Source organism: Gossypium raimondii, chromosome 13 (assembly GCF_025698545.1).
Source record: "Gossypium raimondii isolate GPD5lz chromosome 13, ASM2569854v1, whole genome shotgun sequence".
NCBI lineage: Eukaryota > Viridiplantae > Streptophyta > Magnoliopsida > Malvales > Malvaceae > Gossypium > Gossypium raimondii.
The window spans coordinates 9,946,236-10,018,324 of record NC_068577.1 but is presented as its reverse complement, the minus strand read 5'-3'; the positions used below and the strand labels follow the sequence as shown (position 1 = coordinate 10,018,324).

General features: G+C 33.0%; 1 protein-coding gene across 1 annotated transcript; it reads left to right on the top strand.

Moving 5' to 3' along the window:
* The first annotated feature begins 35,745 nt into the window (after nt 1-35,745).
* On the top strand, nt 35,746-43,054 carry LOC105782853 (uncharacterized). Its single transcript, XM_012607903.2, has 11 exons — nt 35,746-35,956; nt 36,524-36,827; nt 37,292-37,369; nt 37,482-38,053; nt 39,184-39,816; nt 39,907-40,061; nt 41,118-41,302; nt 41,400-41,533; nt 41,622-41,965; nt 42,041-42,144; nt 42,530-43,054. The coding sequence occupies exons 2-11, from the start codon at nt 36,545-36,547 to the stop codon at nt 42,598-42,600; spliced, it is 2,559 nt and encodes an 852-aa protein (XP_012463357.1). The 5' UTR covers nt 35,746-35,956; nt 36,524-36,544; the 3' UTR covers nt 42,601-43,054.
* Nucleotides 43,055-72,089: the final 29,035 nt, after the last annotated feature.

The following is a 72,089-nucleotide window of genomic DNA, read 5'->3' as shown; positions in this document are numbered from 1 at the left end:
GATGAACCATTTTCAGTACTAATCCTATAAGTTTTTCGTAAATGAATATCATGTATGAGTAATTTATTTATTTAGTTTTCACATTATTTAGTGAAAGTAAGTGATTCGGGATGATATGCTTATATGAAAGTTTGAAACGAAAGATAAATTACAAAACAATTATATGTAATGTGTAAGTGTTATGGCAAAAGAAATGTTTAAGTGAAATGGTTATATGAAATGCTTATGAGGAAAATGTATATATATGTATATGCAAGGCTACACCAATATCCATGAGAGATGTGGTGAATAAAATGAAAGTTAGCTTTTGATATAATGAAAATAGTGCTTAGATGTTTATTCTAAAATGTCCAATAGTTAAGTTGCCTTTATACAAACTTACTAAGCATTATTGCTTACGCTAGTTGTTTTCTTTTCCTGTAGATCATCGGAAGGCTCGATTTGATTGGAAGCACGACGGAGACCTATCACACTATCTAGCAACCAATTAGGTAGTTTTTGAGTATTTTTGGCCAAGGTTAATAATGACATGTATAGGTCTTTTGTACTGATGGTTCATGGATCTATTAAATGGTTGATTTAGCACGGTTGTGGCTTGAAGTTTATGTTTACATGATGGACTTGTATTGCTTATTAAGTAAGGTCATCTTGATCACTTTTAGTGATTGAAAAGCATTATCTTTTGTTATGTTTGTAATGGTTTGAGAATGGTATTTTGATGAACGTGTTAATAATGTCTTTGGTATGTATAAGTTTTGAAAGTTATGTTGGTTTGGTACATTTTGATGCCTTGTCAAGTTAGGTCATTTGGTTACCTTATTGTGCTTGTATATAAGACTCTTATGGTATGTTTTGTATGGTTCGAAAATGATTATAAGTGGTATGCTTTGGTACCTAGTTGAATTAGGTTAGCATGTGTGAAGTGGTACATGTTTGGCATGTGTTGATAGTTGTTGAATTGATATAATGTGGTGCCTTTGAATGGCATATTGATCAGTTGAAATGAGATTTTGAAATGGCATTTTGATTTGTGTTTAGGTGATGTTTAGGTCCCTTTAAAGTATGCATGAATGGTTGAATAGTTATGCATGGAATGGTTTTGGAATGGCTTGATTTTAGGTAATTTTGGGTTCACACAGCTTAAGACATGGGCGTGTGACTCAGCTGTGTGAGACACACGACCTGGTGACACGGCTTTGTATCATTTGTGTAACAGCCAGAATTTGGGGCTAGTTGGAATAATAGTTTCGGGACCATAAATTCGACGAGAAAGAAAAATATTTTTATTATATTTTTATGGTCTATGATTTCACAAAATGATTTTGTAAAATTTCGTTTGAAAATTTTGACGTTTGGGCACTCAATTTAGTCAAAAGGACTAAATTGTAAAAAGTGCAAAAGTTGAGTTCTATAAGTTAGAGGTGTTCAATTGTTATGAAATTTTAAATTTGAGGTCTTTATATGGTAACTAGACCATTGGTTAAGTTGGTGGACAAAAATGGGTAACGTTAGGCATGTTTCCAAAGTTTTTCATTAAGGGCATTTTGGTTATTTAGTAATTAAAATGAATTAAAAACAAAATTAAAAGCCAATTTTTGTTCATCTTCAACCCCTGGGCCGAAAATTGCATGGTGAAACCATGGCTAGGGTTTTTCAAGCTTCCAAGCTTGATTGTAAGTCCGTTCTATCCCCGTTTTCAATGATTTTTACGTTTTTGAAATCCTCGTAACAAGATTTACCTATTTTTACCATTTTTTTGAACTAGAGTTTGTGTTTAAAAATTTACCCATGAATGATATGCATGTATTTTGATTTTTTATGGAAGAATATGAATGTTTGGAGTGTGATAAACGATTTGTACTAAGTAATTTTTGATGAAAATGCCTAAAAGGATTCATTTGTAAAAGTTATAAAATATGTCACAAGTGTGTAAATAAGTGAGTATTGTGCATTTTTATAGTTATGAAAATGGTTCAGCGAGACCTAAAATGCAAGGAAATTGAATAAAAAATATTTTACGAGCCTAGGGGCAAAATCATAATTTTGTGAAACTTTAGGGGCAAAAATATAATTTTTCCAAATTATGATTTTTGGACTGGAATGAATAGTTTGAAGGTTATATAAGTTAAATGTATTGTTATAAATCAAGAAAGACGAGAAATTGAAATTGATCGATAAAAAGAAAAATGAGAAAAAGGGAAAAATTCCCTAATGAACATTTGGAATAAAAAGGGATACGAATGAAGTGACAAGAATGATCACATGTGTGGCACGGATTGTGTATAGGCCACTATGTAAAAGTGAAAGTGATGGTCGCGTGTGTAGTACTATGTGCAGGCTACTACGTGTACCAAAATGATAGGTCGCATGTGTACTACGCGTATCGAATAGTTTTGATCACGTGTGTAGTATTATGTGCAGGCTACTACGTGCATCGGATGGTAATGGTCACATGTGTAGTACTATGTGCAAGCTACTATGTGAACCGAACATCATTGATTAGTAAGGTGGTTGCTATGTGCTGATTCCACCTGACATCCTTGATTAATAAGGTGGTTGCTATGTGCTGAATCCACCGAGTATCTGTTATTATTCTAAAGTGTTCATCGGGAAATTGTCTAAGTGTAATTGAATAATGAATATAGGTGTGGAATTGAATTATATATCAACTTAGAAATGGAAAAGTGAATTTTGAATTGAATTGTGATTGAAAGTGAAAAGGTGAAATCATGAAAGAGTACATTTAGCAATAAAACAGTTTAGACAGAAACATTTGTGTGATTTTGAAAAATCACCAAAAATGGTGTAGATTGAATTAGAGGCTGAATAATATATAAAATTGAAGCTGAATGAGTCTATTTTCATGTAAAATAAACAGAGCAAACAAAAGAGTTATATATTTTGAGATATTTGAAGTTTAGTTAGACAGAGTCAAAATGAGTTCGGAATCAATTATTCTAATTTTGGAAAATTTTCAAAAATTGTACAAAAATAATTATGGGATAAAGTTTATATGTTTAGAATCCTCAGTGAATCTATTTTCAAGATAAAAAAACGAAACAATATCCGAATTCTGTACAATGAGATAATTAATTTTAATGAAGAGAGGTAGAAGCTCAAGCAAAGAAACAGGGAAATTTTAAAGAATAAAATGTATTATTTGGCTTAACCAAAATTTTAAAAATTTTATGGTAAGAATATATATGAATCTAGTTTTTGTGAAAATTAACGGTTCTTAATTTGGAGCTCTGTAGCTCTAGGTAAAAATAATTTAGTGACTTTAACTTGGAGAGACAGTTTTAAGTATACATGTAAGTGAATAGTAAAACTATAGAAAATGTTATTTCTAACAGTGTTATGCACATTAAGGATGTGGAATGGAGAGGAGGAGAAGGAAAATTGGAAGAACATATGAATGATTTGTGTATAATTGGCCATATGCTCGATTATAATCGATAAACGATTGAAAAGAAATGATGTTTATAATTGTGCATTATTAGTTATGGTTAAAGTTCATGTGAGAAAATAAAGTTTCATAGTATGTGTATGTGGTATACTTGGTATATGATTTGGTATGTAGCAATCTCATAAATGGTTTATGAATTAACTCATGTTGATAAGTTTGGTACATAAATAAATGTGGTGCTTATTCATGCTTATAATGCTTATACTATATGTTTATTTGGCTAGCATATTTGGTGTGTATGCTTAGGCTTTGGCCAAGTAGTGGCTGGATTATACCACATTAAATTTATAAAATTATGCATTGAGATGGTAAATGCCTAGATGGAAATATGCTTGTGATCATAAAAGGGTGGTAAGGTTTAAAGTTTGTAATCTTTATTAAAATGGTTTATCATGTAGTTAGTCTTCAAAAAAGAACTAGCTTGCGACTATGGTTGAGTGTAATGTTTATATCTTGTGTGATACGTATAGGAAACGGGAGTGGAGAGGAAATGAAATGCTAAGTTCATGATTGAAGTGTAAAATGACGCAAAAAGGGGATGTTAAGTTAAACGATAAATATGTATTAGTATTAAACTTAATGAAATTGAACTGTACGTGAATTAAATGGAAATTACAAATGATATTATTTGAATTAAATGAATTATTGTGGTATTGAAATGTATATTGGATTGAGAAATTGAATCGAATCGTGAACATGAGAATCGTGAATTAAATGAAATGGAAATGAAGTATTGAATTGCATGAGTATGTATTGGGTCTCAGAAGCCCTATTTGTTACAAATATTGTTTTTTGAAGTTATAACATGAAGATTTATAAAAGCATGTTAAAATTTTGAAGAGTTTAAGTTTGAATGAAATTTTATAACTCGGTTTAACATGTTTATAAGTGCATGTGTTCTGGTAATGCCTTGTACCCTATTCCGGTGTCGAATACGGGTAAGGGGTGTTACATTTAGTGGTATCAGAGCTACGGTTTAGTCGGTTCTCAGACTAAACGTAGCATATGTGAGTCCAGCTATACATGCCATGTTATGACTCGTGATGGTGTGATATCTCCGGGCTCTAACGAAATTATTTTGTTAAGACAGAGATGATTTTCAACCAAGCTATTTTTGATAATGCTGAAAATGATATTGAGATAAATGAAATATGCTCACGTTATGTTGGAATTTGGAAAGGTAAGAATAGAAATTCGTGATATGTATGTGTTCATGTATGAAAAGAGATGATCATAAGTTGAAAAAAAAAACGAAATGAAAGTTTATGTTGTGATAAGCTCATCCAAGTATGTTGGTGATCATATGATGCTATGTGCTCAACATATTTGATTAAGTGAATATAGTAAGCAAATTTACTTAAATAGATGGAATGTGTGTTTATGTAGATTTGCTTTAATAAGTGAAATCGATACGTTCATATGATAAAATCTTATGTTTAATTGTTAAATTAGAGGTAATATGATGTTTTGTTTTATGTCTTTATTATTGAATCATGAATATTATAATAGTATGAAAACTGAATTAGAATATTAAATTGAGTAGAACGCAGAATGAGTACTTTCATTCAAGATATGTGATGAATTGATTTAAAAAGACCATGGTTGGACCATGGCAACATGTGATATGTGATTTTCGTATAAGACCATATCAGGGATATGGCATCGATGTGATATGTGCTACTGTGTAAGACCATAGCTGGGTTATGACATCAATATGTAAATATGTGAAAGACCATAGTTATACTATGGCATAGAGAAAACGAAGTACTCAATTCTGTAAGACGTTCTCTAATTGAATAAATGTCGGTAAGTAAAATGGAAGCTAAGTATTGGAATTTAATTAGATATTAATATTGAGCTCGAGTAAGTAAATTCATTGTGTAAAATTATGGGTAACAGAAAATATTCATAATAAATAGATGTGTTAATTTGCTTGGAATGAACTACGTGGTTATGATGATATTACATTGATGATGAATGCAAAGTCATATATATATGTATCTATGAGAGTAAGTTAGAGGCTTTATGACCTCACCATCACCCCCTTATCAATATTGTTTTATGACAAAAATTATCTTGATGAAACAAATATGTTTTTCAACTGAGTTAATTCTGATAGTATAGAAGTAAACACTTAAATGTTTGAGTGAAAATGTACTGATTATGAGTTGAAACTCGTAAAGGTATGGATCAAAGAGTATAACATTTTGTTATTGATAAATGTTATAATTATATGAGCACATGATTTCTGATATCTGGATTATGATGCTATATAGAAATTTCGATTGTGAATTAGTGATTTGAGTTGGCATATGAATTTTGTGTTAAGAACAAAAGTGATTAAAAGCAAATGTTTATTAAATGCTTTGAGAATGTGAAATTAGTAATGAATTGGCTATTTGTGATAGTATGTAATATGCACATTTATGTGTAAGATAAATTTGAGGCTTTACTACACTCGCCCCTCATATCAGTAAAATGTTACAATGAAATTTGTAAGATTTTGATTGAATAAGCTTACGAGTGTAGTGTTACAGAAGTTTGTGTACGAAAGATTAATAATGTGGTAGGAAAAAGTGAATGAATTAGCAAATGAAGACAATATAAAAAGAGAGATATTGGATCGTTCTGAAAACTACTCAGATTATGCAAAGTTACTGTCACAAAAGAAATTAAATCTGATTAAATGATTTATTCAGGTATGTTATTTAAAGAAATAATTAACCGAAAGTTTTTCTGGATCAATTTTTGTTAGTAAAGAGATAACGTGAAAATTCTGATGACAGTATTAGACAATTGAGTAACGTTTGTATTGTATTAATAGCTGAGTACACTAGTTATAATGGGGTAATTACTATGATTCCTTTTAGACATTCTGTGTGTACAATTATCCTCAGAGGTATATGTGACTGTTTAGTTTCAAAAAGAATTCTTATCGTATGAGAACATTAGCTAAACATATTCATAGATGAAAGAATTATTGGTTTGTTTGGGTTATGTTCGACATTGCCATGTCTTTTTTTGGTATTTATTCCCTTGTATGAATATGAAAATCAACGGTAAATCTGAGTGAGGTTAATATTTTGTTTCTACTTATTGTTCTATTGAATATAAGTGAAGATTATATTGCTTCTGTTACTTTGGATTCCATTAATTATGAGTGACATTGATCTTTCTAGACATTTTTTTTATCATCGGAATGGATATCATTCTATATGGACTGTAATTTTCTGACACTTTGTGTAGCTTCAGATGCTGAAATATCGCTATTCTGATTTTCTTATGAATCTATGTAATTATCTGTAAAAGATATGAAAGTCCAAAATCATGTGTGAAATTGAAATATATTGTGTGGAAGCAAATCATTAATCTACTATCTGGTAAGATTTTCGAGGACGAAAATCCCTAAAGGGGGAGAGTTGTAACAACCCGAATTTGGGGCTAGTCGGAATAGTGGTTTCGGGACCACAAATTTGACGAGAAAAAAGTTTATTTTCATTATATTTTTATGGTCAATGATTTCACAAAATGATTTTGTGAAAATTTCGTTCGGAAATTTTGACGTTTGGGCACTCAATTTAGTTAAAATAACTAAATTGTAAAAAGTGAAAAAGTTGAGTTCTATATGTTAGAGGTGTCCAATTGTTATGAAATTTTAAATTGGAGGTCTTTATATGGTAACTAGACCATTGGTTAAGTTGGTGGACAAAAATGAGTATGGTTAGGCATGTTTCCAAAGTTTTTCATTAAGGCATTTTGGTCATTTAGTAATTAAAATGAATTAAAAACAAAATTAAAAGCCAATTTTTGTCCATCTTCAACCCCTAGGCCGAAAATTGCATGGAGAAACCATGGCTAGGGTTTTTCAAGCTTCCAAGCTCGATTGTAAGTCCGTTCTATCCCCATTTTTAATGATTTTGACGTTTTTGAAATCCTCGTAACAAGATTTACCTATTTTTACCATTGTTTTGAACTAGAGTTTGTGTTTAAAAATTTACCCATGAATGATATGCATGTATTTTGATTTTTTATGGAAGAATATGAATGTTTGGAGTGTGATAAACGATTTGTACTAAGTAATTTTTGATGAAAATGCCTAAAAGGATTAATTTGTAAAAGTTATAAAATATGTCACAAGTGTGTAAATAAGTGAGTATTGTGCATTTCTATAGTTATGAAAATGGTTCAGCGAGACCTAAAATGCAAGGAAATTGAATAAAAAATATTTTACGAGCCTAGGGGCAAAATCATAATTTTGTGAAACTTTAGGGGCAAAAATATAATTTTTCCAAATTATGATTTTTGGACTGGAATGAATAGTTTGAAGGTTATATAAGTTAAATGTATTGTTATAAATCAAGAAAGAGGAGAAATTGAATTTGATCGATAAAAAGAAAAGTGAGAAAAAGTGAAAAATTCCCTAATGAACCTTTGGAATAAAAAGAGATACGAATGAAGTGACAAGAATGATCACATGTGTGGCACGGATTGTGTGTAGGCCACTATGTAAAAGTGAAAGTGATGGTCACGTGTGTAAACCTATGTGCAGGCTAATACGTGTACCGGAATGATAGGTCGCATGTGTAGTAATATGTGCAGGCTACTATGCGTACCGGATAGTTTCGATCACGTGTGTAGTACTATGTGCAGGCTACTATGTGAACCGAACATCATTGATTAGTAAGGTGGTCGCTATGTGCTGATTCCACTTGACATCATTGATTAATAAGGTGGTTGCTATGTATTGAATCCACCGAGTATCTGTTATTATTCCAAAGTGTTCATCGGGAAATTGACTAAGTGTAATTGAATAATGAATATAGGTGTGGAATAGAATTGTATATCGACTTAGAAATGGAAAAGTGAATTTTGAATTGAATTGTGATTGAAAGTGAAAAAGTGAAATTATGAAAGAGTACATTTAGCAATAAAACAGTTTAGACAGAAACAGTTGTGTGACTTTGAAAACTCACCAAAAATGGTGTAGATTGAATTAGAGGCTGAATGATATATAAAATTGAAGCTGAATGAGTCTATTTTTATGAAAAATAAACAGACCAAGCAAAAGAGTTATATATTTTGAGATATTTGAAGTTTAGTTAGACAGAGTCAAAATGAGTTCTAATCAATTATTCTAATTTTGGAAAATTTTCAAAAATTGTACAAAAAGAATTATGGGATAAAGTTTATATGTTTATAATTCTCAATGAATCTATTTTCAAGAGAAATAAACGGAAACAATATCCAAATTCTGTACAATGAGATAATTAATTTTTAGTAAAGAGAAGTCAAAACTGTCGAGCATTGAAATAGGGGAAATTTGAAAGAATAAACTGTACTATTTGGCTAAACCAAAAATTCTAAAAATTTTATGGTAAGAATACATATGAATCTAGTTTTTGTGAAAATTAACGGTTCTTAATTTGGAGCTCTATAGCTTCGGGTAAAAATAATTTAGTTAATATTGAAACTATAGAAAATGTTATTTCTAAGAGTGTTATGCACATTAAAGATGTGGAATAGAGAGGAGGAAGAGGAAAATTGGAAGAACATAAGAATGATTTGTGTATAATTGGCCATATGCTTGATTATAATCGATAAACAATTGAAAAGAAATGATGTTTATAATTGTGCATTATTAGTTATGGTTAAAGTTCATGTGAGAAAATAAAGTTTCATAGTATGTGTATGTGGTATACCTGGTATATGATTTGGTATGTAGCAATCTCAGAAATGGTTTATGAATTAACTTATGTTGATAAGTTTGATACACAAATAAATGTGGTGCTTATACATGCTTATAATGCTTATACTATATGTTTATTTGGCTAGCATGTTTGGTGTGTATGCTTAGGCTTTGGCCAAGTTGTGGCTGGATTACCCCACATTAAATTTATAAAATTATGCATTGAGATAGTAAATACCTAAATGGAAATATGCTTGTGATCATAAAAGGGTGGTAAGGTTTAAAGTTTATAATCTTTATTAAAATGGTTTATCATGTGGTTAGTCTTCAAAAAAGAACTTTCTTGCGACTATGGTTCAGTGTAATGTTTATATCTTGTGTGATACGTATAGGAAACGGGAGTGCAGAGGAAATGAAATACTAAGTTCATGCTTGAAGTGTAAAATGACTCAAAAAGGGGATGTTAAGTTAGACGATAAATATGTATTAGTATTGAACTTAATGAAATTGAACTGTACGTGAATTAAATGGAAATTGCAAATGATATGATTTGAATTAAATGAATTATTGTGGTATTGAAATATATATTGGATTGAGAAATTGAATCAAATCGTGAACATGAGAATCGTGAATTAAATGAAATGGAAATGAAGTATTGAATTGCATGAGTATGTATTGGGTCTCAGAAGCCCTATTTGTTACAAATATAGTATTTTGAAGTTATAACGTGAAGATTTATAAAAGCCTGTTAAAAATTTGAAGAATTTGAATTTGAATGAAAATTTATAACTCGGTTTAACATGTTTATAAGTGTATGTGTTCTTGTAATGCCTCGTACCCTATTCCGATGTCGAATACGGGTAAGGGGTGTTACAATTTGAGAGTTCTTAAATATTCAATTCAGTGAGTTACCCGGCCTAGCACAAGGGCGTGGGACACGACCATGTGACCCTACTCAGAGAGTTACACGGGTGAGGACACGAGCTAGGACATGCCCATATGTCCCTTGTTCCAAAGTTACACGGCATTGGAGGTTCCACATGGCCTTGGAGGTTCCATACGGCCGTGTGACCCCTATTTTCCAATTTTTTCAAGTTTTTCCTAAACTTTCCATCTTACTTCAAATTAGTCCTGAATTGCTTCTTAACTATTTGTAAAAGTTATAAAATATGTCACAAGTGTGTAAATAAGTGAGTATTGTGGATTTCTATAGTTATGAAAATGGTTCAGCTAGGCCTAAAATGTAAGGAAATTGAATAAAAATTATTTTACAAGCCTAGGGGCAAATTTGTAATTTTGTGAAACTTTAGGGGAAAAATGTAATTTTACCGAAGTATGATTTTTGGACTGGAATGAATAGTGTGAAGGTTATATAAGTTAACTTTATTGCTATAGATCAAGAAAGACGAGAAATTGAAATTGATCGATAAAAAGAAAAGTGAAAAAAAGTGAAAATTCCCGAATGAACCTTTGGAATAAAAAGGGATACGAGTAAAGTGACAAGAATGATCACATGTGTGGCACAGATTGTGTGTAGGCCACTATGTAAAAGTGAAAGTGATGGTCAAGTGTGTAGTACTATGTGCAGGCTACTACGTGTACCAGAATGATAGGTCGCATGTGTAGTACTATGTGCAGGCTACTATACGTACCTTCTTCCATAAAATGTGGTCGGCCAAGAAATGGAGAAAATAGAGGGATTCCAATCTCTATTTTTAGCAAACTCTACTATCTACTTCAAGTATAAGTACCCCTACTCATTTCCCATTTCAATCATCCATCATTCCTACATCCCTCATTCTTTACATTTCTCAATCATCATTCATTCTCTCATTTCCTCTCTTCATTTTCCACACATAGCATCTCATATTTTATTTCTTAGCCAAAAACATTGATAGGATTATCTCTTGGCCAGCCACCTTGAGGAGCCATTAGCAAAAGAGCGACACAAGGATCGGAGGAAAACATCCTCAATAAGAGGTCACGAGATTGCTGATTCGACAGAGTTTCTTCTTCCTTTACTTTGTTATTTTGATTTTAAGCATGTTTGCAATGTGCTTTATTATCTTGTCATCAACAATGGTAGCTTAATTTTGTTTAGCAATGTAACAGCTCATTTTTTAGTGGTGTTAGAAACAGCAGTTTTGGGACCACCAAATCTGACGAGTAAGTTTGTAAATATTATTATTTAATATCTACAAGTCAAATATGATTTTAAAATGGTTTTTGATTTGATAATTTATGTTATTTAAGCGATTTATTAAGTTCAAGTGGTAAGACCATAAGGTCAAGTGGTTTTAGAAAATAAGGTATGGAGACCTCATTTTTATAAACCAAACCGTCAATATTTTTATAAATAAGGAATTAGTGGACATATATGGACATGGATTTGGTGATTTATTTAATTATTAACCAAGGATAAAATGGTAATTTGATAAATTAAATTAAAAATAAAATAAGAAAAGGCTAAATTATCATCATCTTTTTGGTTTCTTCTTCAACAACCGAAAACACCATGCAATAAGGATGAAGCTTTCGGCCATGGTGGTTTCCTCTTGCATGGTAAGTAATTCTTACTCGTTTTTAATAATTTTGATGTTTTTGAGATCATTGCAACTAGGTCCAGCTAGCCCGTACCTTCAATTTTGAAATTATTAAATATTTTGAAGGTTGCCATTGCTGAATCCATGTGATTTTAGTTGTTAAATGATGAATTTGAAATATTAGTTGTTATTTAAAAGTATTTTGTTAAGTGATTTTGATGAATTTTTCGATTATGGACTAAATTATTGAAATAGTAAAAGTACAAGGATTTGATGTGAAATTATTGCAAATGTGGGTTTTTTTGTGTGCCATGAATATCCAGGGACTAAATTGAATAAAAGTAAAATGTTAGGGGCAATTTTGTAAAAATGTTAAAATGACTAAATTGCATAAAATACATTGTTTTACTGTCTAAATTAATAGATTGAATACAATTTTTAATTTAGATCAAGATCGAGTGGAAAATCGTAGAAAATGGAAAATTACCAAAATGCCCTTGTACTTTGTCGGAAACTTAGCCAGGTAAGTTCGTACATTTAAATAGCACTTTAAATTTTTATTTTAAATGCTATCATGTTATATTATCATATCACGTCTTGATAGAAAATCCAACGAAGTATTGACGCCCATCGAATATGAAAAGGGATGGTGACGACCATCGAATATGAAAAGGGATGGCTTCGACCATCGAATATGAAAAGGGATGGTTTCGACCATCGATTAAAAAAAGAGAGATGGTTTCGACCATCGTTTAGCACACTTGTGTGAGCTCCAGTAAGGGTTTCGATTGACTCCACTATGAAAAATATGGAAAGGTATGATGTTCCAATGATCAAAGTATTAATATTCATGATTATGAAAGGTATGATTTAAGTGATGCTATGTTTATGTACCATATCTTACCATGTGATGATATTGCTAAGTTATGTGTTTAATCACTAGCTTGTGACTATGGTAAATGTTATGTTTATGACTTTTGTGTTATGCAAATGAAATGGTAAGTGTTCAGTATAAACCAAGACATGTGTGTATGAAACTTATTGAAATGGTGATCCATGGAAAACATGATATGTTATGAATAATGATAAGTTCAATTGGATCATACTCAAGTATAATGGTTATCTATGTTAAGTTCACATGAATTATATTCAATTATGCTAACATGTGTTGTTGTTGCTGCTTAGGCTTGTGCCAAGTTTATGATTGAATTATATCATGTTTAATTTTAATGAAATACATTGAAACGATAAGTACTCAATTGGTAATGTGCTTATGTCCATGAAAAGGTGGAATAAAGCAAAGTATGTAATTTCTTATGCAATGGTTAATTATGTAGTTGATTCCAAAAGAGCTATGTTTAAATGCACTAGCTTGTAGTCATGGTTGATTTTATGCTTATAATTTGCAAGTTATGCATATGAAACGGGAGAGGAAAGGTAATGAAATGGTAAATTCATAGTTGAAATGAAATTTGAAGAAAGGGGAGTACTGAGTTTGAATGATGTATTATATGTGAGAAATCCAAGTATGGTACAGACGAATATACCTATATCATGGATAAATAAACTAAGTCAGGAATTGATAATGTTGTGTAGGCTTATGATAAGCATTGGGAACAGAATGAAAAAGAAGTAGATAGAAAAGTGTATAATCTTATAAAAAGGTTGATGATTATCTATTAAGTCCCATAAAATCCTATCATGTTATTAATGATAAATATATGTGACATTAATGAACTTACTCATTTGTGAGTTGATGATCATATCGATTTATGAATCTTATGACATTGGCATAGATTTATTTTTATTCTATAAAGTTTATTATTGAATTGGAGTATTATGCTTAAAGTTTTAACAAGCTTACTAAGCATTCATTGCTTACGTAGTTATTTTCCTTTACTTTACAGATTATCGGAAGCTCAATTGGGTTGGAAGCTAGTCGGAGATCCATCAAACTATCCATCAATTTTATCGATATAATTTGATGATTTGGTCATGGTTATAATGGCATATATAGGTGGACTATGTATAATGTTAGTTAATGATATTTCCATGTAATGTTGCTTTGAATTTGTGAAACTTACGTTATTTTGATGCCTTGATGGTCGATGTGCTTTTCGCACTTTGATGCTTAATGATTGGTGTTTATATGATCAAATTAATGCATGGTTTTATGGCCAAAGTGGTATGTGCTAGCATGTTTACAAAGTGATCATTTAGGGCATGTTTTGATATGAAATTTAATCACCAAAGTGGTATGTGTTGCCATGTTTGCAAAGTGATCATTTAGGGAATGTTTTGATATGAAATTTAATCAAGTATGTTTGGTTGAATTATGACAAATTGGACCTAAATTTGGTGTTATATATATTGGATGTAGGAACCATTTGGTAATGGCTAGTTTTGTGTCATTTATATTGTTTTGATACATGAGAGAAGTGGTTCAAATAGTAAATTTATTTTGCTATGGCATGAATCTAATATGGTAAGGTTGGTATGTGTCAATTTTGGTATGTCTTGGTATGAAAACATGTTAGTTGCTAAATGGTTAAATATGCACATGTTTGGGTATGATTAATGTATGTGTTTGAGGTGCCTTTATCGCATATTAGTTGAATGGAATTTGGTCATTTGAAATTGGTCATTTTATACATGTTTAAACATGTTTTAATACCTTGGTCAATATGTTCAAATGGCTTGTAAGGATGTGCTTGAATTGGGTGAAAGAAATGGCTTGAATTTGGCCTATTTCTTGTCCACACAACCTAGGACATGGGTGTGTGTCTAAGTCGTGTGCGACACATGGCCAAGCGACATGGTCGTGTGCCCTTTGTAGGTTTTTGAAGGTTGCATTCCGAGAGTTACAAGACCTAGCACACAAGCGTGTGGCTTGGCCGTGTGACCTAAGTCAATAACTTACACGGGCACAAACACGGGCTGGGACATGGTCGTGTGTCCCTACTTCGAATGTCCACACAGCCTAAAACATGTGTGTGTGTCTTAGCCGCGTAAGTCAGACGGCCTAGCCACACGCCCGTGTGATCCCTGCAGTGTTTCTAAAGTGTTTCTAAGGCCTCGAGGGCTCAAACTAGGGACGTTATGCATATGTTTGATTGGATTTTTCAATGATTATGAAAATTTGAGAATGAATGGTTTGAGTTATGTTTTTACGATAATGCTCTGTAACCCTATTCTAGCAACGGATATGGGTTAGGGGTGTTACAAGCTAGGATGATTGCCTTTATTTAATGAAGTTTGTTTAAATCTTATGTAGAGTGTTTGCGCCTCAGTCGATCATGTTTTCGATTAAACTTAAGTATGAATTTCATTCATACGTGATTGGATGCATTAGAATTAGCTGAGCAATCTTAACCTGACGATAACTAGTGGACACAATAATTGAAATGCGCATGCTTAATTTAGATCCTAACCTGACTAAATTAAAGGTTCATAATAACTTTAACGAAATCTATTATCTTGCATAGGTTTTAGGTTTATGTGATTAAACTATTTCAAACCTAACTCGTTCCTGTTACTTCACATGAATCCTAAGAAACCCTTAATTATTTATGATTAATAAAATGCATATTTCACTAAGTAAAAGATTCTGAAAGGTCTTAATTTGGTTTCCAAACTCATGAAAGATCGAGTTGCCATGGAATAATTTTCGAACACTGTTAAGCATGATAAAAATAAGCTAAGTTGAATGATGTAATTATCCTAGCCTATTCATGTTATTGATTATTGCAGTTTGTGTTTTTGCTAAATTCATTCATACATTTCATTTCATACTTCACATTTAGTTTAAATTGCATTAGGGATCAATCTTGCATCTAGATAATTTAATTTAGTTAATCACCCATCATTCAAGATATTGTGTTTTTATCATCAAATTGTTAACTTTAATTTTTCAATATATTGATAAACATACACAATCCCTATGGAGATGATAACTCTTCTACTTACTTATTATTTAATAACAACTGTGTACACTTGCACAAACTGAGCATTATAGCCATACGTATTGAGGGTTAAGTAGATACATCACAACGGAGTTTGTAAAAATAGAGTGAAATAGGAAAGATTGGTGTGATATAGGAACAATAAGCTAGCCTAATGTGCGAAAGAAAAAGAAAAATCCAAAAATAAAATTAGTACGAGTTGAAAAATTCTTGAAACGGCGAAAAAGCATTCATGAGTGAGATGTATTGAAAAAGAGAAAAGTCACAAAGTCACAAAAGATAGAAAAAATCGTTCATTACTACACAGAAACTCGTAGGCTAGCCGTACTTACTATGTCATGCTATGATTTCATATATATGGAGAGACAAGGAAGGTGAGAGAAGGAGAAATATGGCGGTGAGTGGGTATGGGTCACTAAGGGGGAAAGAATAGGGATCAATATGATGGTCCAAACTATTTTAGTGTTTGTAACTCTCTTAATGCTTACTATCTTTGAATTCCATACCTATCCTAAGCCTCAAAATGTTACAAGCCAAAAAGTCCTATGTGACCTAAACATCCTTATACATGAATGGACATCATACTAAACATACGCATAAACAACTATTTGTATTTTGCTCGGATAATCAAAGTACTTGTATGATTTGTGAATGGACCCCTACAAGTGAAACCCTTAATGCTTGTATACTTTGTAACATACTGAACTTAGATGTTTGTGGTCAAAAGTGGTAAATCAAGTATTAATCATGTTAAAGTTGTGAGTGAATGTAAAATGCCTAAGTCATGTGCTCTGAAGTCAATATTTGTATCATATTTTCTCAAGGGTCGTCATTTTTATTTCTTGTTTTTGTTCATGTTGCTTAAGGACAAGCAATGACTTAAGTGTGGAGGCGTTTGATCTGTCGTAATTTGGTGCAGTAGATTAAACTAATTATAGCACTTTAGGAGCTTGAAAACAAGCATTTTTAGTAGGTTTGAATTAGGTTTTCTTAAGTTTTTAATAAGTTAATAAAATGTGCAAATTGAGTCTTTTACTAACCTTAAGGGCCAAATAAGGCCTAAGGGTGAGTTAACGCACTTTGTGAGTGTGCAAGAAACTTTATAATCCATACTAAACATATACTGGTCACTACGTCGCAACACGAGATGACCAATGTTGCAACATCAGGAGTAGAATGGAGAAATCTCAAGACTTCCTTCATTGTTGCGACACACCCCTGAAGGTAGCTCAAGAGGAGTATGTTGACTACCATGTTGCGAGATAGGTCTTGTTGTGTCACGACATCGACTCTTGAACAAAAATTAAATACGAAACGGGGGTACTTTGGTCTTCACAATCAAACTTAAAGCTCAAGAACGTTAGGCAACCTAGGGTTAAGGATGACGATCACCTAGAATCTATAAATAGGCTCCTTTGGCACATGTTATAGACACCATCCACTTAGCATAAATTCTCTCTTTTAATTTTTACTTTAGTTTTTCTTTCTTTTTTAGGTTTTAGTTTTATCATGTTCTTTATTTTCTTTCAAGAGACCTGATTTGTGAAGACGATCAACTTCTGTGGATTTGCATTTATTCTTAATATAAATTAAGCTTTTCTTTAACTCTACACTTCAATTTATTTACCATGTTCTCCTTTTTCATCTATTCCATAATGTTTATGAAAGTCATGAGGAACTAATCCTTCTATGGGGGATTAGCAAGTGGAGGTATGATCTATTAACTATTTTGTAGGGTTACTCAAGGGATCAGCTATTCGAGAAAGAAACAACGTGAAACAAATCCTAGGCTTGACAACTCTAAGAAGTCATCAATGTGCAAATTAACCCAAAATTGGTATGGCCCGTCCATGAACACCTTCACCCCCAAGCCAGTTTGGACTGTGAGGTCGAAAGATAAGTAGTCCTTATTGACTCGTTATGTTAGTGGAAGATCAGAATATCCTACTAGGGTAGAGACTAGTTGATTAACATGGAACTCGAAATGATAGTTGATGGGGATTACCAAAGTGAGCTAATCACCCATAATCAAGATTTGATTCATTCTACACTTCAATCTCTTGAAATTTATTTCTTTTATGTTATTTTATTTTATCATTATAAAAAACCTAAAAAACCTTTTATTATGTTCTCATACTATAATTGATTTAAAGCACTAATTAGATATTTTCGTGTTTAGGTTAGAATTGATCTAGCTCTCATCTCCTTTGGGTACGATCCTCAGAGTACTCACCTACTTCATTGAAAAACTATATTACAACTTGACCCGTAATCTTGCAAATACCACATCATATTTCTATATTTTATTGGAGTATTCACACTCTGGACCTAAGTATGTCTGAAGGCGGTAAGTCTTAAGTATGCAATAGGATTAAGTAAGTGATGAAGTTGTAAATCAATTAACACTTAGCCCGATGAACTATAGTAACTTGACTCAGATACTCGAGTAACTACACCACACCAAAGGCATCATAAATGCATAACAGAAGCACCGATGTGTAAAAAAAGGCACGATTGTGCAATCAGAGGCACCGTAGTGCAAATAGAGACATCGAAGTATAAACAGAGGCACTAAAGTGCAAACAGAGGCACAGAAGTGCAATCCCGTACAAGCAAGCATACTAGCCCTATTGGCATGCCAATTGTATCCTAATCGTTGACTGCGTTCAAACAGGCATTTATCTAAATTCATCACAATAACACATCAAAGGCACTTTCACAATGTTCATACATATTCTACAAAACAAGTATATTTATTCCAAGATTTCATAATTCATAATTACAACCATTTTTCAACAAATACTACTCAACTTATTCTTATTAGAAATCAATACGTAATTAACATTTCAATATAAAATGTTTAACAACTATTTAATTATCTAATTCATAACAACATCAATTTAGATATAAATACAAATTAATTCATTTATACTATGAACTTACCTACTATCTGCTACAAGTTTCTTCGCATAGACTACTCCGCAATTTTTCCTTTTCCTCGATTATTATCTTTTTGACTCAGTTCTTAATCTATATAGTAATTAAATTCAACTTAATAAATTCACATGCATTACCAAACTATTTCTATGCATGTAACCCTTAATTTTTTAATATTTATATATTTTCCCTAAACTTTTGCATTTCTCACAATTTAGTCCTTAAACCCGAAATTCCAAATTTAACAAAAATTTTGCCATTTTTCATGCTAGCCGGATTTATATCTAAACTAGTACAGCTCCTAATTATTCACAATTCAAAAAATTTTATTTAAATTTTAATAGTTTATCAATTTAATTCTTTAACTAAAACTAACAAAAATCACTTTACAAAATAATCTTAATAAACAACCAAGACTACAAATTCACTATTTAACATCAAGAATAACTAAGAACCATCAATGGAAAAATCCAAAATCCTTAACAGTTTCAAAAATGAAGCTATAGGTTAGTTGGTCCTAGCTGCAATGATTTCAAAAATATAAAAACTATAAGAAACGAGTTTAAAATAGGCTTACATGTAAGAAAATGGTGATGGCCCAACCTTAAGCTCCAAAAATGGAGATTTCCCTTTTGATTTTTGGTGGAGGAACCCTTAGAGAAGATTATGTAAATTGTATTTTTATTATTCTTTAGTTTAATTTTATTTAATTACAATTTTACCCTTTTAACAAACATACATTTTAACAGTTTAAAAGCCCTTAACTGTCCATCTATATTCACTATTTTCTAATTACTCCATAAGTACTCTCTCATTTGATAATTAAACCATCAAATCATTACAATTCAACTATGACTAGATTTTACAACTTTTACAATTTATTCTTTTTTCTTAAATTAACTAAGTAAACAATAAAATCAGCAGACCAAATCTTAATATGACAACCACACAACCCTAAAAATATTAAATACCTATAAATTACGGACTCATTAGCCAAAATTGTGGTCTCGAAACCACTATTCCGACACCAATGAAAAGTGGAATATTTTAGGCTAAGTCAACATTTCATGGAAATTGTTAGCTCTTTAAACTTGCTTAGCAAAAGTACTCAAGTCTCATTTAAGTAATTTTATCATTTGTCAAAAAAAGTTGAAATATTAAAATATATATATATACTCCACTAATGGCTTCGTTATGAGTGAAGATTTCGAAAATGTGACCAAATTGAGTAATTGGGATGAGGTGCTTGGGTTGTCATCTCATTTCTCATCAAAAGATTCAAGTGACGAACTGAAACTTGCAAACACTCCACTAACAGTGCTGCCATAAGTAAGAAAAAATAATATATTAAGAGACGTGTCAAATTGAGTAACCATGGTGAAGTGCTTTGGTTGTCATCTCATTTCAAATAAAAAGATTTGACTACGTCCCAAACTTGTTGAAAATTTTTATTGAGAACGAGCACCTTGTAAGTTTGATTAAGCTTTAATTTAGTGAAGTAGTTGATTTTTTCCTAGCATTAGAGTTTTATAAAATTCTTGTTGGTTGAACCTAGCAACTGTTTTCACTTAAATTGTTTGGATTGTGCTTTTTTGTGAAGGAGACTTGATTTCAGAAAAAGTTTTTGAATGATTTTTGTTATGGGAATACACAACATGCTTGAGGACAAGCATCGCTAAGTAGGGGGATTTGATAGCAAGCTAATTTTGTGTGTTTAACGTACTTATTTTTGGTCAAATCTTGAGTAGAATGCTACTAAGCTTGTGATTTCATGTTTAAATTTTATCAGGATGCAACTGGAATGCCGAAGTTCAAAAAAAGAACAAGCAAATTGGGCTAAATTGAAACAAAAAACAAGAAAATGGGCCAAATTGAAAAGTTACAGAATTGGTGGCTGATAAAAAAATCAAATTTTGATTTTGTCAAATCCTATAATTAGAAAAATATCTATTTTTTTGTTGTTAAACATAATTTTAAGAGGAAATCATTCTAAAAGTAGCTTTTGAAAGGTGTATAAAGGTCGTGTAATTGTGGCATGGAAACACATAGTCTTAAGCCTTGAATTCAAAATAATTCTTTCATTTCTTATGTCTGTAGCTTGTCAAGTACTCTTCCAATTCCTTTATTTTTCTTATTTATGTAAATTTGCTCTTTATGTCCTCTCCCTTTTTCACCTATCAACATTACATTAAAATCTATTCTCATAATACTACAAAGTATGATTAATCTCATGCTCAACTAATCCCTAATTAGCTTTAGCCTAGTCATCGTTCCGATCGAGAATTGTGAAAAATGAATCTACACTAAAATCTTACAACACGATATTCATTATCTCTTTGTAATATGGGATAGTCACATTCATCCCTCAATTTTAATCCAATATTTGCTCAAAGTACACGAGGAAGTTATGTTGGTGTATAGTTGGGAAAACGAGTCGGTCATCGCCATATTCAAGTTCCTGCGAACAAATTGGCATGTCCAATTGGAAAAAGCTAGTTGGATTCCGTCAATGGAGATAGTGATCGAATTTAAACAAACCACACGATTGAGGCCACTAATTTGAGTTGGGCTCTTCTAGAACGCAAGGCTACCAAGATCTTAAATTGCGGACATGTGTTACGTGGTTAGATAACCAGTAAGGGTTGGTTTGCAGGTCGTACCGAAACCAACTACACAAGGAAGAGTTGGCAGTTGAGGCATCCTTGATCACTATAACCAACTTATCTTTTGGAAGGAAAAATCCATTTTCAAGAATCGATTCAAGTTTGAAGTGTATCGAGGCTAAGGCTAAACATTCACATATTTGATTTACCAATTTAATTCAAATTACTTAATTTTATTTTGCAATTATCATTCTGCTATTATTATGTTCTATTTATTTTTATTTTTATTTTTATTTTTCTTTGTCAACTAAAATCTCTTTTTATTTATTTTTTTCAGCTTTGCACTACAAGTCGTGGGCACGATAGCTGCCTAAACTCTGGAATCTGGTCACATAACATGAAAATTAGGAGTCTGAGTCCCTATGGGATCGACCCTACTTCTTTATACTACTATTTAATTCAATTAGAGCGTAGGAGATTTATATTTGGTGGTTTCGATGTCCATCAACTATCCTGGCACAATCCTAGCTTGGTCTCTCCTAGCATACAAGTTCCACTCACATACCTACAACCTAAAACACATATATAAGTTTCCAATTAACTTTGCGGGTTTCACTCAATTGTACCTTTTTACAATAATGTAGATTCCTTGACCCCCATGAGTTAGGTTTCCCTATCAGACAATGGCGGATACAATTTTGATTCTTAATTGGCGGATAACCATTAGCCAAATATTGCACTTAACCATCTTACACTCTTTTCACATTAATAGCTTTACACAAGTCCCTTAAGGTTGTAGTTTGGTGCACTTCTTAGATCATCATCCAATGGATTCTATTCTTGGCAGATTCGTTACATACACCAGTGATTACTGTAACGCGTAGGTTTGTGCAAGTGTCAACAGTCGTTATCAAGTAATAAGTAAGTATCGAGTTATCGTCTCCACAGGAATTTTATTTGTGCTAAGTCACTTAATTTGTAAAATTATATTAACAATTTGGTAAATAAAAACACAATACAGTTGAGAAGTGGTGATTAAAATATATTAAACTAAATGCAATGATCCCTAATGCAAATTATCCTAAGTATGCAAACTATATGAATGAAATAGATTTTAGTAAAATTAAACACAATTTGCAAAAATTATAACATAAATAAACTACGACAATTACTTTAATTAAACTCAAATTATTATCAACATGCTTAATAACATTCATAAAAACATTCCATGGCAACTCGATCTTTCATGAGTTTAGAAACCATATCAGGTCCTTTCGAAATCCTTTACTTAGTAAATACGCATTTTACTGATCCTTATTTACTAAGGGTTTCTTAGCTTTCGTGTGAGGTAACAGGGGCGTGTCAGGTTTGAAACAATTTAATCACACAAATCTAAAATCTATGCAGATAACATAGCTTGGTCAAAGTTCTTATGCAACCTACAATTTAATCGGGTCAGAATCTCAATTGAGCATGCACATTTCAATTATGTGTCCATTAGCCGTCATCTGGTCAAGATCGCTCAGCTAATTCAGGTGCATTTCAATCACGTATGAACGAAATACAAACTTGATTTTAATTGAAAACATGATCGATTGAGGCACAAAATTATAAGCATGAACCAAATAAATATTATTTACTCAAAGCAAACATTCTGGCTTAAATAAAATTAAGCTAACATTGCTGTAAATAAGAACCAAGAACACATAGCAAACATCTTTACATTAAAATAAAGAAAAGGAAGATTAAATCCAATTCAGAGCGGTTGTCACCCAAGACTCTGGCTGACGAGACTCCTTCGTTCCTTTGCTTTGCTCCTTTGCTGATGCCTCTCCAAGGTGGCTGACCAAGGGTTATTTAAGAGGCTTAATTGCTAAAATCTCTATGAAGAGATGATGCTAGGCGTGGGAATGAAAAAAACTAAGAGAATTTGGAGAAAAGAGAGAATGATGAATTATGAGAATGGATGAGGAACAATTGAGGGATGTTTGACGGATAATTAATGAAAGAATGAAAGGGTCTTATTTATAGGTGAAGAGAGGAGGACAGTTTGCTAAAAATAGTGGATTTTAAAGTCTTCAAATCTCCTCAAATTATGGTCGGCCATGCTTAGTGGCTTTTGACTTGATTTTTGCTTATTTTTAAGCAATTTTTGATGCCACACAACTCAAGACTGAGACTCAATCAATCGTAAATATTTGGGTAAATCTCTAATTTCTTCAACACTGTAAGGACCTTTTGTAATTAAACCAAAGAATGGTTTAAATGGACAGTCATGTGTAGTCGAATATTGGGTTGACTTGGTCTCCAATTTGGACGGTTTTATAGTCCAGCAAAGCTATCAGACCTATCCAGAATAAATCAACAAGTTAGAGGACCAAAGAATAAAATTTATCCAATTTAATTAATTAATTAAAACTCAAATTATTAATGAAATATTTTAAAATGAATTATTAAATATAATTTTATATTTTATTATTTAATTTAATCATGCATTGCCCACTTTATGTTTTAAAAAATATAATATATTCAAATTAATATAAAATAAGCCATTTATTGCATAAAAACTATATAATAAAGCATAAAATCACATTTTAATAATTTCTATGTCCTAATTTCATATTTTCACATATTTCATTAATTTATTAAACAATTACTTAGTTTTAACAATGGATTTAAGTAAAAAGATGATAAATTACATAGGAAAAATCCTATATATTTTTCTGTTTACAATTACCAGAATGTAGGATTCAATTGTTCTCAAGTATGGTAGATTTATACTCCACCAACATCTCAGATGTCTCAAGTTCCTTGTCATGGCAGATCACTACGGCAGATTCTATAGCTGGTTACTCTATCGAGTATTCTACCGAAAAATGCCTCACCATCATACTCAAATCTCACACAAGGTAGACTAACATCTCTCCGTTACAGAATTCATTCCATTGATTTCACAAATAACACGCCACAAAGGCTCCTAAAAAGAGGTAGCCACATAGGCTTTTTAGAGGATTTGCCACAAAGGATTTCTAGAGAATTCACCACAAAGGCTTTTTAGAGAATTCACTACAAAGGATTTCCAGATAAATCCATGTTTATTGTCTCAGTAGACCATTTCGGTGGATGTCAGAGGCTTCTCCTACATGGTCTTATACCTTCTCGCCTTATTAGCATATTGTGATATGATGCCATGGCCATGGACTTCCACATATTTATCTTGTGATTTGTCAGTCCGATTATCATTACAACTGCCCTACGAAGGCTACAAAATAAATCTCTTTCTCATATTTTTACATAACTCAGAAATTTTCAGGCACAAAACCCATATAATCATGAATCATAACACAAGAACTACACACACACTAGTAACTATACCATATAGTACATAACTTTGTACCATGCTGCACATTATTCACCTCATTTACATATTTTTAGATATGTCTCAAGACATGCATTTTCATAATTACATGATATGTAGGAGTTAAGTCTAGAGACTCACCAAAGGCCTACCTTTACCTCGACCCAGAGCTTCTGCTTTGGCAATCCTTCTCGACCCAACAAAAAATGCTTAAATGATCATAAGATTTCTATTAGAATCCTTATTACAAACATTTTACTAATATTTCAACTACAAGCAACCCCCATGCAGGGTCATTCTGGAACAGTTTTTCCTTCTATAATCGTAATGTGCAAAACTGTAAGACTTACCAGAAGATTGATTCACCTATCTTAGTTCAACCTTATTAAAGAGAAAGAAGAGGATGTTGAGGTTAGAAAGAATAATCTGAACATTAAACAAATAGCCTAAAACCATTCGAAGTGTCCATTTCCCTTAAATATAATCTTGGTCTCCCGATTTCCTTACCAGTTTCAGGGTAAGTGAATGAAAATTTGAAAAATATTATCCTTACAATTGACCAGTCATGGGGAGGTCAAATCAATCTAATTTACTCTTGTTGAGAAATGGCCAACCATGCTGCTTATAATGAGTTATCTAGTTGGCTTGTTTTAGTGTACAAGTGATCTCTCATTCATTTTGCTGTTCTGCTTTTTACTTTGATCTCTACCTTTTGTTGCTGTAAAATCCCAACAACTCCCAACTAACCCAATATGAGATCAAATTTGAACAATACTCATACAATTCAATCATACTATATCTTGGCGGAGACTTTCATTTGGAGTGGTCTTAAAGACACTTTAGTCCCTTACAGCTTTCCCATATACTTAGTAGGCGTTTCATGTTTAATAAAAACTCTGAGGCATACCCTTCATTTTTCGTACTCTTTCTTCAATTAAAGAACACCCATAGATGAAATCCTTAGATACTTCTACGAATGGATACTTTATGTGCCAACTTTAGTTCGCCAAAAGTCTAAATTGGCAAGCTATACTACCATAGTGCACCAAATTCATATCTATTCACTTTCTTCACGAATCTGCCAACTTTGGGGTGTTACACCAGAATACCACAATATCATGAATTGAATTGAGCAAATAAAAACTCTAAAAACAATTTAGGACATATACATGGACTAAACTGAACATATCATCAATTTATTAGCAAAACTATAAAATTTGTAAAACAGAGGTCACACGGCAGTGTGGAAGTCTATAGGTCGTGTGGAAGGGTTACACGGCTGTGTGGCAAATACAAAAATTAACCTACAAGGGAGACACTCCCATGTAGAAGGCCATGGGGAGGGTCTAGGCTGTGTGGTTCACGACCTACACTAGGGTTTCCAGGGCACATGGCTATGTAGTCCACACGTCTGTGTGGCCCTAATCCTAGGCACAATTTACCCCGATTTGCTTGTAAAAGAACACACACTTTTCACTAGAAGTTCAATCGACGTTCCTTGCGATCAAATCAGATTTCATTAACCTAAATCGGGTCCTTCAAATGGCATTTATACACGAGTTAACAATTGATTTCTAGATTTATCAAGATTATTGAAAGATTCGGCAAGAACAAAAAAAGATTGATTAATCAAACGTAAGATTAGTGTCGGATAGAAATATTACAAATAGTCAGGATCTAAACATCATAAACAAGATGTACTTACCGATTTTTGGCAAAGGTAGGGATGCTATTGATTGCAATTACAAAACCGATAGAAAGAATGATTGAATGGAGAATGATTTGATTTGGGAAAGCAAAAATATTTTCAGAAATGAAGAGAAAATTTGATGCAAAAAAGAGGATGGAAAAATAATATTAGAAGAAATAGGGAGAGAAAAGAGAAATTCTAATTGGAATGGAAAAAGAAACTAATCCTAGTGTAATTAGGGGAAAAGGGACTAAATAGCTAGGTTTTTCAAACTTTGAGGGGTTGCATGGTAATTTCCCTCTATTCTACCTAATAAAATTGAAAGAGCCTTAAAAATGGGATGGCTCAAACCTAGTTTAATAAAGGGAAGAAACAAATGCTTAACCATTGAGTCATTGTCCATTTTTTGATAGGTTTCTACTTCAAATAATATTTATTTTAGTATGATTTTTCATCCTAATTTGATAAAAATAAAAAGCAGATAAATGAGAGAGGAGTGGTATAAACTTAGGATCTCTTAGGAGTGTACTAACTATTTAACTATCAAGCCTATTCAATTTCTTGATTTTTTTACAATTAACCCCCTATATTTCGAGGCGTGACCACAAGCTAGATCAAATGATAAAGATTTTAGATAATTTGAGGATATATCCGATATGTCAACCTCTACATGTCATTTTAATCGAAGCGAATCGAGTTCTTCTAACAGTGAAAGGGACATTAAAATCGCAATGTTAAGAGAAACAATTCTGGCTAGTCTAATGAATGTCTTCCTAAAGAAACTTTGTGTAATAATCTAAATTTCAATATGAATGAAACTTGTTATGTCTTATGTGAATATATTTTCATGTAGTAAAAAATTCCAAGTAGATACCTTACAAATCGATTCATGTATAATGTTATTATTTGTGAAAATAATACTTCACATTGTTATAAAGAAATGAATTAATTATAAAATAAGTATCATTTAATATAATAACTAATTTGAAATTATTATATAATTAATTAAAATATTTATAAAAATATTATGATACATATCAATATTTTATTAAATAAAATTACAATATCACATATTTTAATAATTTCATAAAGATAAAATAATTCAAAAACTTTTATTATAATATTATTTCTAATCTAATATACTTATTAGTCATTTTATATTGTCACCTCACTATTATAGCTACATTTGAATCCAAACACACATCCCATCTCTATTTTTAATCTTACCTCTACAGTTTTTAATCGACTACTATAGTAACTAATCTAACTATTAATATTGTTTTTAACCTCATTGGGGTCAAACACAACCCATCTAAAGGAAGCTTGAGTACTATAGCAATGAGATTAAAATTAATGGTGGAAATATGAGTTTGATTCAAATACTATGATGTAATGAGATTAAAATAGAAAATGACCATTATAGACATAAGTTTACAATGTGTTTATAATATAATAAATAGTTAAATTTATATTTATATGAAATAATAAACCATAAATTCAAATAATATTTTGATTAAATAATAACTAAAAAATATTAAAGTCATATTTATAATGAAGTTAAATAATTGAAAATTATATTTATATTAAAAATAAATTATATTTAAATTATTTTATATTAAATAATAATTTAAAATATACTTATGCTAAAAACTTATATATTTATTAGATTGTTATATAAAAAATTTATATTAATTATATAATAATATTTATAACAGTATTTACTTTCCTATTTTTTTATTTATGTTTATATTATAATACATATTTATAAAATACACCACTTTTATTAACATAATAATATGAAGGCTTATAATCAACCAATTTGTGCACATATACCATTTCTTCCCCAAATCGAAGTTTTACCTTCGACAACTTGTGAGCCGCTACATTGTTACTTCTTGATATGTGTTTCAACTGTTGAACCTGATGTCTTTAAGTGTAGTATATTTGTTTATATACTTATTATTTTTTGAAAAAATTAGTTAATGAAATGATTCATAAATTACATTATTAATCTTTGTATAATATACTCATGTAATTTTTTGCATGCAAAGCTAAATAGAAGAAAATATTGGCTCACTGGTTATCTAATGTTTAAACTAATACTAAACGGTATTATGTGGTCATATCGTAATATGAAAAGACAACTTATATTAGTAGACAAATCTAAACATGTCCTTAGTTTAATCGAAAATGAGCAAACCGATTGGAGGAATAATATGTAATCTATTAAGTCCAATTGAGGAGATGCCTTATTTTGAGCACTGGAACAGATGGCTCCCAATAGATAAAGACATAGATATGGCTAACTGGACTAACAGTACATCGGATTGGACCCAAGAAGAATAGATCCTGAATTTATATATGAATTTATTCACTTGTGACAGTCAAAGTGTGTCATACATTAATCCTGAATGGATGATGGACTATGTATGTATGACTCGTATACTTTGATGTCAGTAAAACCCTGAGTTCGAATAGATAATGAACCAAAAGCTAATGCATTGGATATACGACTTTTGCAGTAAGTAGCATTATTCACAACAATGGAATTTATAACCCAAGACAGGGGTAAATGATATCCTCTCATTGGCACTACGTAACACCCTATACCCGGCCCAGTCACCCAGCCCCAATATCAAGATGTCTCACCACCATCACACATCATACGCATTGCAAATGATCTCGTTATTAAGAAAACATCTTCCATCTTAGATTTTGTAATAATTATAAGTCATACACATTCCAGTCATCATTAAAGCATACTAAACATTCATCAAGTAAACCTAAAATGAGAATTAAACATGCTTTTAAACCACCAAAAAAAAATTCGAATCATACACGTAGGTATCGATACTGAATCAAATGTATCAATATTTCTTTCAAATGGTATCGTTACTAATTGAAAAATTGATACCAAAATAGCATTATGTTTCTCATTTAAAATCAAAATATCAAAAATTATCAATATCTTTCATAAAGTATCAATCATTTTATCCCGAGTATCGATACTCATGATATGCTATCGATACCAAATTACATTACTGACTTCTTGCACTTTCAACAATCATAGAGGTATCATTTTTAAAACTCGAATATCGATACCTCTATTCTAGACCACAAAAATACAACAGTTTAAGCCATATAATCCATTCTAACTAATAACTATTCAACATGTAACTAATACATCGTTAAGTAAACATCAAAATGACCACATAACAATTCAATCATCGAAAACATGTTCGGGTAACCAAATGATATAACATGAGCAATATCCATAAATCCTAAGATTAATTAAGCTATGAAAATAACCAAAACATCATGGAAAAATCCATGCAATAAATCTACCACGTTGCCTATATTTCCATAACAAAAACAAATAAATAAACACCTAAGAAATAATGCTAAGGCCTTGCTTGGTTCACTCCCTTGGAACCACACCGCTCACACCGAAACACAACTAATCTGCAATGGTTTTAAAAGGAGTGGGTAAGCTTAACAAGCTCAATGAATGATCAAAATAACTACCACGCAAACATGTCATCATGCATTAACGACACAACTATATAGCACAATTACAACAATTCAACTTTTAATACCATATTACTTATTCTTTCATTATTCACCGATTCATTTACATAATATACGTATACTCTTTTAATCATATATCCCATTTCACCAAAAACACATTTATTGGTAATTTGGCACTTGAGTTATGAAACATAAAGAGAGCTCTATCACTACACATTGGATATACGGATCTCAAACACACCAAATAACTCATATGTTAAAAAGTGTAGCATATAGCTATCACTCTCCAACACACAAAACATATCCCGGTGAATGGAGCTTAGCTCACATTCCTTTATCTCTCGAAAACTATCCCGGGCCTCAACGCCCCAAAAACACAACACATATAGGTGAGTTCTCACAATCCTATGGCATGCCAACTATATCCAACAGTCTCATAATGTCACAAGGCCAAAATATCCACAGTAAATCACACATAATACTTACTGATTTTTTGCTCACTGCCACTGCAAATTAGCATCATTATCACAAGATTATCATTGTCATTTGGCATGAATAACATGCCCACATTTACACTTTCTCAACAGTCATCACAAACATATTTCATATGTCATAGTAACACATCTTGGTACACATTTTCACAACCACACAAACATATATATCACAACTTAAATATGGGTATGAGAAAACTTACACTCGTAATTTAGAGTAGCGGTTTAGGCTACTTTTAAATTACTAATTAACTTAATGAATCGTATCCACAAGAAACTATTCTAAACACTCACCAATTACACTTTCGTTGAAATGTCGAAAGCCAAAACTAGCCTTCCCTTAACTCGTAGAAGGCCCTAACAAATTTGAAGCTTCAACACAATAAATCACACAACAACACAATCATAATTAGCTAAGAACTCTATAACATCCCAAAATTTAGCTTATTGAGAATGTATAATTATATCAAAAATAAGGATTTAGCTAAGTGGTTAGTTGTTAAATGTGAAAGCATGGAATTTAATTTGAGGTCCTAAGTTCAAATCCCTCGTTTTGGGGATTTTCATGCATGCATGGTTTTCATTCTTAGGATGGATTTTCGAATTTATATATATAGAAATTGAAGTATGCATATTACTTGGCTAAGTTAATAATTGGGATAGTATGGTATATTTTTCGCTGTAACCAAGATAAACAAAATATTTTTCAAAGGCAATGATGTGTATTGAGTTTTTCGAAAAACCACATCTAATTTGCTATCTTGACTTAATAATGGTTGGATTAATTAAATGAACATTTTCCAAAATTAATGAAGCTAACCACAAATTTATAAAAAGAGTGTTTTTTACATTTCAACTATCGATAGAGTAGGTTCGTCGCTTGGATGACCAATGTGACTTTCACGATTTAGCCATAACATCTAGGCCGAGTTTAGAAGGTTACATTTAGATAAATGTCATAGCCAACACCCAACCTGATAAAATATTGTCTGCTTTGGGCGCACATGACCCTCACAACTTTGTTCTTGGGAGCGCCCAAACACCCTCAAAAGGCTTCTTACCACTTAAGTGTTTCTACCCCTTTATATACCCTAGGTCTCTCCCATGCTTTGTAGATTGTGGGATTCACCTAGGGTGTTACATTCACCCTTCTTAAGGGCTCAGCGTCCTCGTTGAAATTTGTCCTACCATCACTTAAGAAGCACGACAAGTTGCTCTAATACCAATAAATGTCATAGCCAACACCTAGCCCGATAAGATATTGTCCGCTTTGGGTGCATATGACCCTCACGACTTTATTTTTAGGAGTGCCCATACACCCTTAAAAGGCCTCTTACCACTTAAGTGTTGCTACCCTTTCGTATAACCTAGGTCTCTCCCATGCTTTGCCAATGTGGGATTCGCCTAGAGTGTTACATCACCTCAAGCAATCAAAAATATAAGCCTAAGCTAAGTTCTCATGTAACCGAAGCTTTCGACATAACAAACTTGAAATTCAAATATCTCGGTCTATAATCAATCTTTTTTTCTAACACAAATTCTATTCAACTAATTATTCACCTATAACTAATTATCAACCTTTAAACTATGCAAAACTACCTAATTCATGGTATCGAAATTTTGACATATTTGTGACAATTTTCATGAAAATTCATTAAATTCTTAGAAATCTTTAACAAAAAATTAAAGTAAGTTTAGAAACCTTCTAATCTCATCAAAACTAATTGAAAAACACTTTGAAAACCACATTTTTACCCAAAATTCTGAAATCCACCATTAACGACCCAATTTTTGACTTTTATTTAAAACATGTTATTTAACGTCTAAAAATTCAGTTTAAAAGATCAAATAACATCAAAACTAATATGGAATCGAATCGTTACCTTATTTGACAAAAAAACTGAGTGTTTGATCAAAAAACCAAAAAAACTCAAAAGCTTAACAATAGAGAAATCTATGGTGTTTTGGGTGTTTTTCTTGAAATTCTAAGGAGATTGAATTATATGAAGATGGAAGAAATCAATGGAATTAGGATTTGAAGAACAAAATCAACTGGGAGAGGCTTGGGTGAGCAACGGATGACACAACATGATGAAAAGAAACTATCATGAAAATAAAACTGTAGATGGGGGGTTATTAGGTTGATTTTAAAGTTTTGGTTTAATTGCCTTACAAAAACTCATAATTTAAACCCTTTTACAAACCAGTCCACTTTTCCAAATTAGAGGTTTTTTGAACATTTTTTTTAAAATTTGATTTGATTTTCAAAATACCATAGTAAAAAACATTTTCGAATACAATGTTAACGAAATTCTGAAACATATGAGCTAAAAATCAAAAAACATTTTCGAATACAATGTTAACGAAATTCTGAACACATATGAGCTAAAAATCCCATTTTACCCTCAAAACTCCTAGGCCCTATTTTAGGGTGTGACACACTACATGATAGATCAAAAGAAAATTTGACCACAGGTCATTCGTCTTTGTGAGAATGACTTGATTACTATTTGATAGTCATTGCTTTTCATGAAGGAAGATGTAATGGTTACCTTGAGATAAAATAGGATCATATTGGGAGAGCGAATTTATCCCAAAGAGATTAAGGATAAATGAGGACAACACACTTATGACAAGGTCATTAGATAAGCACTGATCGAGTTACTTTTGTAATGGTATGCCGTTAGGGAGAGCTCAATCACGATACTATAGTAGAATGATTTTGTGACTAATGAATTTATAATTAATAGGCGAAAAGCTAGAACCTAATTATAAATCATTTGAGCATTAATCACATATGTCCAATCGGCCCCTCCACTAGCTCATTGAAATCGAAAATGAATTGCATGTTAAATTAAATGAACAAAAATGGTAAAGTTGGAGAAATGAGAAGTATTCAAAAATGAATGTGGTTTTCTCACAAATTAGAAATGACCTAAAAAATTAATTTATGAGTTTTGAATTATTAATTAATTAATTAATTGAAGTTAAAAAATAAAATAAAATAAATTGGTTTGAATCCGTTGATTGTAGAAATATTAAATATACTTTCTCATAGATTTTTTACGGTAAATTTGCAATGATTTTAATATAATTAGAATCGGGTTGAGAAATTTATTTAATTGATAATTTAATTAATTAATTTATGATGTTTATTTTGGAAAATAGAAAAACATGTATTGAATTGGATTAAATTATAAAGTACTAGGTTAAAAGTTCAAGAAGTACTTATAATTGGACTTGATACAGGAGAGGCCCAAAAGCCCCTCATACTAATGCATAGGACGATGAACCCTAGTATATTTAACTAGGGTTGCCGCCCCTTTCTCTCTCCTAGTTAGACTAGGATTTTATTTTTCTATTGAAATAGGCTTCTACTAATTCAATAAGGGTTTCACTTCTTCTTCCTATAAATAGATGGTATCGATAGGGCTAAATATAAAACTTTGAGATATTGTTATTCTACTCAAAAATAGTGAGAAATTTTTTTCTAAGTATAAATTTTATTTTTCGGAATAATAATTCAACTGGTTTCTCTTAAAGAGAGAATTTTGTTTTCCCACCGAAAGTAAAGTAAATAATTTTTGGTTTTGTGTTTGATTCGAATTCATTCGAGCCAACACTCGAAGCAATTTATGGTACGAGAATAGTGGAGAAGATCGTTCAGTTGAAGGTAGAGAACAACAAGGATCCATCTAGTTGAAAACACAGGTGAAATTTCAGTAAAAGGTTTATTGCTATAAAAATAAAAAATCAGCTCAGTTTTTAAAATTTTAATTTTTCGTTGTACTAGAAAACTATTTTCGAACCGGATTTTTTCCAACATGAACATATGGGTCCGAAAATAGAGTTGATGATGCTTGGTCTCCTCTAAAATGTTCCAATTAGTGATTCTTATAGCCAAGGGTGAAACTAGAAAATTTTTTTGGGGGTCATAATTAAATTATATATTTTTATGATAGTAAAAATACAATTTTATCATTTTAATAGCCTATATCTTTATAACTTTTAAAGAATTGAATCAATTTTTTATCATTTTTGGGAGGTTAAAGTGCAATTTTACTATTACTAATTTGAAATTTTATAGATTATAAAGGGGCTTAAATGAAAAATTTTCCATTTTAGGGGGGGTTGAGCCCTTGCTAGCCCTTTGGCTTTGCCACTACTTGTACCCCACTTTCTTCAAACCATTGATGCTTTTGTCTCTTACTCTACAACTCATGTACCATGTTTTCTCTTCATCATGTATCCTGTTTTTGTAGGGGGTTTTTTCTCTTTAAACCACTAATGTTTCATGGGTGTTCTCTTTTCATTGTGTATCCTCTTTTCAACGTTAATGAAAACAATTACTTTCCAAAAAAGAACAAAAAATCTTGTATGCATAGCTTTTACACCCTAGTGGAAAACTAGAGTTGCAGTGCGTTGGGAGTGTCTTGACCAAATAAAAGCATTTTTTTCCCAAAGAGAATATTGTGGTGTGAGTGCACAAAAATTGAGAGAAATCTCATCTCACTAGAGCCAAACAACATCCAAAAGGAGCTTAAGTAGAGAAAAAAAAGTTATCTGGTTATTAGATAACGTGGTAAGGAACTCGGTGTTGCTTAAGTAAAGTTTTGAGTTTGAGTCTTATAGATAAAAAAAAAAAAGCAATGCTAAGAGTGTGTTTGATTCGTTGAATATAACATTATATCATGTAATCTCACATTTTGGAATAAGATTACATAATTTGAATTCTCAACATTCCAGCCACCCTATAATCTTACATTCCTAGATAGTGTCAATATGTTGTAATATAGGGTGTAATGCCAATACAATTAATTCTTACATTTGTTTATGGGTGTAATATTAAATTTTGGACTAATTTACCCTCTATTTGTATTATTTTAATAAATTTTGTCCTTTTTTTCAAATAAAATTTAAGTTTAATTAAAACAATAATCTCTTTTTCTTAACATTGAAATATTAATTTGATACTTTAAAATTATAATTATTATGTCTACTCTAAAATTTTATTTATTAATATATTAATTATGATTATGATATACAGTTATAATTTATAAATTGATTTTAACATCATATATTTACTTAATAGTATGTAAATTATAATAAAATAGGAATTTAACAATATATAAATTATAATAAAAATAGGAATTATCATAATTTATAATAATTTTATGAAAATTAAGAAAAAATTAAAGGAACTAAACAAATAAATTCTATAACAATGTCAATTTAGTAAAATATGTTTGTAGGTAATAGTATATTTCGTCAATCAAATGTAAAAATCTTCTTTCAGCCAAATGAATCGAATGGGGTAATGTAACATACTCGATATATCTGTAGTCTTATATTTCAAAAATCCTATGAATTTTACGTAATTCGATTCTAAATTTAATTGGGTTGAATGCGATTAGAATGTCAGAGAAAAGGAAAAGGATTGGGCTGCAAAAGGCAATTGCTGTATGGGGATGGGCTAAATGCTGAGGGCTTAATTTCATACGGATCTAACTCGGGCCAGAAGGTAGTCAACCCCGAAACCGAAAAAATAATCAAACGACCTAGAACGAGATCGAACAACCGATCAAGTTATAGAGTCCCGTCAGGAAATTGGATCTCCCATTTCCCAGGCACCAGGCAAAAAACAATTAAAAAAAAAAACGAAAACCCTCCACAGCCTTTGATCTCCGATCAGGTAAAACAATATAGGATTTCCTTTTTCTCATCATCTATTTGACTAATTTCTTTGCTATGTCTGATCGAAAGCAAATTGTTCAATGGCATTTTTGTTTTTCTTTTTTCTTTTCATTCTTCGTTTTCTTTTTTGAATTTTGTCTTGCTTTGGAATTTCCTGGTTATAAATTTTTCATGATGAGGAAATTTAGATTGTTCATGGTTAATCCAGTGTAAAAAGGATTTATTTCAGTGATTTTACTTTGTTTGAATTATTTATATTTGTTTTCTTTTACTTCAACTTTATTCTGAACTTCGGAAAGCTGAAATTCAAGGTAATTATTAGACTTAAGGGCAAGATCCGCTTATGTAGTTAAGGTTATTGTAGGAAAAGGGAATGTTCTCTGAGTGGTTTTGATCATGCTGCTTGCTTTACATTTAATCTTCAGTTTCATGTGAGAAATCGAGACTGATTCTGAATGAGATACAAGCATGAGATGCACCAGTTCTGGTGGCGTTCTTGTTTCCTGTTGCAACTTGTACTTTTAGTATTCGAGTTGTAAAGTGTCTTTGGTGTTTGATTTTGCAGAAGCTGATTTTGGTGGAAATAATGAACTTTCTGCTGTTGCGGTCCAATCAACAGGCAGTGCCAGAGCCACCTCCAGTACAAGAAGAGGTGGCGGAATCTACTTATGTTTCGAGTTCTGCAACATCTTTAGAAGGGCTTATTGGTGAAGATCCATTTCCAGAGTACCCTACAGTTGAAAACCATGATGCCGAAACCAATGGACATTTAGGTGATAATGCTGGTGTTGGGAGTGGTAAGAAATCTTCTGTCCCAGAGAACCACATTGATGTTTGTGAAGAAGATGGATGGATCACCATTCCATATAGTAAGTGTATACTAACCTCTAAAGGTAGCTAATGTAAACAATATTTTTGGATCTGTCTCTAGATATAGCTTTAATGATTGGCTTTTACTCATTTTCTTTCCTTTTTCTCCCCTCACCTTATTCCTTCGAAAAAGTTCAACTTGTAAAAGTGGTCCTTGTTTTGAGGTATGACTCCATAGTATATGCTTTTAAAATCCGAACAATTATGGTTGTGTGGAAGAGCAATGTTCTGATGTTTGTTTTTGTTGCTGATTTACAACTTCTGGAAACTAGAGTGTGTCCAGAAAGGCAAATGCCCTAGTTCTTCTGTAGTTACATTAGATACACTTCAACTTGACAAGAGTTTCCTGACATGACTTGTTTACGAATTACATCTTCCTGAAATTTGAACTTTGGTTTTGTTGATCTACTTCCCTTATATGATATTTCTTTGTTGTATGTCTAATCTTGATACTCATTTGCAGGGGATCTCCCCGATGACTGGAACTGTGCGCCAGACATAAGTTCATTGCGTTCCCTGGATCGTTCTTTTGTTTTTCCTGGTATCTTTTTGTTTTTTGATCCTCTTGCTTCTTTCTGATTTAGCATACAGTTGGCTTGTATTCATGAAATATGTGTTTGTAACTTGAACCTTAATCCTGTTTTCTTCTTCAGGAGAACAAGTTCATGTTCTAGCATGCTTATCAGCATGTAATCAGGAAACAGAGATTATTACCCCATTTAAAGTTGCTGCAGTGATGTGTAAAAGTGGCAAGAGAAGGGGTGCTCAGAAACAAAATGGAAACATGGAGGGTGAAACAAATTCAGTGCCTGAAGGAGGGGATGCGAGTCTTAACGGTGCAGTAATGGATCAAAATGGTGAAAACTTGGAGAAAGATAAGATTGATCCAGCTAAGGATGTCTCTGCTAGTGAATCATTTCTTAGGATGGAAGATCACAGAAGACAGACTGAAACACTGTTAAAAAGGTTTAAGAACTCTCATTTCTTTGTCAGGATTGCAGAGTCAGGTGAGCCTCTATGGTCAAAAAAAGGTGCTTCTGAGAAAGTTTCTGAGTTGTCTGAGATGGATAGCCAACAATCTATTGCAAATGAAACCAATAACGCTGCCAAGAATATATCTAGACAAAATGCAGTGATTGATAGAGGAAATTTTGATGCTAATGTTTCTGGAGGAGTAGCTAGAGATTCTATTAAGTGTTGCTCTCTTTCCAGTGGAGACATAGTGGTAAGCATCACAGAAGAACTAAATTGTTAATTATTGTTTTCCTATTTGCTTTGACTTGGATAAATGCTGGAGACATCTGCTTTTAATTTTGTTAGCTGACAGGTTGAAAGTTTATTGTTTCTATTTTACATGCAAATCATGTTATCATAGTAGCTTCTTGATATTTCTTTCTGATTATGAAGGGTGTCTAATGGTAAACAATCAGTTGGTGTAGTAATTTCTGTATTTTAAAATCGCTGGCTTGCATAGGGAGGACAATGGCAGAGGGCAGGGGACACAGACAGGCAATGCACTTCTACTACCATTGCCTCTACCTCTTACTCAAACAATTGCTTTCTGCTCTTGCTTCCAATTAGAGGCTAAACAGTCATCTAACCCCTCACTTCAAAGACTGGAAAGAATCTACCTCCCTATTCCACAAACTGTCTCCTTTTCCTGACAAGAATCCTTTGAATTAAACAGGAAATTGAACAGAAAAAGGGAAAAAGAAAAGGGGGTGGTGGTGGTTGGAATAGATAGATTTTGGAGCCAAGTTATTAAGATTGAGCATATTGATGACGAGGTGGGGGCTCCATTGTTCAGTACCTTGATTTCATGTAGAACTCCTTGCCTCCATCTTCATGGATTAACATCAGGTAGGATAAACTTTTTTGACATAAATGGAGGGAGGAGAAGATTGACATTTGTTAGTACAGTTTAGGACTATATTTTTCCACATTCAATATCTTGTTAGAAATCTGGGGCATTCAACAAGTAAATTTCTTCTGTATCATTTTATGAGGGCTCCTGCTAGCAAACCTAAAAGACAATGCTACTCGTGTAAACTAATTGTGATAAGATTGTATTTTCAGTATGCTAATTGCTACCTTGCCACTTGCTTGTTCTTGCTTCTACTTTCTAGGTTTTTTCCAAAAGTTGATCCCTATTTTAAATTGCTCTCAGTTAACTCTTGCTCTGGTTCTGCAATTGATTGCGGAAGCTCTTATATGTAATGCTTTTTGTCTTCGTATTTGTCATATTTATTTGTTTTAATTGGCATATTAACTTTGTTATTATTTAGCTCCTTGCTAGGTGACTTTCTGATCCAGAGTACTGATTCTCATTTTGCTTCTCTGTTTGGAAGGATGCAGGTACTTTTAAAAGTGAATGTTGGTGTTGATTTTCTGAGAGATCCTGTCATTGAAATTCTTCAGTTTGAAAAATATCAGGACAGAAACCCGTCTTCTAAGAATCAGGACAACTTAGTATATGCAAATCAAGACCCATGTGGAGAACTGTTGAAATGGTTGCTTCCTCTGGATAACACTCTTCCGACACCTCTGACTTTATCCCCTCCGCCTTTAGGATCTGCTTCTGGAATTGGTAGCCCATCTCAAAGGCCTGGTGTTTCTGCCTCCTCTGGCTCTCCGCTCTTTTCTTTTAGTCATTTTAGAAGTTACTCCATGTCATCACTTCCTCAAAATGTTACACCTCCTGCTGGACCTGTTAAAGCCCAGAGTTCTAAACCATCATTTGACCTTGATGATGTGGATCATTACACTTCTCAGAAGAATTCAAAGGGTAAAATAACAGGGATTGAAGAGCTTCTATCATATCGGGGTGTGTCACTAGAGCGAGAAAGATTTTCTGTCCGTTGTGGATTAGAAGGGATCCATATACCAGGAAGAAGATGGAGGAGGAAACTTCAAATAATTCAACCCATTGAGATCCATTCTTATGCTGCTGACTGCAATACAGATGATCTTCTTTGTGTTCAGATAAAGGTAAACCTTAGTGTTCACTTTTCTTGATAAATGGTAAATACTTCCTCTCAACTCTAGGTTTGTTTATTCACTTATGAAGTTATTTTGCAGAATATCTCTCCTGAAAATGTACCAGATATTGTAGTATTCGTAGATGCTATAACAGTTGTTTTAGAAGAGGCCTCTAAAGGTGGACCACCTGCTTCCCTACCAATATCATGTATTGAAGCTGGAGATGACCATAGTTTGCCAAATCTAGCTCTCAGGTTGTTTTCTTTAGAAATTGAGAGTTTTCGCTTATATTTCTGAATAATTCAGATTACATATGTATATAGGAGTGGCTGCTGTTATAGCAAGCCACAAACTAGGGCATAACAGGGGGAAGTCCTCCACAAACTAGGGAAAAAGAAAATAAATGAGAGATCTGGCATTTATCCCCAGATTCTCTTTATTACAACATACCAAAAATAAGATCAAATCATAGAAAAATCCCTATAATATCTCCCTATAATCTCTAATTGATTGTAGATGAGGATTCTCCATTTTCACTCTAGGTCCCTTAATTATTTTATTTTAATGGCTCTGTGATGTGTAGCATTTTAGCTTTATGATTAAGGTACTGAAAGGAATTTCCGAAACGTAAGAAGTGGGGGAAAGTGAGGAAGAAAGAAACATACAAATAGAAACTATTTCCGAAGGGGGAGGGGATAACCAGAAACAGGGGACTGAAGAAAATACTTCTTCTTCCCTTTTTTCGGAGGAAGAGGTGGATTCGAGCAAAATCGACGAAACAGAGTGACTGGAAAGAAAAAATAATAATAAAGGGCCTCTTTATTACAACATACCAAAAATAAGATCAAATCATAGAAAAATCCCTATAATATCTCCCTATAATCTCTAATTGATTGTAGATGAGAATTCTCCATTTTCACTCTAGGTCCCTTAATTATTTTATTTTAATGGCTCTTTGATGTGTAGCATTTTAGATTTATAATTAAGGTACTACCTGTAAAAGAAAAATATTTGTCTTCTGTGGTTTATCTAGAATTCCAGACATACTTGCTTAGGGGGTGTGGCACAATGTCGCTAGTACTTCTTTAATGAGCAAGAAACCTAATTGTTGTGGAATATTTAACTGTAAATTAAAAATAAACCCTTGTCTAATGAGGACTGCCTTTGGAGCATACACATATTTGGCCATTATCTAACATCTTGAAATGTGTTTAAAGTTAAGGTTTAGCTGAGTTGTATTGACTGTCTTAGGTTCTGGGAAGTGGGAAGAGTTATCTATCCTCATGAGTTTATTGATGGTTTTGTTGCAGGAGGGGTGAAGAGCACTCTTTTATTTTAAAACCAGTGTCTTCTATGTGGAAGGATCTCAAAACTCATGGAGAAAAATCTAAATCGTCCGCTTTGCAACCTCCTTCCATGACCTCTGATAGAAAGGGGAGTGTTTTGGTTGTTAACCACTATGCGGTTATGGTATCATGTCGTTGCAACTACACAGGTATGTACATTTCCCTTGGTGTACGCTATGATCTGGCAAATTTTGTATAACTACATGTTCAAACTATTAACATATTAATCTTTTATGTTTCATGTAGAATCAAGATTGTTTTTCAAGCAGCCAACAAGTTGGAGACCACGAGTTTCTAGGGATGTTATGATCTCTGTAGCATCTGAGATGTCAGGACAATATTCTGGACCCAATGAAGGAATCACTCAGCTTCCAGTTCAGGTTTTATACAATTTGATTCTGGCTCTCTCTTGCTTGCACACCATCTATTTATCTGTGTTAATTCTTGTTGACTTGGTATGATTTTCAGGTTTTAACTCTTCAGGCTTCAAATTTGTCTGATGAAGATCTAACTATGACAGTTCTTGCTCCAACATCCTTAACCTCACCTCCATCTGTGGTGTCCTTGAATTCTTCTCCAGCAACACCAATGAGCCCATTTGTTGGTTTCTCTGAGCTTGCAGGGAAAGCAGGTGGTGAGAGGCGCACTACTGCAGTCTCAATGCCCAGTCTATCTGAGAATCAAAAACAGAATGGTGATGCTGGGGCTAAGTTTACTTCTTCCAATGCGCAGTTGACTCCAACAGCTGATTTCATTCCAACTTCGGGTTTGGGATGTACTCATCTCTGGCTGCAGAGTCGAGTACCACTAGGGTAATTCATCAACTTCTGTAATATTGTTTCTAATACTGAATGTACAAATGGTAACAATGACATCGGTTGCTTCAGATGTGTTCCTGCTCAATCTACGGCTACCATTAAGCTTGAGCTACTTCCGTTGACTGATGGCATAATCACTCTTGACACATTACAGATTTATGTTAAGGAGAAAGGTATCCGTTTGTTGAAATTTCTACTTATCATTTGCCTTGCCTATATGTTAGAATAAGTGTGTGGTTAATGTTTATTTTACAGTATTTATTTATGATAGCTATCCGTGTATTAATGTTATGTCATATATCTGTGCTTGACACTGAAAGAAAACCTCTGCTGAGTAGCAAAAAAATGCATGCCATTTCTGGATCACAATCACCAGCCATTAAGGTAGTTTCTAATTTATGCATACGTTGTCCCTTGCACATTTTGCAGGTTTTGTTCATTTCTATCTAGTTATTTATTTAGAATGTGACACTTCTCTTCTGGATATTATCAAATATAATGCCTATGGTCTACCCAAATCCGATGATTTTGATGATGAATCCATTTTTGGTGCTACAGGTCTTACATATATCCCTGAGCACTCATTGATGATAAATGCGACTTCTAGCATCTCCACAGGGATTATTTAGGATGGATTGCGACTTGTATTTCATTATGTTATTTTTAGCCGTCATCAAAGCATCATTCGGATTTTCCAGAACCATCAGTACGCAGTAGGTATCTTCCTACAATGAGCAGAAACAGAATTGTGTTGCTGATTCGTCTGAAAGAATACAACCGCGAATGATTTTCTTGTAGACTGCAATCTTGAGAATGGCATTTGTTATAATACACCTGTTGATGTGGGGGGAAAAACAAATGTTCTTTGTATTGTAGATGAACCTAAAGGTGTGAAAACTGTATTTGTTGCCAAAAAAAAAAAATCACCAAGACCTGAGTGCTTTTACAGATAATCAGGCCACAGAAAACTTGTTAGGATTCAAACACAACCCATGTTACCCTTTCAGAATTGTGAATTTGTAATCCTTTTATATGATCCACTGCTTTAAACTTATTGAAATGGCATTTCTTGAGTGCACTGCATGTGATGCTGGTATTATCTTTTACATTAGTTTACTCTCAAAGCTCGAGGTTTTTCTTTTCTTTCTTTTTTTTTATATAAGAGTAGGGTAATGGTCGTTCAAAATTGAGTCCGGGATCATAACCTTTAAGAAACCAAGTTATACTTTTTCAGTCGCTTGAACCCTAAACAACTAAAGGCAATTAACTATGACAATTAATATTTAATGTTAATAGTACATAATTCTTATTGAAATAATAACAAATTATACTCTATTACATAATATTCTGATAATGGTTTAAAAGAAAAAAGAAGAGAAAATGTGAATTTTAAAAATCTAAAATTTGAAAATAATATATATAAAAATTAACTTTACAAATATAAATAAGAAGAAATAGAATTTATAATCTTTGAAGATTAAATTCACTATTATAATGATAAAGTTATGTAAAATTGATAAAAATATTAATAACATAATTAATTGTCATTCATATGCTCATTTTTAAATTATTAATGTTCCAAACTTTTAAAATGTTAAATTTAATTAATATGGAAATTAGAAAAGACTGGTAATTTCATTTTATCGTACGTATTTATGTTGTCATTTTTATCATTTCAGCATTTGTAATTTATGTATTAAAAAGAAAATCATATTTTTAAGACTTTGGCATATTTGTTTATTGGTGAATTAAGATTCATTTGCCCAGTAAAAATTGCAAAAAGTAGAGAGATTTTTAGATGTGCTGATATTTTTAATGTTATTTTAGAGAAAATATACTGTTTTAGAGCTTGAAGTGGTAGTGTGTCAGTCAAGTCAGAAACCAGATTTCTACCAAAATTAAAGAATTAACTATAAATGGGTATTTGGTCTTAGTTGTTTTTTTCTTTTAGAATAATATATAAAGGTGAAATAAAATGGACAAAAATGGATTAAAAAACAAAACAAAAAAGAGAAGCATGAATTAAATTTTCAATGAAAGCCCAAGGTTGGCGGACACGTCACCATCTCAGTAGGTCCCACTCCATTTTCCTTTCTCTAACCCGCGCTGCCCATGTTTTGCTGCCTATTGCCCGTCCCTCCAAAGCCTGTATGGGTAATGTCTCTCCCATTAGGGCCACTGCTACCCTTTTTTCTTGCGGACATCACAGATTTTGCCTGTTCAAATCTTTTGATTCGATTTACAAAAATAATTCATTATTCTAAATTTTAAAATAAAAAGATAATTATATCATTGCTGCTATTATCTATCCGTGTTTTTTTATTTTTAATTATAAAATAATAAAATTTATTATATATTGAAGTGTTATAAAATTAAATATTTTTATTTTTATAAAAAATATATTTGACTTCAATTAAAATTTATACTTAATTTAATTATATATTAAATTTGAAATTATGAATTCATTAAATATTTTTTGTGAAAATTAATTAGTTACTATTTGGAAGGTTAAATTTTTATTAAAATATAAAAAATAATAAAAATTGAATTCATCTAAAAATAATATGTATATATAATTAAAATTTAAATATTTAACATATATTTACATAAAAATATTGAAAACGATACAATACGTAAAAGAGAATACAAAAACAAAATGTAATTATCATTGATAACAATTTTATTAGAATAAACTTATGCAAGTAACAACGTCTTAGTTTAATGACAATATTTAAGTTTTAAAACTTTAGATCTTAGGTTTGAGGTTCACTCTATGTAAATCATATGTGAGTTCTCAGTCTATATTATGATTTTATCCTACTAAATGTGGATCTTATATAAATTTATTCTAGTTTAGATATACATATATTCTAATTATCATTTAGGTCAAGCTTTATAATAATTAATCTTGATATAGTTTTCTGGATATAGTTTTGTTTGGATGTAGTCTTTATAATTACAATTTTGATTGTGCTTGTAACTTAAAAAAAAAAAACTTAGATATATTAATTGAAAAGTGTATTATGTTTGACCTATGATCATATTAGAATATGATATAGCATATAATTTAATAACATTTACAATAATTTTATTATTAATTAAATTTCATTATATTTAATTAAAATATTGAATATAAAAATTAAGATAAATAATAAATAGAAATAATAAATAATAAAAATTTATTTTTATTTAAATTTTATTTAATAAATAATTAGTTGAATTAATGATTTTTTTATCAAACCCAAAGAATAAATACATGTTTTTCAAACATAGGAAGTAAATATATTTTAAATTTAAATACTTTTCTAGAAATTAAATAACAGAAGATGAGAGAATCAACAATAGCAAAGGAACTAGACCTCCATATAAGGTCATTAGATTATTAGTAAGTTTATATTTTGATCACTAAATTTTAAAAGTTATAAAATTGTCATTGAACTATTCAAAAATTTTCATTTAAGTCATTTGGATTATTAAAATCTTTGTTGTATGACTTTCTCTATTCATAGTGCCTATACCAATATAAAGCTCTAATTTCTTTTCTCTTTTATAGTTCAATTTGTTTTCATGAAACAATTTTAAACTTCACAAATCTGCGAACCAAAACCCAAACAATTTTATTTTATAATCTTTAACACTAACCATCAGATCGACTTAAATCTAAGGTATGTTCTTCTACTCGTCAATGAGTACTGATCCACTATATTGATTATTAAATTGTTGCTTGGAGCTCGCTACCCGAACTTTTTTTAATAAAAAAAACTTAACAACCCAGTGACTTAAATAAAAAATATCGAATAGTTCAATAACTTAAATAAAAACTTTCAAATAATTCAACAGCTATTAACGTAATTTTTAAAAAAAATTAAATGATCAAAACGTAAATTTATTAATAGTTCAATAAATAGAAACTCTGTTGTTGCTTTTTTAAATTTACCGATTTACACAACGATAACTTTTCCAACGGCTACTAGGGGTCCAATAGCCATAATTTTTCATATATAAACCCATCCAAACTTTATCTTTTCAACTCAATACTCAATCCTCACTCCTCAATTCTCAATTCTCAATTCTCAATTCTCAATTCTCAATTCTCAATTCCCAATTCCCAATTATTAATTTTAAATCTTTCTCTGAATCTTATTCTCTTCGATTTTATTTTATTCCTTATGATTTGTAAAAGGACAGATCAGTTTATCCTTTTGGATGATAAGCATATTTTCGAAATTCAATTACAAATGATAAGAAAATATTACTAAATTATTTAATTTTAAATAGTTAATTGCATGCTCAGGGTACTAAATTTGTTAGTTCAATTAATCAAACCGAAATTGCCAAGAGGGGGTGAATTAGCTTTTAAAAATTTTGTGGATGCTAGAGAGAAATGATAGAAAAATGAACACAAGAATTTAAAGTGGTTCGGCCCCATTTGCCTACTCTACTACATATTAACTTTTCACTACTAAGAATTTTCCCAAATTCACTAATTTGATAACCTTTGAGGACAAGGTTTAACCTTACAAACTCCCTTAAGATTTCTACCCAAACCTTAAGACATAAACCCCCTCAAAGAGATACAAAGAAGCAAACAAAGAAATAATCCTTACAAGATCAATGTGTTTGCAAATTAAACTCAATTACAATGAAAAACACGTGAGCAAATAGAATGGAAATAAAGCTCACAAGTGTATGAAAGAAAAATATGTAAATAGTTGGCACAAAGGTTGTTTTATTGATCTTTTTGCTTGAATATACTTTATTGTAGTTGTAGGACCTTTAGAAGCTGTTATATATACCCTCTAATTTATTTCTAACAGTTGTGTTTATAAGGCTCTAAACTCGATCTGATCCACCGGATCCAGATATCCGGTGTTACATTTTTCCATTACAGACTTTTGATAGACTTATAAATATTTTACAACTCAATTAAAAAATATTCTAACTGAATTTGCATCTGAGGCATGAGTATATAATTACATTGGCCATGATGGGCTTTACATAATGATGGTGAGGTTCAATTACATAGTTCTAATCATTTACTTCTAGTTGGTGACATTGATTTCAGTAGGTTCATCAACGTATTTGGTACCCATTACAGGGACTTACAAGCGAATATCTTATCTTATTTCGTTAATTCCATTAAACTCAGTCACGCCAGCCAAATTCTGCTCTGTATGCATAATAGCCAACTCGTCACACCCTTGACGTAGCCTTGGCATTGTTCCTTCTGGCATAGTCCTATCTTAGCTTACCTGTGACATAAAAGCACAGAAGCAAGTTCATGCAAGCTTAGTGAGTAAACCTTCTTTTACCTGGATCATATTCGAAAACTCCATTTTCCTCTATCTTCTTATATCCTTTCTTTGATTTGTTCTCGGTAGGTACATTTCTAAGGTTCAATTCATTATGCCATAGATGTTATGCTATATGCCAAGATTATCCTTTACCTCTCATAATTCCCTTAACCATTCCCTCTTCAAAGAACCCAACAGATAGAATACTCTTGGCTCACCACTTACATTGGCGAACTCTAGCTTTTCTATTTATACCTTACTACTACACGAGTTAGTCTAAACACTGCTTATGGAACTTTCCTTTCAGAGTCTGCCATATTTATCATTCCTTCAAAAGACTTAATACACTGTTTTATTATAGCTCTCCATGGATTCCTTTCTTTTCGTTCAATTTCCACCATAGAGGCGTTTCTTTCAAATAGTTACCACAAGGACCATTCTTTAGATTGTATCACTAAGGCGTTCATTTCCAGAGATAGCCAGAAAGGCTACCGTGTCTAGAGATGTGCCACAGAGGCATTTTCTTTTAGAGGTTTGCCACATAGCCTTACCTTTCCCGACTCTTTCCACAAAGACGTTCCTTAACATTTAATACTCGACACAAAGGCTTTCATGTCCATAGTTTTACCCCAAAGGCGTTCCGTAACATTTAGTACTCACCACAAATGTTTTCCTGTCCAGAGTTTTACCACAAAGGCATTCATTAACATTTAGTATACTTCTCTTGGGATATCTTCAGGGGTGTGTTGCAACACCCTTAGTCTGTGTCGCAACATCAAAGGCAGTTCGTGATTTCTCTATTCTGCTCCATATGTTGCGACATTGATCATTCCGTGTTGTGACATAGCAACAAATATTTGTTTATTATGCCTTCTAATGGTCTCTTGTACACTTACAAAGTTCATTAGCTCACCCTTGGGCCTCATTCGTCTCTTAAGGACAATAAAATACTCAATTTGCACATTTTATTAATCTTAACGAAACTTACAAAAACATAATTAAAACCTATTTAAAAATGCATGCTTTCAAGCTTCTAAAGTGAGAAAATTAGTTTAATATGCTCCACAGAATTAAGGCAGATCAAACTCCCCCACACTTAATTCATTATTTATCTTCAAGCAACACAAACAGAAATAGGAAATAAAAGCCACAACCCTTAAGCAAATATGATACAAGTATTGAATTCGGAGCACATGACTTAGGCATTTCATATTCACTAACAAATTTGACATGATGAATAATTGAATTACCACTTTTGAACACAAACATCTAAGTTTAATATATTAAAAAGTATAGGGTTTCAACTATAGGGATCCATCAATACATCATACAAGTAATTAGATTATCCGATCAGAACACAAATAGTTGTTTATGCGATTGTTTAATATAATGTCCATTCATGCATAAGGAGATTTAGGTCACATAGGACTTTTTGGCTTGTAAATTTTGGGGATTAGTACAGGTATGGAATTCAAAGACAATAAGCATCAAAAGGGGTTACAGACACGAAAATAGTTTGGCATATCGTATCGATTCCTATTCTTCCCCCTTTAGTGACCTTTACCCGCTCACCGCCTTATTTCTCCTTCTCTTACTTTTCTTGTTTCTCCACATAGGAAATCATAGCATAACATAGTAACTACGACTAGCCTACGAGTTTCTGTGCACTAATGAACAAGTTTTTCTTATTCTTGTGACTTTGTCACTTTTCTTTTTCATCTCATCTCACTCAAAAATGCTTTTTTCACTATTTCAAGACCTTTTCTACTCATCCTAATTTTTTTTTGAATTTTTCTTTTTATTTTGCACTTTTAGGCTAACTTATAGTTTATATATCACACATTTCATTTTGTTTTTGCAAACTTTGTCGTGATGTATCTACTTAACCCTTAATACGTATGGCCAGAAGTCTCTAGTCGTGCAGTGCAAGACCAAAGAAAAAGGGAAAATACAAATTAACGTTTCAGGCTCAAGGTTTGTAATGAGGTTTATTAAGAAGTGTCAATAGGCTCATAAATCGGCACTAAAGGTGAATATAAATGGGTCAGCTTTTTGGCTCTGGATGTGTTCCAAACAATGCCTTAGGTCATGCCTTAATATCTATACGCACAAATTTAATTAACTAAACAAACTCAAATTCAACCATTTATCATTCATACTAGCATGCTCCTTTCCTTGTATTTTTTATATCATTTGGTACAATTGATTGCTTAATGCCTATTTACAATGTAACATATAGAACTTAGTAGTCTAATAATAAAAAAATTAAATCACTTATAATCATGCCAAATTTATTTGTAAAAATAAGCAGCTTATGTACATGCTCCTAACCAATCACTTGTATTTGTACAAGCTCAAGCACACATATGACAAGAAAATTGAAGAAAAACGTAAAACAATTTTTTTATGTTACCCCCACACTTTAGTTAAGACATTGTCCTCAATGTGTAGCCCATAAAAAGATAAGAAAAGAAGTTACCAGATTAATAATGGTTGGTGCCTCCTCCTCTATTCGTTAATAGCTCAAATTGTTGTGTCTTTTTTGCGTTGGGCTCCTACATAGAAAATTTGAACAATCTATAAGACAACTAAAAGTTTTATATTTGTTCCTAATCTTAAAACAAATTTAAATCATTCCTAATACAATCCATAAAAGAAATATTTAATTTAGCAATTAAAAAAATACAAACCATAATAAGAAACACATTTAATTTTCCTAAATCCATCTACTCCTAAAAATATTATTCATCATCTTCTTGAAATCCTCTTTTTCTCATTTCCTCTTTCTATTTTGCTTGCAGAACAATGAATTACTTGAATATGTCATTGCCGAGTAATTTTCTTGGGGGATTCATGGTTTTATCCATCCGTTCAATTGGGATTTCTACTCTTTTACACAATTCTGTAATCAAATGAGGGAAAAATATTCCCTTTTCTAAATTCCTTGCATAGTCAACCATATTCTTGTATATCCATGTAACCAATACATATTTGTTTCTTTTGGAGTATCCCATATGTTATGATAGCTTGAATTGGGATAATCTCGGATATCTCTATTGTAGGCCAGATTCTCGAACAAACAAACTTCATCCAAATCTTAGCTTTTGGTGTTATTAACTCTTGATTGAATGTCTCAGGTATTGTTGTTCCTGTCTGATATGTCTACATCTCTTTCCCTTTCGTTAAAAATCTTAATATTTCTTCCATATATATTTTTGAATTCCTTCAGATTTGTTTTATAGAGATAACCGCGAAAATAATATGGTGCATCATAAAATTGGAAAATACTTATCTCAGTTACTGGAACATTATCTCCTCTGACCTTCACAAAAGAACGCATGTCATAGAATGGTCTAGTTGCTTCCCTTTGTTTTAATGCAAGATAAAATTCTTGCACCATGGGAATTATCGTAGGCTCTTAGATGACTTGTCCATTCTCTTTTTGTTGCATTCTCCCATATTCCTTTGCAATTTCTCGTTAGAGGATCAAATCCTTGTTATTGAATGAAGGTATATGGCTTTAGTTGTTGGAAGTATTTATTCATGTTGCCTTCTTGGAACTCAACAACTGGACTTGAAACACTCACATTAAAGCTAGCCAATTGATAATCTATTTTTGCCAAAATTCCCTGCACAATCTATTATGTCTACAATTTGATTTCTTTTTCTTTCTTTGCTGGTGATAAATAAGAGGATCCATGTGACCTATTTATAGATTAGAAGGAAAGAATAAAGAATTCAAGAGTTATAGTTTATTTATACTAAGCAAGAAGTTAAAGAATAAGAATCCTAATATAATTAAACCATAAAAACGTCAGTAGTTAGTGTTAGTTCGGAAAACAAAGTTACACAGTGATGTCGCGACATCCCTTAGTGATGTCGTGACATCAAAAGTAGTTTTCATGTTTTGACTATTTTTAGTTGTCGCGACATTCAGGAGTGGTATCGCAACATGTAGGCTAGATTCCCCTATATTTTGCGAAATCAACACTTTGGTCATCATCATCATCATCACTCGTTTCGTTTGTTAATTTCCCCTTGATTCTTTGCAAATCCCATAGCGCATTACAATGCAAGATTTGTTCATCAACTAATATGTTGATTATCCCTCCAAAATAATTTTTTACTATTGGCCATTTACTAGAAAAAGTTATTGTCCTTTTCTAATCAGCTCTATTGTTCCATGAGGAGTTACCTGGTGTATGGTATATGGACCTGTCCATCTTGATTTAAGTTTGCTAGGAAATAATTTTAATCTTGAGTTGAACAATAGAACTTTCTGTCCAGATAAAAATTCATGCTTTCTAATCTTCACATCCTATCAAAGTCTACTCATCTCCTTATACATTTTAGTATTTTCATAGGCCATAAAAACGAAATTCTTTCAATTCCTGGAGTTGAAATAGTATTTCTTTATTAGCTAATTCCATGTCCAGATTTAACTCTTTGATCGCCTAATATGCCTTCTTTTCCAATTCAATTGGTAAATGGCAGTTCTTACCATAAACTAATTTGTATGGAGACATACCCCCACCTAATATGGATATGAGAATTGTTTTAAACCTTTCCCTTGCCTGTCCCAATGTTTTAGTAATAAATTGCTTAAAATAAAATAATTGTGTATAAATACTGAGTATATTTGTCATGGGTACTTCTCCGCGAAGAAAAAGCTGCACAAACTCAGTTTATGTAGTAATAGTGTTTGGGGGAAGCGTTTCTAGCCATATTTTTGCCTTCCCATCCAGTGCAAATAGAAACAAATTTATAGCATCTGGTGGAATGCCTACATAAGTAACGATGCTACATATATATTCAAATCTCTGTAGAAACGCTATAGGGTCATCAGTTTTACAATCGATAAACCTAACATTTTTAGAAAACCCTTGTTAGTAAAGAAGGATTTAGTTCAAAATGTGAGTTATGAATCATAGGATAAGAAATGATAGATCGTAGACAGTCTATACCAAACAAGGTTCCTAAAACCTGCATAATGTTAATAGTTTTTCTTACAGATAAATAAATTATATCTATAACCTAAAAATTTCCTAATTATTCTTTTTGGAGTGCAAAAATTAAAATCAAACTAGTGACGTTGCCTCCCCAGCAACGGTGCCAAGAACTTGACACCTCTAGACGTACTAATGTTTAGAGTGTGAATATTGCAGTACAAGATATAGATTTATGAGGCGATATTTGCAAGTATACAAGTCTAGTTGTAATATAGCTACAACAGAGTTGGTGAGTACTCCAAGGATCGTACCCAAAGGGAGGCGAGTGCTAGATTAATTTTAACCTAAACACTAAAAGATCTAATTAGTACTTTAAATAAGTTATAATACGAAAGTAAAAATAAAAGGAGTTTTTATGGTTTTTTATTAATAATAAAATAGAATAATATAAAGAAATAAAATTCAAGAGATAGAAGAATAGAATAAATCAAATCTAGTTATGGGTGATTAGCTTGCTTCGATAATCCTCATCAACTGTCGCTTCAGATTCCTCGTCAATGAACTAGTCGCTTTCCTAGTAGGATCTTCCGATCTTCCACTCAAATAACGAGTTGGTAAGGACTACTTATCTTTCAACCTCACAGTCCAGACTGACTTGAGGTGAAGGTGTTAACGGATAGGCTATACCAAATTTGGGTTAATTCCCACCTTGATGACTTCCTAGGGTTGTCAGGCCTAGGGTTTTAAGTTCTTCCTTTTCCCAAAAAGCTGATCCATTGAGTAACCCTAAAAAATAGTTAATAGATCATACCTCCACTAGCTAACCCCCCATAGAAGGATTAGTTCCTCATGGCTTTTATAAACAATATGGAATTGATGTAAAGAGCAAACACGAGAAATGAATTGAAGTGTAGAGTTTGATTGTCTCCACAAATCAGATCTTTTGAGATCAAGCAAAGAATAAACTCAAAATAAACCTAAAACCTAAGAAGAAGAAAAACTAAACTGAAATTAAAAGTGAAATTCTAGGTTAAGTAAATGGTGTCTTTAACATGTGACAAATGAGCCTATTTATAGATTTTAGGTGGCCGTCGTCCTTAAACCTAGGTTAGTTGACGTTCCCGTGCTTTAAGTTTGATTGTGTAGACCAAAATGCCCCTTGACTCGTGTTTAATTTCTTCCAGAGTCAATGTCGCGACACACTAGGACCTGTGTCGCGACAAAAGAGTCAGTATACTCCTCTTCAGATATCTTCAGAGGTGTGTCACTACACCCTTAGTCTGTGTCGCTACATCAGAGCTAGTTTTGTGATTTCTCCATTCTGCTCCCTATGTTGCAACATAGGGACCAATATCTGTTTATTATGCCTTCTAATGTCTCCTATACACTTACAAAGTTCATTAGCTCACCTTTAGGCCTCATTCAGCCTTTAAGGTCAAAAAAAGACTCTATTTGCACATTTCATTAATCTTAACGAAACTTACAAAAATATAATTAAAACCTACTGAAAATGCTTGCTTTCAAGCTTCTAAAGTGCGAAAATTAGTTTAATCTGCTACATTGAATTACGGCTGATCACCCATTCCACATGTCATAGACACACAGTTGTGTGACACACATAGGTTACCACACAGCCATGTGATAGGCAGTGTTGATTGCGCGAATTTTTCACTCTAAATAGCATAAAATCATGATTTTTAGGGTTTTTTTTAGAATTCGAAGACTTATATATGACAAGAAAAATATGAGTGAGTCGTCATAAAATATTCAAGAAAATAACTCAAAAACACTATTTAAGTCGATTCTAAAGCAGATTTCCATCAAGATTGAAGATTCCCTGTTGATTTATTAGGAGATTATCATGTTTTTCTTTGTTTCTTTTGATTATACTGTATCTTGGATGTTTCTACTTTCAAACATGAACTAACTTTCGAAATACCTAGGGGAGATGAACCCTATGATAGATTCTGTCGTTTGATTTTTATTTTATGAAATAAATATATAGTTCCTTATTCTCAATTATGTATGCTTAATTCTTGGTTTAATGTTTCTAGATTATTGATCCATGCTTGATGTGCTTAAATCGGAGGTTGAATAGACCCTATTTAAGAGTAGATCTTGCATAATTGAATGGAGTTGCATGCAATCCTAAAAATAAGATGACATAAATCTACCAGATTAGAGTCAAATCTAATAGGGGAATCCATAGAATGCGATAATAGGGGTTTTAATTAGAAACAAATTTCAATTAATCAACCTAGAATTAGTTGCTCTTATGCTCGAAAGAAACATTTGCATAATTTAGGGGTTTCTAAGGATCAAGATACGAACTAAAGAAATTGTGTAAATTTAAATTGATAGTGACAAATGGAATATAGGTGAATTCTTTCATTGGTATTTTTTATTTTCCTGATTTGTTCTTTGTCGTGTTCGTTAGTTAATTAAATTATTTAATTTTATTTTTAATTAATCACTTGAAGTATTCAGTTAAATAATAGAAAGACAATAATTACTAGTACTTTTAGTCTTCGTGGGAATGATATCTTTGCTTTCCGTAGCTATACTATTAATTGATAGGTGCACTTGCCTTAGTCAAATTTTTAGTTAGTTCACGACGCATTAAGTTTTTGGCACCATTTCCAGGGACTAGAATATTAGGAAAACTTTTTTTTCTATTAATTTAGTCATTTTTTATTTTTTTAATAATTTTGTTTTTAATTTAGTTGTTACATTTTAATTGTTTTCTTTTTGTTTGATTCTTACAGGTTCTTTTGGTTTATGAGTAGAGGCAACCTGTTGGAACCGTTAATTTTTGACACTGAGATTGAAAAGACTACTCGCAGAAATCGAAAAGAAGTTAGAGAAGAAATGTAAGGTCAACAAGTTTTAATAGACGATCAAGAGCAAAAGGACATTACTGTTGAGATGAATGATAATCCTGGTAATTAGCAACCTCCTGCAACTCATGCTGTAAGGCCCTAAAAACAGGTCTGGTAGTTTCGGGTAAATTTACCGGGTTTCGAGTTAAAAATTAGGAGTTAATCGGGGTTATTAGTAATTTCTATCTTAGTTTAGGTAGCTTAATTTCATTTAAAACGAAATCGGGAAATATAATTCTGAAAAATAAAAATATTTTTAGAAAAAATAATTTTATAGTTTTAAATAATTTTTGGGTAAAATAAGTATTTTGGGTCAAATTGGTATTGAAAAATAAATTAAAATGGAAGTTCAATTAAGAGAATTTAAAATATTAATTACATAGGACCATTTTGCAATACAAGAGAAATATTTTAATGGTTTTATAACAAATTACCCATTTTTTGGAATTTTGGAGGGAAATGTTTACTTTTTAAAACAAGGGAATTGTGGGAGTGGCCTGATGGCAAATTTCCTAATTTTTGAAATCAGATTGGGGTTATTTAGCTCAAAAACACTGCAACCCCCTCACTTCACACACAATTTTCACTCGATTTCTAAACGTTTTCTCTCATTTTTCATTTTCATTTTTGAAGTCCACATATCAGAGATTAGATCTCATTTATTTTCTCCAAATTCTCTCAAAATTCTCCATAAAATATTTTCAAAGTTGGGAAAAAACTCATCCGAGTTCTTTAAAGATCTTGATCCAATCTTCAATATTGATGATTCTAGATCAAATGAAAGTAATTTCCCAACTTTAAATTCATTTTAAAGTTGTTTTTAACCATTATTTTCAATTTAAATCAATTAAAATGGTTTTTGAAATCTTGATCTCTTCTCTCTTGAACATGAAATCCATCAATGGTGAATTCATAGTTTTGAGTTGGAATCCAAGTTTAAATGGATATATAAGTTTAAATCATGTTTATTAAGAGGTTTTTGATTAGAAAACAAAAGATTAAACTCGTTTGGTTGATCAATTTTGACAAATCCATTTTTAACTAAGAACATGAGTTGATTTTTCGGAAAATTATGAAACAGTTTGTTTGATGAAGTTGATGCTTAGGTTTTGTGTTGATAGATTGGAAATGATGTTTAGAAATGGTTTTTGGTGCAGAGAAGGTAATTTAGGGGCTGAAATTTGTGTTTTCGCTATACTGTGAGTTTTCAATAAGGTAGAGTGGAGTGTCCGTGTAGTTCTTGATTTTTTTTATTTTCTTGTTGTTAATGATAGCTTGTAACATGTATTTTATATCTGTTTAAGCTCCACAATGAGGGGAGACTATTGCTAATCAGAATCGAGGCCCAAACACAACTACTTGATACACTTTGGCTTGAGAAGCAAAGTGTGAAGGTGGGTAGTTTTTAAAGGCAATTAGTAAGCATGCCTATTTACATTCTAAATTGGGGTTTTGAATTGTGTTTCTAATGATTCAATTGTATCTCAAATGGCTTAGATTATTAAAATTGATTTTAATTTTATATAATCACATTTGTAAATGATTTATGGAAATTATGAATTGTGTGTTTGGTATGATTGATTTGGATTGTATTTAATATTAATTAGAGCATGGATTACTGTATATTACAGCACTTGATGATGGTTTTATGATTGGTTTTAGATCCATGGACAAAGACACTTATTGTGATTATCTATGTTGGTACTAAAATTGCTAAGTAACATTATTTAAATTGAATTTTTATATCATGCATTAAGTGTTTAAATATCAGTTTTTATGTCTTGTATGATTGGTTATATTGGCAACATTGCATGGTGCGTCTATTGGATATAGATGGCATGCCATAGGATTAGTGAGTACTTACCACTATATGTGTTATTTGTGAGTATATGGCTCTAGGAGTACTGATTTTGTTGGAGTAGATAACGGAGTGTTGAGCCTTTTTCTCCGCTCAAGTATTGGTGATTTTGAGACGATATAATGGAGTGTGTAGCTATGCCCCACTCAACAGGAGTATTGTATTCGATATTTGGAGGATTGGAGATCCGTTTATCCAATGCATGATCACATGTTTATATTTTGCCATGGATGTCATTTGCCAATATAAGTGTTTTCTTCTTAATTAAATTATGTTTCCATATGCCATAATAAATGTAATTTTTACTCATGGAATAACATATCGAATTTTGATGTTATGATGCTGCATTGTTGCTGGAAAATTTAGTCAATTGAATGTTATAATTGAGCATGAAAATGTAATTGAAATTATGATTCATATACTCGAAATTTTATACATGATTTGCCTTGGTTTAAGTATGGTTTTGGTGTGATTTACTTATTGAATTCATGGCCACTCATTGAGCTTTTTAAGCTCACACCCTCACAGTTTTGTGCAGAGTTTTTTTTTTTTTTTGCTTTGGGGAGTTGAGGATGTAACAGCCCGATTCTGGGTCTAGTCGGAATAGTAGTTTCGGGACCACAAATCTGACGAGAGAAAATATGATTATTATTATATTTTCATGGTCTACAATTTTACGGAAAAATTTCGTAAAAATTTCGTTCGAAAATTTCGACGTTTGGGCACTCAATTTAGTCAAAAGGACTAAATTGTAAAATGTGCAAAAGTTGAGTTCTACATGTTAGAAGTGTCTAATTTTATGAAATTATAAATTGGGGGTCCTTATATGGTAATTAGACCATTAGTTAATTGATGGACAAAAATAGACATAAGAAATGGGTGAAATAGATTTTTTTAAATGGGGGCATTTTAGTCATTTAGTAATAAAAAGAATTAAAAAGGGAAAAAGATGGCAAAATGTGCTCATCTTCTTCATGGTGAACGAAATCAGCAAGGGGGAAGCCATAGTTAGGGTTTTTAAGCTTCCAAGCTCAATAGTAAGTGATTCCAAGCCCCGTTTTTAATGTTCTTTACGTTTTTGGAGTCCTAGTGACTTAATTTAGCTTATTCTATCAATAATTCGTGTTAGGGTTCATATTTGGAAAAATACCCATAGGTGAAATGTGTTTATTTTGCTGTTTTATGGTGGAATATGAAGCTAGAAATTATGTTAAACAACTTTTGCTAAGCGATTTTAAACGAAAACGGGTAAATTGACATAATCGGTAAAAATAGTTAATGTTCAAAAGTATCTGTTAGGGTGAGAATTTGATGTTGCCATAGAAGGGAAAAATGTTCAGCATGTCATAAAACCTAAGAATAAGTGATGAAGTTTAATTTCTGAGCTTAGGGACAAAAGTGTAAATATGTAAAAGTTTGGGGGCAAAATTGTAAATTTTCAAAAAGTTGGGTGGAGGATTATTTTAATAAATGTGAACATTAAACAAGTTAAATTTTCTATTATAGATCAAGAGAGACGGGAAGATTATCTCAAACGAGGAAAAGAAAAGATAGTGGAGTGAATTGCAAAATTACAATATTTTGCACCGAGGTAAGTAAACATGTGACTTAATGTATTATTTTGATATTATTTGATTTGTGTTGAGATTTATTTGAATATAAAATAAATGTTTGGCAAGATTCCAAAATGTTGTTAAATTGGGAAAGGTGGTAAGGGTTGCAAAACACGATTTTGGTTGAACACTCGGAATAGGTCAAGCATATTGCATATAAAGGGGTTCTTGTGTCTTGATTCCCGATTCATTGGTGGTTGCTAAGTGCTGATTCCACCGCATCCGAAATGTAAAGGGGTTGCTAAGTCTGATTCCCCAATGGGTTCTTGTGTCTTGATTCCCGATTCATTGGTGGTTGCTAAGTCTTGATTCCATTGTATTTTAAATGTGAAAGGGGTTGCTAAGTCTTGATTCACCCAAGGGGTTCTTGTGTCTTGATTCCCGATTCATTGGTGGTTGCTAAGTCTGATTCCACCGTATTTTAAATGTGAAAGGGGTTGCTAAGTCTGATTCCCTCGAGGGTTGCTAAGTGCTAATTCCCTATTCATTGGTGGTTGCTAAGTCTGATTCCACCGCATCCGAAATGTGAAGGGGTTGCTAAGTCTGATTCCCCCAAGGGGTTGCTGTGTGCTGATTCCCCGATTCATTGGTGGTTGCTAAGTGTGAAATCCACCGATAACGGTTAACATTCTGAGTGTTCAACGAGTAAATTGGGAAGGTGAGTATTCATATATGTGGTGGACAAGTTTATGGGAGGAATATTGGGTTTGATACTTAATCAACCCATGTATAAGATGGGAGGAAAATAAAAAATACAAAAAGAGACAATTTGAATGCAAAACTGTTTTGAATGGCAGCAGTTGGGCAACTATGAAAAATCACCATAAATGGTTGAAAATGAATTAGAGGTTAAATAATATATGAAATGAAGCTGAATGAGTCTATTTTCATATGAAAGAAATAGAGCAAGCAAAAGAGTTGTATTTTTGGAGATATTTGAATTTTACTGAGACAGGGCTGGATTGATTTCGAAATCCCCTGTTCCAACTTTGAAAAATCCCCAAAAATTATACAAAAATAATTATTGCTTGAAATATATATGCCTGGATTCATTTTTGAGTCTATTTTTAATAGAAACAAACGAGAACATTTTTTGAAACTTTTACAGAGAGTTATGTGAATTTTTGTAAGGGGAGATCAGGACTGTCGGGCAGTGAAAAAGGGGAAGATTTAAAGAATAAACTGTACTAATTGGATTAACCAAAAATTATAAAAATTTTATGATAGAAATATATATGGGTCTAGTTTCATAGAAAATTTACGGAATTCAATTTTTATCCCTGTAGCTCCGGATAAAAATAAATTAGTGGTCATGATGCAGAAAACCAGCTTGCTGGAAATTACACAAACAATGAAATTTATTTGTGAATAAATTTATACTATGGTGTAGTCATGTGAGAAATTTATTTATTTGTCATATGTTTACTTACTAAGCTATATGCTTACTCGTTTTTATTTTTCTCTGGATTATAGTGATTTCCATTAACTCGGAATTGGGACGGAGTCAGACAATCATCTACACTATCATCCACGTTTGGGTATTTTGCTACTAGTATTCCAGAAATTATGGCATGTATAGACGACTTATGTAATGGGGCGTCACCATGTAAATATATGTTATGGTTCGATTTAAAATGTAGTGTTTATTAATGGTTAAATTGTGTATGTTTATACAACTGAACTTGGTTGGAATATTGAATTGTGTTTGAAAACTTGCAGGAGGTTTAAGCAAAAATAAGCAGAAATGCTGTCGAATTTTTTTTTTAAATTTAGTAATACCTCATACTCTGTTCCGATCAGGAATAAGGGTAAGGGGTGTTACAGAGGAGGAAGGGCAAGGCTAGCTCAAGTTTAAGGCTACTTGGTGGTATAGATTAGTGACTCTTCTTTAGAAACTTTAGAGGGCACTGTGGCACTCAATTGAGATAATTTGATATACTTGTAATAGATGTTATAGTTGTGTTTTTTAATGATTGATTTTATGGTTAAATGTTGTGTGGATTATGGTATGTTTCTAAGTGATATCATCGTGATTGAAAACATGGTTATTGAAGCACGAATTTTTCACTAATACATTTTAATTGTAGCTTGTCAAGAAGTAGATAGCTTTGTGGCTAAGGTAAGTCCATTATATGATTTAATTGTTGTTTGTTAAACATGATTTTGAATGTTTAAATTATGAATACATGTTGTTTATTAGTTGTAATTAGATTAATTAAAATTATATATATATATATATATATGATTAAAGTAATAAAACTTAGCTAATATAGCCTTAATTAGTAAATGGATTAAGGGAAAATGGTTAATTAAAATAAAATTTAGGGGTTTCCCAAAATTGTTTAAAAAGAAGTTGGTAATCATTTAGAATTAAAATCGAGATCGTTTAGTTTTATGTGGTAAAATGACTAAAATACCCTTAGGTTTAAATCCTTAAAAATAGTTTTAAAATGGTTCACAAATCGCTTCCACAATTAGATTAGACAGTTATTAGTTAGAATTGAGTTGTTATAAGGTTAGGGTGTGTTTTGGGGTGGTTTTGTGCTGGAGAGTCACTTCGGTGGCTAATGTGTTGCTTTGAATTCCGGGCAGTCTGTTTCAGTCGGGTTTGGGGTGTCGCATTTGGTTGTATCATAGCCAAGTTTGTTAAACATTAAAGGTTACGGGTTTTGTAACCCCAGAGCCTAGCCTATCTTATAATATTGCTTGAAATTGTCTGTTTTACCCTTGCATGTTCTTTGTTTTATAAACCATCTTCTAGGGTAGGAACATGGAACATAATCCCCTGTAGGAAATTATACTTAATTAAGCCTTGGATCACTTACTGCTATTCACTCTTGGTATGTTTTCCCTACTTTTTTCTTTAGTATCCGATCTACGTTATGCCTTTGTGACTAATACGAGGTAGTCACAGTACATTGTCGGCACCACCACAGCCATATGAGGATGTATCATCGCTGCCGCATGGAGATACACTGCCGCGGTCCCATGAGGATGCTCATCTAGATCGAGTTGGGAACTTGATGTCTGAGATGATTGGGGCACTGCAGCGTATCACTGGTGTCAATGCTACTCCTGTTTGCCAAGAATTACCACTAGAGCGTCTATGAACTTTAGGTGGTAAGGAGTTTCGGGGAGTTAGGGGAGGAGACCCTACTTGTATTGAGTACTGGTTGGAGAGAGTTACCTGTATCCTTGGTTAGATGGGCTGTTCTGATGAGGATAAGCTTGGGTTTTCTGTGTTGTTACTAAATGGTGAGGCTCATCGCTGGTGGGTGACAGTCGAGTGTGGTACTGCACCTGAGAGAGTGGATTGAGACTTTCTCCTGGAGTCTTTCTGGAGGAAGTTCATGAGAGAGTAATATCTGAAGGTGAGGAGATGCGAGTTCATGGATTTAGTTCATGGTACTTTGTTTGTGGATGAGTATGAGGCAGATTTCATGCGTCTGAGCTAGTATGCGCTTGAGTTGGTGGCTCAAAGGGCTAGTTGTTGTAAGAGGTTTAGGTTTGGACTGAACCGGGACATTAAGTTCTATATGGTAATGCAGTCTGCTGAGGTCTTTAACGAGTTGGTTGAGAAGGCCCGAGCTTTAGAGGAGACTTTAACCAGGGTCTGGTTAGACAGATCACAAGAGCTGTGACTGACGTTAGTGATTAAGGACGTGCTATGATGCCGTTGTACGAGCATTGTAACTGTAGGCATCTTAGTGAATATTGGAGGGTGACTGGTGCCTTTATTGCTTGCAGATTGATGGAGCATCGTATTAGAGATTTCCCTAGGATGGTAGTTATGGCTAGACACCAGCCTGTTGTTGCTACTATCATTGCTGCTGCACCTACTCCAGCTTGAGGGAGATGTCATGGTAGAGGTGATTATGGTAGAGGGTTTGGACAGAGAGGAGCTGCTTGAGTTGAGACTGGAGGTCAAGCTAGATTATATGCAGTTTGAGACCCTAGACTAGAGGGGCCACTGATGTCATCGCATGTACATTCACACTACAGTCTTTTTCTCTTCTAGCTTTAGTAGATTTTAGTGTTACGAGATCATTTATTCTGAGAGATGTAGCTAGAGAGTTGGGGATTTCTATAGAGACATCTAGGTTGGGTGTTACTATGAGGAGTTCACTGGGTGATAATGTAGTAGTTGATCAAGTTTATTGATGTTGTCCTCTGATGGTTTAGGGACAAGTGTTTCCTGTAGATCTTTTAGAGTTCTCGTTCTAGGGATTTGATGTTATCATTGGGATGGATTGATTGACTGAGCATCGAACGAAGGTCGACTGTGAGGCACAGTTGGTGACTCTATATTGTGCTGTGGCTTTGATATTGTTGTTGGAGAGAGGTCTAAGTTGCTCTCCAATTTGGTTTCTGCGCTTAGAGGCAAGAAGCTAGTCCGGAAAGGTTGCGAAGCTTATCTAACCTATATCCTGAATACTGATAGTAGGGAGTTAAGGTTGGATGGGATTCGTACAGTCTGTGATTTTTCAAATGTTTTTCATGAGGAGTTGCATGGTATTCTACCGGATAGAGAAGTTGAGTTTGGTATTGCACCTTACCGTATGGCATCTAAGGAGTTGAAAGAGTTGAAACTTTAGTTGCAGGAGTTGTTGGACCAGGGTTTCATTCGACCGAGTGTGTTGCTGTGGGGAGCACCAGTTCTATTTATGAAGAAGAAGGATGGGACTTTGAGGTTGTGCATTGATTATTTCCAGCTGAATAAGTTGACCATCAAGAATAAGTGCCCACTTTTGTGGATCTATGATTTGTTTGACCAGTTTCGGGGAGCTTCAGTTTTCTTGAAGATTGATTTGAGATATGAGTATTATGAGTTGAAGGTGAAGGATGCAGATGTTATGAAGACGAAGTTTAGGACACGTTATGGGCATTTTGAGTTTCTTGTCATGCCATTCAGGTTGATGAATGCACCTGTCGCATTTACGGACATGATGAACCGTATATACCATTCCTATCAGGATCGATTTGTTGTGGTTTTTATAGATGATATATTGGTGTCTTCTCGATCATAGGATGTGTATGACGAGCATTTGAGAGTGGTTCTTAAGATTTTGAAGGAGAATCAACTGTATGCGAAGTGTAACACCCTAAACTCGGCCTAAACGTTATGGCCGAATCTGGCATGTCACATCAAAGCGTCGATCAAATACTGAGTTTATCGTTAAAGGTTCATTTCTATGTTTAAATCCTTTTGCTCGAGTTTAGCAAATCACCTCGTCAAAAAAATTTACTTAATGTCTAGCATTGATACTTTAGGTTATTCCAATCACGGAAGCTACTAAAGTTTGAAACGTAAAAAGTCTGTTTTTAAGTGTTTTTGGAAAATAGTTGTTAATTTTGAAAATTTGTGTTTAGCAATTTTAGATAAGGAAATCTAAAGCCCTTTTAAAAATTTAATCCCTTAAAGGCCTTATAACAGAGTTAAAATCCAAAACATAAAATTCAAATAAAAAGGCTATAGCAGAGCGTCAGCGGTTGTGTGGCCTCCTCCGAGTCTCTCGCGGCTCCAAATCGCCTAAATCTGAGGATTACCTGCACAGTTAGACGGAAGGGTGAGTTTGCTAAAACTCAATGTGTAATACCTTATAATACAAACAGTCAGATATACGGTATGCGGAAACAGACTGGGTTTGAGCCCATCACAGGCATAGTATCAGGTGAGCCTTAGCCCATTAACAGAACCAGGTGGACCTAAGCCCATTACAGAATCAGTATCAGATGCAGATATGCAAACAGAAATCCAGCCCAACCTAGCCAATACACCACCCGTACAAACTAACATACCATGTGGGGATAAAATCGACCCACCTAGCCAGCACACCAAGCTTAGCAACGGTTGCAGCACTAAGTCAACAGAATGACTCGACACCATAGACAGAATGACTAAAAGCCATAAATATCGCAGCAACACTGCTAGTTAACAGAACGGCTAAAAGTCATAAGCAGAAAGGCAGTAAGCCTTGAACAGAACGGCTACAAGCCATACACTTCCTCCGTCAATATTAACCCAACCCCATGCAGGATGACATGCCATAATAACATACGTGAATGGAGGATGTCATGCTCAGTATCAGACATATAACTTTCATACATACATTAGTCAACTTACCACTAGGGGTGTAGCGGTCATTTCGTCAGTTAGGGTTTCTACCCTTCGAGGGTATTTCGGTCATTTAACAAACTTTTTAAAGGCCTACAGTTGCCTCGAGTGACACAGATAACTTAAATGGTCATAACGGTGCAAATGGGTCCAAGGCCCATATTCAGCCCAAGTGGGCCCATACACTTATGTGGCCCATTTAGCCCAAATTTAGTCACTACAATGCGAACTACATAGCCCAGTCCAGTATTTGTCACTTAACATGGATTTTATCCGTGTGGGGCCCACGAGCCCACTGGACCCACACGACCCATTTTAGCCAAACGAGGCCCATTACGGCCCAAGAGCACGAGAACGCTCGTGGTGGCCTCCACAGCATAACACCATGTTTCATGGGCTAGGCTCAGTACACGAGCATTCGCACACCCATGAGGCCTCAATCGCCGTATTTTTTGCTTTTCGGCTTTTGCCAATTCACAGAAGAGACAGTGTGATTACACACACTCTTTCGACTTTACGACAGTAATGATTTACAGTGTACAGATACACACCTGATTGCGAAAAGTGTGAATGACCTATGAGAACTCCAAGTTACAATCAATCAAGGCAATCCGTTAATCACTTGTCAATCGGGTTAATCGAGTCCCAATCAACTTATCAAAACAGCCTCTACCGAAAAATACTTGTCCAATAGATTACCTCTCCCTTGACTAGATCAGTCAGTTGTGGTTTCCAACTTGATCCATAGATTGGGTGTAGCCACACTTCCGTACCCCGACGGAAAATCCTGAATAGCTGACACTTTACGCTGCTTAACTTTGGGGGCAGGGGCTACGTGCCCATTCTCAGTTGGCACCATTCCTGATCCTCCCTCAGAATGGCTACTACTCGCCACCATTGATATCTCTTTATGCAACATATAATCGGAAACCTCCATTTCCCTTCTAGAGATTTTAGAACCCAAAATTGATGATGATGGGATCAGTTGGAATAGTTCAGGTATATTCGACCAAACACAATAGGGAAAGATGATAAACTGAACGTACACAAAAAGCCTTATGAAGAATTCAGCTATGATTGGAAGAGAGTGGGAAGCAGAGAAGAAGAAGATGGAGAGTAGGTTTAGTTTAGAAGGGAGGCCGAGAGGAGAACGATTCAGAAGGAAAAGAAAAAGCATAACTAAGAGTGAGAGAGGAAAGGGATTTCGGTAAAGCAAAGAAAGAAAAAGAAACCAAAAAGAAAGTTACCTACTCGGCAAATGTAGAAAGGAAAGAAATAGCAGCAATTTTGGTCACCTCAATAGCTAAAACGCAAAACCCGAAAGAAGTCCTCGAATGGTAAAAACCCAAAGAAAATTTAACACTCTCCTCTAAAACCCTACAAAATCGAACAAAGAAATGCGTAGTGCCGAAAATGCTCCCTATTTCCGCCTAGCCGAATTCCACTAAAGACTTAGAATCCCACTCAGCCACAACACCCTACCAACCTCCCATATTCGAAATTCCTTGATTCTCTCCCTAATCTCCTCCTTGATTTGCTCCACAATTCCATCTAAGACCAATTCAAACTTCACCTTACAGAGTTCGAAACCACCTCAAACTCCTGCCGCCTCATACTGGCAAAATAAATATTTGGATTCAAACCCAATCCCCCCTCAATAGCATAACACGCCACTTGCCTCCTTGCCACAAGCTCTTTTTGTCTCATATTTTATCTTCAATTAATAAAAAGGTCTAAAGGCCAAAGTCCAGGCTCCCTTAAAAGAAAAACTAAAATAAATTGCAAGAGCCAAGACTTGAACCCAAGCTCCCTTGTAACCTTAATGACGCCACAACCACTAGACCACATGCTTCCTTATGAAAATTTTTTTAACACAATAATTTAAAAGGCCAACAACCAAGCATCTAGGGTTTTATTCACTTAAAGCCAAAATTTTTGCTAAAGCCCAGGTTTGAACCTAAGACTTTTCCAACTCCTCTCAGGACCCTTAACCACTAAAGCAGACATACTTTTGTGCATAGTTTCCTAATCGTTCCCTTGATCAAGGCCCAATGCTTCTAGGACCAAATTCTGAGGCGTTAGACGAAGCTAAGCAAGTGTGAGTTCTGGCTTCGAGAGGTGGTTTTTCTTGGACATGTCATTTCAGTCGAGGGTATTTGGGTTGATCTGAAGAAGGTTGAGGCAATCTTGGATTGGAAGCCGCCAAGGTTTGTATCTGAAGTCAGGAGTTTCTTGGGCTTACCTGGTTATTATCATCATTTTTGTAACCTCCCAAACCCGACCTAGACATTATGGCTAGATTGAAGAGGATACATTAGCCACCGAAATGGCTAAGCTAACTTACGTTACTTTTGAAGACCTTAAATGAACTCATTTTAGAGAAAATCTTAGTTGTACTTTGAGTTAGCTTAAAATCATTCATTCATTAGGTCGTGTATACTTAGGATTCATTTTATTGTTGATAGTGTTGTTTTAGAAAAACCATTTGCTTGTTGCTCTTCTTTAAAAAAACTCGATGTTAAACTAATGCAGCGGGAAAATAATTTTTCAAGTCATTTTGGAAACCTAGTTGCCTTATTGATTTCTTTTCAACAAACAATTCATTTGTAATACAGTATAAATTAAGGAACAATGTTAAATTTTACTTAAGCCCGATATCAACCATTTTACAGTTATTATGCTTCAGTAACCCATCCATGCAAAAATCCAAAAAGAAAATGTAACAAGCCAGAGAGCATAAATAATTAAAAGTTACAAACCAAAACTAATAAATACTTAATAATACTTATTAAAAATAGTCTGAGGTCCAAGGTGATTCTCCGAATGCCGAGTCTGATCCTAATTTCGAGGTTTACATGAAAAGTTAAACACTATTAGGGTTGAGCTTATGAAAAGCTCAGCTTGAGTCGAACAATTATTTAAACAAACATTAATATCGAATACAGTGAAACAAATTAGCTTTAATAGAAGCAAACAAAATCATCATAGGAATTTCATATCATTACATAGCCATTTCCAAATTGATGTCAAATGGTGTATGAGCATGGGACATCATTCATTCGAGTAACAATAATTAATTTCGATACCATTCAATACAACACATATCATAAATCAATAACACTCGAATATGTCATGAGCATGATGCAATGCAAAAAGGTTCCTACCCATACCATCCGCTACACCACGAGTTCCCCAGAACCCGTCATCCGAACTCCAAAACATTATGGGCTTAAGCCCATCGTGGTTAAAACCACCGATAATAATGTGCATAAAATTTTGCCAGTAAAAATACATATAATCTGCCAGTAAAAATGTGATAAATCGTCATTCCCCTCAGTACTCCAGGTGTAGTGCACTGACTACAAATAATGCGAATTTAATATGCCGTCAGTACTCCATGAAACTCCTACGTCAACTACAAAATCCCAACCCAATGCATATGCAATATGTTACACAATCTCGTACATAATCATATCTTAATACTTTTCACATTCATTTGACATGCTCAGCATGTCCTCAATAATCACATACTTTCAGTAAATGGAAACAGGTTTCCAATCTTTCAAATTACCATTATGTTGGTATCAATCAATATCGTTCAATTTCACATACTTTACGAATTTTTATTATGCATAAATAGCACCCTTTTCAGTACACAATATAATAAATACCTCAAGTGTTTAAATCATACATAAGTTTAACATCTTAAGACATTATATCATTCAGCCAAACATTCAATATCTCATAACTCAAATTTGCAATTACAAACTCAATTAAACATTCATACTATCAAACTAGAAATTTTGCCAACACGTCAATCTTTTAAGGCTCAAAACATACCTGGTTCGACCACTCAAAAAATAAATAATTTGGCTATTAAGTCAATCCAATCAGAAATCTAATTTATCGAATATAACATGATATTTAACATTTTCAAACAATTTTAGGAGTTTAGGACCCATACCTTATTTTTTGCTTCATCGCAGCACACTAGTGAATCTTCTAATTTTCCTTAATAATTCCCTAAACCAAAATTCAGTATAAATAAATTTATCATTAAACCAGCCCCCAAATACCCACTTATGAGTTCAAATCAATCGTTGAAATTATAACTAATTTAAGAATCCAAACTAGTTTGATTCCTTACACTATATCAATGCAAATCGTACGTACAATCATTCTTCACCTTTACGGATGATTTGGGGCGTTTGGGTCAGCACCTAATTTAATAATATACTGGAAAATAATTAGATAAATTAATGATTAAATTCCTTCATTTAATCAATTCATAACCTTTACCCAACAACTATGTCGAAATAACAAACTAATTATCTTTAATTGCACTTACGCTTCATGATTTGTGGGATCCGATTGGCTAAGTGATCAAGTACGTCTCTCCCTAATTAACATGTGATTAAAGGTTGATTATGAGGGTTCTAGAACAAAATTTAATGATGGAAAAATATGAGCAGGACTCAAGAAACAAAATAACCCCTTTCTTGCACATAACCGCACGCAACACCACCTATGGTGGCCAAAATTGGGGCTGAATTTTCAAATGGCTTGAGATGTCATTAAAATCTAAAAAGAAATACCTTTGAAATCATTTAAACCCCCCCCAAATTCCATATTTGGATATTTTGGTTTTTAATTGACAAGATTAATCAAGAAATTGAAGAGAAAAGAGATTTTACCCAAACTAGTTGAGAGAAAAGGCAATGACACTTTCTTAATAATATTCGGGATCGATCTTTGGTTTAAGATTTTAGATTTGAGGCTGATTTAGATGAGGATAAATGGAAAAAAAGAGAGTAAAGGATATGGTGCACAATCTTGTTACAAAAAGAAGAAGAAAGATATGGTAAAATGGGAGGTGTAGTCGACGACAACAATGGGAGAAAGAAAGAAAATTGAAGGGAAATTTTAAAGGCTGAAATGGAATTGGAATTAAAGGCTAAAAAATACAATAAAAAATTGTATTTATACTTAGGGTTCAAGGGTATGGATGTCACGTACATTAAAAAAAGATTTTGGAAATTTTAATTATTTCGTTAGGGAAAGGATTCGAACTTGGGACCTCATTTAATTTCCATGCTTTCTCATATTTATTTTAACCGCTGGGCTTCTTCCTCATTTTTGAAATAATTTTTTAATATTGATTTTAAAAACAAGGCATGTCACATACTAAGGTTTAAGGAAAAATTTGCAAAATAATAAAAATGATGCCAGAGAAGGGATTTGAACTTGGGTTTCAAGAAAAGTTTCACTAAAACTTAACCAACAAACAAATACCTCATTTATTTCTTAAAAATGCATAGATAATCTCAAAAATTAAGGCATGACTACTCTTTCTCGATTTACAAACCCAATTATACTAACCCCTAATTTTTGGGATGTTACAATTTCGTCGAGGGGTTTTCGTGTATTGCTACTCCATTGGTGAAGTTGGTTTAGAAGAATACTTCCTTTGAGTGGACTAATGAGAGGCAAAAGAGTTTTGAGAAGCTGAAGTTGGTTCTGACTAAAGCACCTGTATTGACACAACTAGAGTCTGGTAAGGTGTATGTTGTTTTCAGTGATGCTTCTTACATGGGATTGGGTTGCGTGTTGATTGCAAGAGGGAAAGGTAGTTGCTTATGCATCAAGATAGTTGAAACTACATGACTGTAACTATCCGACCCATGATCTTTGCACTCAAGATTTGGTGTCATTATTTGTATAGTGAGAGGTGTGTGATCTACACCGATCACAAGAGTCTTAAGTATCTCCTTACCCAGATGGATTTTGACTTGAAATAGAGGTGTTAGATTAAGCTGCTGAAGTACTATGATTGTGTGATTGAGTATCATCCGAGAAAGGCGAATGTTGTTGCTGATACTTTGATTCGAAAGTCTTTGATTGACTTGAGGATGATGTTCACAAAGTTGTCAGTTTCTGAGGATGGTGGCTTGTTGTTTGAGCTTTAGGTGAAGCCGACCCTTGCACAACAAATTCAAGAGAGGCATCCATTCAACGAGAGTTTGGTGTATCGTATCCGTCAGGTTGAGTTGGGTGTTCTTGGAGATTTTGGTCTCAATGCTGATGGTGTCCTTTGCTTCAGAAGTTGGATGTGTGTTCCAATGGATGGGAATCTAAGACATATGATGCTTACCGGGGCTCATAGCAGTCCATTTACTATGCATCCCAGTGGGAAAAGGATGTATTAGGATCTTCAGGTTTTATATTGGTGGCCAGGGTTGAGGAAGGACGTAGCTGATTTTGTTGGTAGATGTTTAGTTTTCCAGAGGGTTAAAGCTAAGCATTAACATCTATCTAGGTTACTTCAGTCGATCAGGATTCCAAAGTGGAAATGGGAGCGTATTACGATGGATTTTGTTTTTGATTTGTCATTGACTCCATCTCAAGAAGGATTCAGTTTGGGTGATAGTGGATCATTTTGACTCCATCTCAAGAAGGATTCAGTTTGGGTGATAGTGGATCATTTTACAAAGTGTGTGCAGTTCTTACCTACGAGTACAACTTTCAATTTTCAGCAGTTGGTCGAGCTTTAAATCAGGGAGATTTTCAGAATGCATGGAGTTCTAGTTTTAGTCATATCAGATAGATCCACGGTTCACATTGAGGTTTTGGAAGACGTTACATGAGGCTTTAGGTTCGAAGCTTCACTTTAGTACAACGTATCATATGCAGTCAGATGGTTAGTTTGCGTGGGTGATCTAGATTCTTAATGATATGCTTCAGAGTTGTGCTATTGATTTTGGTGGCAGTTGGGAGTGACATTTTCCATTGGTTGAGTTTACGTATAACAATAGTTATTAGAGGAGTATTCAGATGGCTCCGTTTGAGGCACTTTATGGTAGGAAGTGTAGGACTCCACTATGTTGGTCTGTCATGGAGGAGAAGAGGAATTTGGGTCCAGATTTGGTCCATTAGATAGAGGACATGGTGAAACTTATCTGTGAGCGGTTGAAGGTTGCTTCAGACAGGCAGAAATCTTACGCTGACTTGAGATGTCAAGATATTGAGTATCAGGTTGGTGATAAGGTGTTTCCAAAGGCCTCACCTTGGACGAAGGTTTTGAGGTTCAGCCGAAAAGGTAAGCTTAGTCCGAGGTTCATTCACCCTTACGAGGTGATTGAGTGGATTGGACTAGTTGCTTATCATCTTCTGTTGCCACCTGAGATTGAACATATTCACGATGTCTTCCTTGTTTCCATGCTTCGAAGGTATAGATCGAATCATTCCCATGTTGTTCCTATTAAGGAGATTGAGGTTCGATCTGACCTTTCGTATGAAGAGGAACCAGCTGCGATCTTAGATGTGAGACCAAGGTGCTTTGTAGTAAGACTGTTCCACTGATGAAAGTTTTGTGGCAAAACCACAAAACTGAGGAAGCCACTTGGGAGTTGG

What these genes read in the sequence shown, in the direction of transcription:
- LOC105782853 (XM_012607903.2), top strand. Translation starts at nt 36,545, where the DNA reads ATGAACTTTCTGCTGTTGCGGTCCAATCAACAGGCAGTGCCAGAGCCA. An exon ending in TCGTTCTTTTGTTTTTCCTG is followed by an intron (nt 37,370 to 37,481) that starts GTATCTTTTTGT and finishes TTTCTTCTTCAG; the next exon opens with GAGAACAAGTTCATGTTCTA. An exon ending in TTCTTTGTGTTCAGATAAAG is followed by an intron (nt 39,817 to 39,906) that starts GTAAACCTTAGT and finishes GTTATTTTGCAG; the next exon opens with AATATCTCTCCTGAAAATGT.